The sequence below is a fragment of the Periophthalmus magnuspinnatus genome, chromosome 10 (assembly GCF_009829125.3).
Source record: "Periophthalmus magnuspinnatus isolate fPerMag1 chromosome 10, fPerMag1.2.pri, whole genome shotgun sequence".
In the NCBI taxonomy this organism is placed as follows: Eukaryota; Metazoa; Chordata; class Actinopteri; order Gobiiformes; family Gobiidae; genus Periophthalmus; species Periophthalmus magnuspinnatus.
In genome coordinates, this window is record NC_047135.1 from 10641252 (window position 1) to 10712293 (window position 71042).

Consider the following 71042-nt stretch of genomic DNA (forward strand, 5'->3'; position numbering starts at 1 on the left):
CCAATTCAAATGCCCATGTTTTATTTCTATTGAAATCTTTTATGTGGCATCATTGCAGTTCTTTTAGCTCCTGTGTTTACCACAAAAGTTAATAGTTACAAATCTAATCTCTCCAAAACAGTTCACACCACTCAGCTGATTTTAGTCACAGCTCCTCTCTGCCCTCGAGTCACATGACCACATTGGGTTTTCTGCAGTCGCCCATTAAACTGCGACTAAACCGTGTGACTTCAAGGTCTGAAAAGTGTTTGACAATTTTGCCTTTGTTTCCGTAAAGAAAATTAACCCCTGATCTTCTGGCCTAAGGTCCGAGTGGCCTGACCCTTTGGTAACAAGCATCAGACGCACTAATGATCACTAATCCCACTGTGTCTCCTTGTTTACTATCAAGAGGTCAACAGCTTCACAAGACTTTTACCACTTTAAAGGTGCACTGCGTAACTTTTCCAATGGAGGGTCTATCACCTGCTGTAGCCATGTTATTGTTTTACCTGTAATGTTTCTCAGTAAGATATTAAACTTCTACCTTACATGTATTCAATCAACAGGTGTGTTTCTTACTCAAAAAATCTCCATGGAGACGAGCTGTTGGCTGACTTGCCACTGTAAAAGTTACATAATGTGCCTTTAAGGCTGGGCAGTATGGCCAAAAAACCCATAAACATTAGCTTATAAATCTTCCCTACTGTCAACATTGCTGTAGAAGTATATAGTGATAGAATTACTGACATTTGCATACATCTGCAGTAAATGTTTCTGCTTATGGTCATTTGGGCCAATTCAGCAGGAGGTCTGAGGGCCAACAAAAATAGTTCTAATGGCCGCATTTGACTCCTGGGCCATAGTTTGGACACCCGTGCTAAAGAGTTTTTGGTTTGGCAGGGTACACAACAACTGATTTTTACATTTTGTATCCAGATATATTGATTGTGCTTTGAGGAATATTTTCAAAATTATTTACCTGCGTTACCTAAATAATTACCGTTACTGTGATTTATTAATTGTGACCATTTAATTTGTGATTTTTGTATTCAGCATCAGTCATTGTGCCACCAAGACTGGTTAGATCAGTCTAGCAAAACGTTTGTCAGATCTTATTTATTATTTTGAGTATGGAAATATGATTGCATTCACTTTCCTGCTAGTGAACAGATTTGACCACTTTTTTCAACATTCAAAAATTGCTTTGCTTTCTGCGTTTCTGTGCCCATTGCTGTAGTCTAAAGGTCATTGAGTGAAAGCCTGGCTTCTCTCCTCCTCTCCCTCCACACCGGGGGCAGTGTCTGAAGAGCGGGCCCACCAGAGGGGCTCGGATTTGGGCATTTGGTTTCCAACTGACTGGCTGGTGGTTGGAGGTTTTCTGGGGAATGCAGCGAGTTGAACTTCTTAACAATGGACTGACCTGGGAAGTGGTGTAGGGAGGAGGCTTTTGTGAAGGGATAAAGGCACACGGAAAGAGGAGAGAGAGAGAGGGGGGGCAAAAGTTACTGATGAGGGAGGGGAGAAAGAAAAGAGGGAGACAAGGCAGAAGAACAAGAGGAGAGAGGGGGATAGAGAGAAAGGGGGTAGAGGAAAGGGTGAGGGGAAGAGAGACTATATTGAACATGAGAGGGAAAGGGACAGGGAGAGGGAAAAATGTTAAATGAAAAAAGAGGATGGCTTCGAGAGGAAGGTAAGGAGAGAGGAAAAAAGGGGGAGGTGAGGGAGATGAGAAAGAGAAGGAGACAGCATAGCGATCAGAAAGAGAAGAGGGAGAGAGAGAGAGAAAGGAGAGACAGACAGAAGAGATATGGAAAGAAGGGCTAGACAGAGGATTGAGAGGGAGAGCGAAAGATGAGAGACAAGGTACAGAAAGAGAGAGGGTGAGAGAAGGAGTCAGAGAGAGGAGGAGAAAGGGGGATGAGGGAGAGAGATGGAAGGGGCAAAAGAGAGGTTGGGACAAGATGGAAACCAAGAGGGAGAGAAGAAGAGGCGACAGAAAAGGAGAGATGAGTGAGAGGATAAGAGAGAGATGGAAAATGGTAAGAGGGGGGAGAGAGATTAAGACCTAGGAAAGGGAAGCAAAGAGAGGAAGTAAAGAGACGGATAGCTGAGGAGAGAGAGCGAGAGAATGAGCACTGGAAGAGGGGATGCTAAAAGAGAGAGATAGCAGGAGGGAGGGCGAGTTTGGAGGAATGTCCCCTGGGAATTCTGTCTAAATATTCACGGGTGATAGCGTTCAGGAATGTGCATAAATGCTGAGTTTTAATTGGCTGTTTGGACACGAGACTGGACCAGAGTGTCAGAGGCAGAGACCCCAATGTAGTGCAGTATTAGAGCCCTGCTGAGATGGCGAAGACCGTGTTGATTATGTGGTGTTTTGATTAGACCTATTATGACCGTGATCATTCATACTGTATTATGAGGTCCATCTATTAATTTGCTGCCAAAACATCCACACCGAAAACCAACATTTAAATATACAATATACCTGTCTCCATCTTTTATTTTAATCCTACCCATAAACATTATTAGAATGTGGCGGTATTCCCTGTAATCGTTTGTTTTTTGTTTATTGCAAAAATAAACTTGTAAAATGTAAATGTTGAGTATGATAGGGCATCTGGCATAACCTCTCATATTAGCTTGCACACATCGGAATTGATGTAATAGAAGTTTTGCCTATATAAAATATGTAAAAGGATTCTCAGTTGGGGACAGTTTCATAGGTTGTTTACGTCCAGATTACTTATCTGTATTAGTATACTAGCATAACAAGACATTGAACCAAAAGTGTAATTTTGTTATTGCACATCCGAACTTTGATATAAAAGTATATTGTTGATTAGACTGATGTATTTGAGTGTTTTATATAAATTAATGCCCCTGTCTGCTGCTGCTGCTGCTTAAAATCACTTGGTGTAACATAGTATTGGTTTAGTCTGGGTTTCTTCACAGCTCCATATGATGACACAACTTTGGCTGCTCAGAGTTTTCACAACTGTTTGTGGCATAGATTTTAATTCAAGATTTATTTAAAGAAACCTCTCGCACACCACTTTCTGAACAACTGACTCCCAGAAGGAAAAAAAAAAACATCTACTCATGACAAAAAACAGTAGTACAAGTCAATGGCTTTGTTTTATTGGGATTATTTAATGTGGTGTTAAACCAATACAAATATTAGTGGATTTTTAGATAATTATGCTTGGTTTTAGTTTATATAGACTACAATACTACTACTGCTACTGGTAGTGATATTGCTGCTACTGCTACTGCTACTGCTACTAATACTACTACTACTACTCTAATCTATTATTACCACAAAGGGCAATTTGAGATAGCCAAATGATTTTGGAATAATTTAAAAACCACATTGTTGCTAAAATGTTTGAATAATCTAAATTTAGGGATGAGGATGTCTAAATATGACATGAAGTCATCTTGTTAATGGCTCTTTTTCTGGTCAGTGTTTAGTCACAAGCCAGAGGTCACATGACTCACTGGGTGTCAGCTGACTTCATGGATTGAGTGACAAAGTTCTGAATGAAAATAGAAAATGAACAAAACTAGCATTAGAGCAATGCAATTTAAACCTCTTTGACACTTGTAGCATGAATTTGATTTTCGACCCACAGACCTAACTGTTTTCTGCAGCACCGAAAACAAGGACTGAACCAGGACTAGACCACCTGTGGTTAATGAGGTTTTTGAGCCACTGAAATAATCCCTTTTACAGTGCTTTGAGATGTCTCGGATCATTGATTGACTAGACTGGGACAGGACTCGATCGGGACTTGACTAAGACCTACCAGAACTTGACCCAGGCCCCCAAGTTTCTGTTGACAGGCCTGTTTGCCAGTATTTGTCAAGACTGGCCATAAACCTTGAACGTACTGCATAGCTTTAATTTCCATCTTGTTCTCATATGCATACATTTTCAAGTCATCTTTGAAAACTATTTTAATTCATTTGGCTGATATTTCCACAGCCTATGCACAGTCCCCCGATGCACCCAAGCTAATATATTCACTTAGACAAACAGCCAGATGTTTAAGTTACAAGTACAACTCTGTTAAAACTATTTAGTGATTTTTTTTTCCATGTGTTGAAAGCCACTGGTCTCTTTGCCGTCACAGTCCATAGGAGCAAACAAGGGGAAAAGTTATGGGGCGACGCCAGTCTTCTCTCTCATACTCAGGTTTAATGTGTCTGTGGTTGATGTGGGATGTTGTCCAACTTGTTAGCATCCGATCCGAAAGAAAAAGGGAAAACTTATCTTTCATTTTGACAGTTTGAGTGGCCTCCTCAAAGTGAATTGTTGGAGTTGTTCAAACAGTGGTTCTGATCTGATGTGATCACTTCGGTTATGCAGGAATTTCTTGGTGGCGGGAGCCTATATGAAAATTATTTTCAGTTTTTCAAAGTTTTAGTTCTTTAGTCTGTCTCCCATGGCCCTGGTTTAGGCCTGGTTTAATCTTGGTTCATTCCTGCTTTATTTAGTCCTGGTGTAGCATTTAATCAGTTCTGGTTTGGTCTGAGGTTGGCCTGAGTTTGGTCCCAATTTAATCCTGCTTTAGTCCTATTTTAGAGTTGGCTTAGTCTTGGTTTAGTTCAGGTTCAGTGCTGATTTTATTTCTTATGGTTTGATTCAAGGTGGTCAGAGTTTAATCCTGGTTTAGTAGAAGTAAATTTCCAGTTTAGTCCTGCTTTACACATAATGGGTTTAGCCCTGGTTTAGCCCTGGTTTAGTCCCATTGTTTGTAACCCATATATAATTTCTACTCGGCTTGAAAACTTCTTAAATACATGGAACTGCTATAAGTCTCGGTTCACTTGTGTTTGCTCAAATGAAACGCATTACATTTGGGTGAAGTCTTTTGCTGGCACCTCTGTCGCCCATTTTCTTCAAAACACTTTCAGCGAGCCTCTGCCAGTGCATTCCCCAGAACTTATGCACCGAAAAGACATTATTGGTTTGGCCCGTGGAGCAATAAAGTTGTCATTGCTGTGTATTTGAAGTAGGTGGACGTATGGCCCCACCCTGCTTTAGTCGTTTTAGCTCTTGGTTGCATTTTGTGGTGACATTTTTAAGCCAAGTCCGCCCAGGAAATAAGCATTAGGATGTAAGTAACACATGGGTTTTGCCTGTGTCGCATTTGGCTGGAGTCGAGGGAGTAGTTAAAGTTTGTAGCTTTAGGCCCTGCCCAATTTCTGCATTGCTCTGAAACAAGCCAGGCTAATTAATTTAACAGCGAGGCCAATGGAGAGTGTACAGACTGTTTTGGAGGCCTGGACCAATTGGGTGAACAAACTGTATACTGAGGTTTCCTTATAAATGGTTGTCTTTCTGGATGGTCAGGAAGAAAAACCATGTTATTTAATTGTTGTTTAATTATTTGATTTATTAACATTTGAACCACGAGTGAAGAACATCTTTGAGAACGGATAGCCCCACTCACTTTATAGATTCTCACTGATGTTAAACCATGGCAAACAACCATCTGGGATAGTCAGAAGGCAGATATGTTGTTGGATGAGAACCATGTGGAAGCCAACTGATTGTCCTTGGCAGCTGCTTCCTTGTAGCTTTAAAATCTACATGTACAAATGGCAGGCTTTGGTGTGACTAATTGGTTTTGGAGGAGGCTTACTTACAATGATCCACTGTTCAATATGCCTGCAAGTTTTTAGATCGATATTTGTCCTACAGAACATATACTGCAAATAAGACTGAAGGTGACAACTCAGATATTTCTCAAAGTGTACTTCATTTGTTGATTCAGTTATGCTGCCTACAGTTCTTTCATTGATGGCTAGCACGTAATGCCCAAATTGTCTGCTAGAAAATGTAGGGCCTGTAAAGCAACTACTGCTGCTACTACTGCTGCTACTACTGCTGCTGCTGCTGCTGCTACTGCTGCTACTACTACTGCTGCTACTGCTACTACTACTGCTGCTGCTACTGCTACTACTACTGTTGCTACTGCTACCACTACTGCTAATACTGCTGCTACTACTGCTGGGTAGGGTCCTACTCACTTAAGCACTTAAGCTTTAACTCCTAAACTTACAGGTTATAGGGCTGAGCAATATAGCACAAAATTAACAACTGTTTTTAATTTCTTTTCGTGAATGGATCTAATTTTTCCTCATTAAAACAAAATAAATGTGACTTTCAATCTTAATTTCATGGGCATGAACTAGACAAATGTTTAATCAGTGGCATTATTACAAAAATGATCCATTCCTCCAAAGTCTGAACTCTGCTCCAAACCACATGCTTTTACAGTCAAAGGATTGGCTGTAGACCGCTCAATTATAAAGACCCAAGCTTATTATGGACGATTTGAAAATATTAGATTTCGATTTGATTACATAAAACTACTTAATGTTTTTTTCCACTCTTTCCGAACTAATTTGATATGCTTGTTGAGCCCACATTACTGCTACATACATATTCATACTGTCCTTATCTGCACCATAGAGTTTGCCAGACATTTTTAACACTGCACCTTAAAACTGTTGCACAATTCTCCTCAACTGACTCTTGGTTTTCTGTGGGTCTTCTTTGATTCGTATAGGAAAGCCTGTATCTGAAATGAACACGCCGTACTTTCCCTGTTTGTTCTTTAGTGGCTCCTGGCTGCATGCCTTTGAGCAAGAGTCTGCGGTCAAACCAGCAGCAGCCAAGCCAAAGTGTTTGTGATTGACTTTCACTCGCAGCTATCCCTGGAGGTTGTAAATAAGATGAGACTATTGGTTAAATGGTGGTGTTGAACTCAGAGAGCAAAGTCATTGCTTTAACAACTTTATCATCTTTGGGATCAAAATAGTTTTCTTTGGGACAGTCTATTGCAAAATATTTACTTTTTATACTAAGAAATGAATAATCCGTGTTTTCCCCCCTAAAATTGGATTTAAAAAAACCCTTAATACCCCTAGATTTTGCTTTGATGACCTCAGTAGGAAAATGGTTCTTTGGTCAACCACTTGATTATAAAAATATATATTGCAGTACGTGTTCTCCTGAATATATTTTGCATTGATTGTCTACAGGTTATTATTGCTTTGCTTGGAATGTTCCACTGTATGGCATTACTTGTATTATAAACTTGTCTCTCCATAGAGCAATACATTTGAGCAATAAGACGCCTAATTGAATAAATACTATATATATAGATTTTGTGCCATACTTTGAGACATTCCAGGCAATGCAGTGACATCTCTATAGAGACAACTTTTCAGGTGGCTGATCCCTAACAGAAAAGTTATATAGTGCAGCCAAAGTTGATCTTTTTATTTGGCTACATTGTTTTAGTCCAATACACTACTTCGATTGAATCTATAAATAAGACCGTATTAGATCTCATTTTCAGTTGTCAACCTTTCAGTAGCTTTCTCATACACATTATTAGGCTGCTGATAAAACATCTTGATACCTTGAAGTTTTCATTTTTTTGCCAAGTTCACCACTACTGAAACTAGAAATACATTTTTGAGAATCCAATCATCCTGTAACTATACGGCCCTTACAGATTACAGACATTTTAAAAACAAGTTTCAACAAGAAATAAACTTTTACTAAAAGAAATTGCTGTGATTAGGGTTATTCATTTCTAGTGTCATTTCACCTGTACCCATATGGGCTTGTTTGGGTCTACAACATCTAGCAATTTGTTTACGGGAATGAAGTTTGCGGTTGTCTTTGTTATGGTAATGCTCATTCCTTTTGGTTATACCACTTCTCAAATAAATGTATACCTTATATAATTGCATCCTGCATGTATTCAGTTAAAGGTGTTTTCATTGCTACAGAAACCTATCTTGAAAAGCCTGCATTCTTACTGTGACCAGGGTCACTTCTCCACTGATCAAACCTGTAACTTGCTTGGCCTAGTGCCGGAACCTCCTTGTCTCTGTGAAGATGTTTAATGCCATTACGGAGCATCTCAGGCAAGGCAATACCATTTTTATGGACACAAGCAGGAGGTGACATCAGAAATGTTATATTTTGCAGCTTTTAGCTATGCCTCAACAAAGCTTGGTTTCATGTGATCCGTACATGACAGTTGCCTAAATTTTTTCTTCTATGATGCCCCCCCAGCCCCCTCCCCTCTCTCTATCCCCCCTCCCCTTTCTTATCCCCCTCCTGTGGATAATTACCCCTTTGCACTGGGTGAGGGTAAGAGTGGAGCTGCAGGGCAGACTTCCTACAGTCTGGTTCACATGATAAAGCAGAGCTGCACATCAATAGAATAATGGCTGTGTGTCTTGCAGCTTTGTCTCATGTTGACTGCATTTGACATGGAGGTGTCGGACGTGGGCTAAAGGTACCTGGGGTGGTTCTGTCTGAACTGTGTGACAAATATAATCTACATTTTTTTAAGTGTTTTTGGTTCAGTAATCTCCCTACATTTCAACATGATTTGAAATCAAGATATTTTTTATATAGTTTAAGAAATGTTTGTGGAAAAAATCATTCTCAACTTCTAAAATGGACTTTCCTTTCCATTTGTTGAAAATAAGTTTATTTGCCTTGCATATTTATTCACATTACAGAAGTGTGCTGTCATTTAAAGAAACTTGCTTTGTCAGATTGTGGATTGAGTGGTGGCAGCAGAATTATTCTGTAATATTGACTTACAATAGTGTAAGTCACAATAGTGATTAAAGTACTCATCCACCAACCCAAATGGCAGAGGGTTGATTCCTGCTCAGTCCACGTTCTGTCATCATGTCCTTAGGCAAGGTCGGTGAAAGGCCTTGACTAGTATGGAAGTGGTGTGTGTGTTGATGGTCAGAGGGGCTGACCAGTAGGCTGTGTGCAAAATAGTTGTGGTAAGCAATCATCAATACATTGTAATTTGCATTATTCTTACATTACTCTGCCTTAAGGAATGAAAATGTTGTATTTTCACATGATAAAAAAGATTAACGACAAGTTATTCGAAGAATAAACAATTTCTAACATGGGTATAGAATGTCATTGCATACCATTCATTGTGTGCAGTAAAGTTGTGTTTACAGTGACGAGACAGAGTCCCAGTGTAATACTGTCAGTGGGTAATAATTATCCCAAATGAACAGCCTGTTCAGACGAATCATGTGACCTCAGGGACATGTCTGAGAGTTAAAACCAACAGAGCTCAAAGCAGACGCACTGTTACTGTACAACTATGTTAAACTATATGGGTAATTATTCACCGTGAGTGGAAGTCATTCTTCTGTCGATATGTGTTTCAAATTTGATATGTAAGCTACTCTTTAAAGGTCCTGGACCTGAATTTGTTCCTATGTATTTGAGCAAAGCTTGTCCCAGTAGAGATATCACTCAAAATATGTTGGCTGCACGCTGTTTGCATCTAATTAGAAAGTGATTTATTGTCCGATAATCAGGATGTGTCCTTTAGCATGCTAGTTGTTAACTTGTTAGCTTGTTGTTGTCACTGCAAAACTCTGCTCCACAATGAAAAGTGCTAGTTTATTTTAAATGGTTTGGAGTGATCTGAAGTTATTCCTCACTTCCCTTATGCATTCAGGGCATCCTAATTATTCATTGCAGTGAGTTTCTAAGTGCTTTTCACAAGTGCTTTTCACAATACCAGTGATGGTAAAGCCAACAACAACTAGCATGTCAACATGCACTTTCTAATTCTCAGATAATAAAATGGTTCCTTATTAGATGAAGATAGCATGCAGCAGTCTGTGTAGACCCTCAGTCGTCCAGGTCTGATCCATAGCAAACAAAGAAGTTAAATCTGTCAAATGGACAAATCTTGTAGGAGTGAAGACGTTTCACTGCTCATCCAAGCCGCTTCTTCAGTTCTGGTCAGAATGCTTTACTCCAACAAGATTTGTCCAGTTGACAGATTTAACTTCTTTGTTTGCTATAGCATGCAGCAGACTTATTTTGACCCTAAGAGCTGCTTGTACAATATATCTGTCCTGCAATTGTGTTCAAATACATGGAAATAAATGTGACACAGGGGCTTTAAACCTTACCTCTATGAAAAGAGACACATTTGGCAGGTTGTGTGAACGTTTCCTATCACCACTAATTGATGACTTTTCATTGAGGACAACTTTCTGATCAGTAGCTCTGGTCCTAATTGGGGGTTGTGCTGGTTTGTGTGGTGGGCAGTGGGGTCATGGGACAGGACCTCTCTCACAGGAGTGGCTGTTAACCTTTGACCTCCAATGGAGAGAATCCTGGGGCAGCGGAGGGCTCTGTCTGCTCCTCTCTGATTTGTTGCTTGGTCAATGCAGAAGCTGAAATCATTAATTCACTGTCCAATCCATTTGTCAGTTACTACCAACCTTAAAGAAATTGTACAATAGAAAACATGATTTTATAGATTGTATTGCATGTTTAAAAAGTGAGTTGCAATTTTTATTTTTATTTTTTCCCCAATTTGATTTTAGATTATATTTTAATTAAATGTGGTTGTTTCTACAGTTGTAAACATTTAGCATTTTATATTGTTTATAATTGCATTCAAATATTGCTGAGTTTGAGATTACGTTCTGTTTATCTGTTTGAGATGTTGAGAAATGAATTTACTTACAATATGCAGATTGAAAATGAACCTTGTCACAACTTTTTCATAAACGCTTAACTTCAACATTCCTAGATTTTCCCTATGGCTTTTTTGTATGAGAATATCATATAATCAGTACAAGATTCATGATTAATATTTTCACCACACAAGCCAGCCCTAACTGCACCTCAGACTAGAATCTGAACAACCAACCAATAAACCAATACAATCAACTGATCATGACATGCCTGTAGTCTGGTCAAATAGTTGCCCAAGTGTCCCCCTAATCTATCCTTTGTCCACACTTACCCTCGCCTCCCTTCTACCCCTTCCACCCCTTCCCCTCTGGTTTTTCAGTCTTCCTCTGGGCACAGGGTTGAGGCATGAGAATGTCAAAGGGAAGTGACTTGTTTTATGGAGCGTTTAAAGGGACCGGCGCTGGTGGAGCTGGACTGAAAGGCTCTAAACTCAGCCACACGTTTGTTTAAAGACACGGCCAATTGTTTGGAGAAAGAGGTAAAAGGATGTGTTCCTCTTTAAGGTGACAGTTACAATGTACTGCTGCTGCCACTTTTTTAAAACAAGGCATTAGGACTGGTGCGAGTGGAACCGGATCATTTGAGTTAAAATTATTGTTATTATTTTTAATAGAACAGACAGGTACTGGTACTTTGTCTTTAATATACAAATAGGTATGGTAAAATATCATCAAATGAAGTAGGAAATGTTTCACTGACACCTGTGAAACGAAGGTGCTCATTAGTCATTTTGTCATTTACAAACAAGCATCGTCTTCTCATTGATTCTGCAAAAATCTGAAATATTTTTCAGTGCCTTGTGATATTTTTTCCTTTCTTTTTTCCTCATAAGTAGTAATATTTGTTTTAATACAGACAGAGCATGTGTGTCCCTGATTAGCCAATCCACCTGGTCTGCAAATGTGGAAATTTTTGGTCTGCAAATGTGTATTGTGGGATCCAGAGTATACATTTCTGGATCCCTGGACAAATATTAGATATTGTATTGGCTCAAAATATTCACAACTGACCATCCCTAAATTTAATACTGCTAATCTAACCTCCAAGTGACCCATTTTTGTGTCATGTCCCTTCAATTGAGATTCCCACTCCTGTAAGCAACTCCCACCCCCCAAAAGAGCCTGAGAAACAGCTCCCCTCTGTCCCCCCTCTGTCTCCTGCACTGCTTTCTGTACATTGTATATCTATAGCACAATATCAGATACATTTGCCTTAGAGGGTTGTGGGACTGTATAAGCAAACTCTGCCTTATACTGTCCATTAGGAGTTCTAAACATGGGAGAGATTGCACAGCTCCTGACACTGTTGTAATTATCTGAGCGGATCTCTGATTTTTCTGTATGTGAAGATTACCTAAAGGCATTTTCCGCTGTTATTCCTATTCAAAGATGTTATGTTTTTATAGAGTTTATTTCATCACTTGTTTGGGTTACTTTGCATGTTAGGTCAAGAAGTCATATGTGGATTCTGATAGAAAATTCAAAAGGTTAATTTTATGTCAAGGGAAAAAGTTGTTTTTGCTGTGCAGATTAGATTAGATTGGTAATATTTTAATCATTTTGAACGTTTGAGGTATTTGTATTTTAATTGCAGACTATATTTTAGGTTTATAAGTGTTAATAGTAGTTTGATTGTGTTAATCTGGATAACCATTGTATTGAAGTTGCTCTATGTTTCCATAGAGATGTTATTGCTTTGCCTGCAATATTCAATAGTATAGCATCAAATGTATCAGTCTTGCTTAAAGAGGGGGTATTAAAATAGCTAAATATATATATTTTTTTTTTCTTTCTACTACGTTATCAAAAACATGAAACCTGAAGTCGTTTGATATGTCATCCCTGCATGTTTGAGTATTTTAGCATTCCCTCTCGGGCCCTATTCAAACCCTGCTTATGGTTAGCCGTAAGATTCTGTGCAATGCTCACAAATCTACATCACTGATGCTCCCACACGACAATTCTCCATAAATATACAAAAACAATAATAAATATACAAAACCATACACATCTTGACAAACTTGATGCGATGTGCAGTAGTTTCATTAGTGGAATCCACGCTGATCATATTATTATGATAGCGCTCTGACTTAGCACAGAGAGCTAAGGGAGAGGAAACCCAGAGTGACAAAAATGAAAGTGAAATATGTTAATAAGTTGTTTTCGGAAAATAAAGCATTTTCAAAACTATAAAAAGTAACATGATGATCTAATTGTTATGTGTTAGCAGTTAATACCCCTTAAAAATGCTCCCTCTTTTATAAAATAACTTGAAAAAAGATGCATTCTTATTGTGAGCTGTTTGTATGGAGAAGGAGAAGTTAAATACTTTACATCTTTACAAAAAAATGCTCATGGAGACAAGCAGGTGGCTAACCCTCTACAAGAAAAGTTTCTCAGTGCACCTAAATTCTGTTTATTTGCTTATTTTAACAGTTTGGTGAGCATTTACCCCTGAATTCTAACCCAGTTGTGAGATAGGGCCAACTTTACTTTTTATTAATTCTCTATGGGGCAGTTTAATAATTCCTCCTTCATCTTTGACTCTCTTCACTTTGAAATATTGCCTTTCTAATTGTCCCCCCGCCTCCTGCTTTTACTCACTCGTCATTTTACACAGCCCTAATCCTCTGGACCAACAATGTAACGGTTGTCCCTCTGCTCCCCCGCATTCCTACCAAATACTGAATGTCTCACTTTTATTTATGTACTTTGGTAACCGGGCCTATTTTCCACGTGAATGTAGGAACGTTTTGATTGGCTGCCATGTGTTAAAACCAGGGGGGCATTTCCACTAAAAGCTAGAAGTGTATTAGCGACTAAACTACCACAAAGAGCCATGTGTTATAGAGTGATGTGTGAATATGTTTGGGTTAGCCTGCCAACTGTGTCCCGCTATGCTAGCTGCTTGTGGGACCGCCCAGTTTTGGGAGTTCCAGGAGGATAAGGAATGACTTTATACTAGACATAAGGGACCAGTATGTTGAAAATGGGGTCATTTAACCCTCGATACCGCCCCTTTCAGATCCTGTAGAGCAACTTATGAATTTGAGTTTTTAAATCTCGCACAAATGAAAAATGTGATCGGATGGATAGAGTTTCCATAAACAAGCTAGAGGCAAATAAACCAGTGCTCCGATGACGTCAGACTGGAGGGATTAAATGTGTGAATGTTCTAATGGAGGAAAACTAGAGAGGAAAATGCCTTGTTCTCATTTTTGCAAATTTATAATATCAATGATGAATTAAAGGTATTTCAAAGTTGCTGTTCATGTCACTTCCCTCAAAAGTTTTTAAAGCATTATGTAACTTTGCTGTTGAAAGTCAGTCACCTGCTTGTCTCCATGGAGATGCTATTGCTTTGCATGGAATGTTCCACAGGATGGTATTAAACTTATCTATCTACATGGAGACAAGCAGGTGGTGTCATAAGGCCAAGTTACAGGTCAGGTCTGTGAAGAGGGGACAATGCCCACAATAAGAATGCATGTTTTTAAGGTACTGCTTTAGCAATAAAACATCTCTAATGTAATGACTGATGGGTATGTCTAATGCTATGGAACATTCCAAACACTTAAATGAGACAATCAAGGGCATTTACCCTCAGATCATGCAGGGGAAAGCTGATAATGCAGTACTGCAGTATCGGAACACTAGAGCCTCCTCAAGCTTTGAAAACATCTCCCCATTTATACTCAGTGGTCCAAGCATCTGAGATAACACATGCACTGACTTTCTCATCTAAACACAGTCTAATGAAACTCGATGGAAGTTTATTATTACAACAACAACGAAAAATGAAAACAACTTTAAGAGGTTTTAGAGAAATAAGTGAGTTATCCAAAAGTTGAGGTAACCAGAAATCCCACTGGCCCAGAACACAATTTGATAAGAAAAAGCCCAAAACGACCACAGCCACCATGCAGATTTTTAATAAATGATGTTAACCTAATTTCACAAAGTTCTCAGAATGTCACTCATCAACTTCTTTGAGTAATTTCACAAGAAGAGATAAGGGAGAGGAGTAGTTTGTTCTGGAGGAGGGCAGTTCATGGCACAATTGACTATAATGTTTGGTATGACAATGCTACACTACAAGTGCACTGAACTATAGCTGGAGTCCAGTGCATTGGACCAGGGACTAGGCCAGACACTAAACTAGGACTAAAACCAATGCCTGTCTCAAGTCTGGAGAAAGGTTTATGGATAATTTCCTATATTAAAGTCTGTAACAGTCTGTAACTGATGGAGGGTCAGACAAGTTTAATGCCATATAGTGGAACCAGGTGACTCCACCAGGTAAAATTTCAGTCAGATCTGTGGAAAGGAGAACTCGCTCTCTTAGAATGCATGTTTTTCAAGGTGTTTCGAACTATAAAAATACCTGAAATTGAATACATGCAAAAATAAGTTTGTCATATTGTGAAAGATTGCAGGAAAAGGAATTCCACCTCCAGGGAGATGAGCAAGTAGCAAACACCTCACCAGAAAAGTTACATACTGCACTTTTAAATCACTGGTTGAGAAGTTATTTACTGTATTTTGGCTGAAACCTGGCACATAAATAAATGTTTTGGTTCATTGTCTCTAAATAAATTCAAATCCAATAGCCCAAATAAAATGGCTATTGTAGAGGCTTATTTCTTATGTTTTTCTGTACTTCACACCATTTTCTAGGTAAAACTAGTCTGAAGTTTCTGGGCGAGACAGGAGGAGGAATGCATTTTTTGTAACCACTAGCGTGAGAACCCTGTCCCAATTTGTCTGTGAAATCTGTAGCATTAGCCTCTATGTACCTGCCTTCAGACAAGCCAACACCTCTTCATTGACTCATCTAGTCAAAGCTCTGTAGTGAAAACAGGGCTGTGATTGGGGCTAATGGGGAGTGTAGTGACAGGAGCAGAACCCAGGCCACAGCTGTGAAAATGTTTGGGCCGAGGAGAGGAACAGAGGAGCTTTCAGTACGATGTTTGGTTTTCCACAAGGTTCAATGACTGAGGCCTGTCTACCTGCACCACCTATAAGCCTGCAACCAGCTAAAACCAGGAGGGCTAGAATACTGAGGTACTGGCTTTAATCCTGGTTTAAGTCCCGGTTTGAGTCCCGGTTTTTCCACGTAGTTCAATGACTGACACCTGTCCACCTAGTATAGGGCACTTGAGTATAAAATTGAAACACATTTTTATTGTCAAACCTGTGTTGCTATATTTTTGGGTTGTTAGCTTTTCATTTATCATTTATTACAAACACTGTAAACATCTATAGTCCTTGTTTTCGTATTGGTTTAGTTCTGGTTTACTCTTGGGTTCTCCTCACAGTTTAATGCACCACCTATCAGGGGCATACATCGAAGGTTTAAAATGGATAGGTTCAACCCATGTTTGGTCTATTAATTGTCTATAGTACTTCCATTTTATTGACACACTATTTAAACACAACTCACCAAAACTCACCAGATTTATTGCAAATTAGATCACGACACCAAAATATGCATATTAGCATTTCATAAGATGCTGGACTGTTAGCTTAATATTGACATTGAGACATGGCTATATTTGCAGAGTTAGCTTGAACATAGACTGAATTTGACAGCTTAATCACAGCTGCTCTGGTCTGGTATGGATAAATGAAGAGGGGCGTTTTTCCAGTGGTCCACAGAAAGCCCAAACACTCAGATTTTCAGACCAGAGCCTTGCCCATAGTCTGCTGCTTCTGCTGTGGATGCGATTTCACAAAGATTTTTGGCTTTATTTCACTTTAAAACGTGGCCGGTGTGGTTCATATTTTCATGTCTGGGCCCAAGTATGGAGGAGTCAGCCATTTTGCTTGACTTCTTTTATTCCAATATTTTATCATTTGTATTATAGTTGTCATAACTGGAAAGCGGCGTCTCATTTTACCCGAAAGCTATAAGTTGTATAATGGAAAACTTATAAAAATGAATGTCTTGCTAGTTTTCACTTTCTTAATTCATTTTTATTCAACTTGTAACATGATTTGATGATGAAGAGTAGAAATGATACCAGTAAATGTTGAAAGTATGTATTATGACCTGACTACTTGTATATTTGATCAATTACAAAGTTGCTCTATGTAACTTTCTAGAAGGGGGTTGGCCACCTGCTTGTGTCTCTATGGAGATGTTTTCCCTTGCCTGAATGTTCCACAGTGTGGCATTCAAATCTCTTGCACCCACAGATCTAACCTGTAACTGGATTGGAGTTTGGATTGATGGAGGAATTTAATGCTGTGCTGTGGAACATTCCAAGCATGAGTTGCATAGTTCACCACCTTTTAAGTTAACCATGCTTTTAGGTTTCAAATATAGCAGCGTTTCCAATTGTTGTAATTGTAAATGACAAACTTAAATTAGATGTTTCACCACATCAATAAATTAGATCTAGTAAAGGAATGCTCAGGTGAGTCAGGTGAATTTGGTAAACCTTAGTGTCTTAATGTTATGTCTATACTCTTAGTCTGACCACTAACTATTATCCCTGATCCTCCACCTTAACCGTGTATTTTGCTGTGTGTTGCAGGAGCCCCTCTGAAGGTGTGTCCGCAGGGCTACTCGTGCTGCACCGTGGAGATGGAGGAGAAACTGAGCCAGCAGAGCCACAGTGAGATCAAAGCTCCAGTGTCTCAGCTCAGCACCAACCTGCAGTCCACCTTCAGACAGAGACACAGCCACTTCGACAGTGAGTAGACAACCAGACACTCAGTGCTCCCTGCTTTTAATGGAGTTCTCCTATTCTAAAATGTAACTGGAGTTATGTGATTGTTTTTTTTTGCATTATCAATATTGGCCAGCACATTGTAAGAAACAGCAGTTTTTTGTCAGAATTGTATCACAGCTTTATTTTATGCTTTTTAAAAAATTGACTTTGGAATTTCCAGCGTCGAAATGTAAAATTTCGACTTTACATGTTTGTGATCCCATGATCTGCTCTGTGGTTTTGAAGTCTTTACACTTTCATCAGACTAATTGTTTCTGTCCTCAGATTGCCTTCACAGCTGCTACACAGCTAAACTTCATGACTGCTTGTTTTTAGTGTTTATGCTGTTTAAAGTTGTAATATGTTATTTAGTGATTATGATGTGGCCAGCCAAAAACTGTCGTAACGGCAGATACAGGAGCGGACCAAGTGTGGACTGTACTGGAGCTGGAGCGAAGGGTCAGGAGCGAGCGAGGGAGCAGGAATCTGGGAAACCGGTCACTGGTCTGGACAGGCTTGACTTGGGAAACTTGGAATGTCGGGTGGATCCGGAGAGACAGGGGTAATTGGAGCTGCACCGTGGCCGGGTTTATGACCTTCTTGATTTTAAAAGGCCCAAGGAAACGGGGAGACAGCTTGCGGGAGTCGGTCTTTAACGGGATGGTCCTTGATGACAGCCACACTTCCTGGCCGGGTTGATATGCCGGGGCCGGGGTACGGTGGCGATCTGCTGCCGCTTTGGTGCGCGCCCCCGCCCGAAGGAGGGCAGCCCTGGTTTTCCTCCAGATCCTGCAGCAGCGCTGGAGGTGGTGCTGGACGGACGGAACAGCGAGGTCCTCTTCCTCTGTGGGGAAGAGCGGGGGCTGGTATCCGGGGGAGGCTGGAAAAGGAGACATGCCGGTGGCCGAGCTCACTAGGGAGTTGTGGGAATACTTGATCCAGGGCAGGTAAGAGCTCCAGGCTGCAGGATTAGGGATACCACACATCAGAGAGCCGATTCGAGGTCCTGATTGGCCCGCTCCGTCTGCCCGTTGGACTGCGGGTGGAAGCCGGATGTGAGACTGACCGTAGCGCCCAACCCCTCGCAAAAGGCGCGCCACACTTGGGAGGTGAACTGGGTCCCCCTATCAGACACGATGTCCACCGGGATGCCGTGAAGACTGAAAACCTGAGTGGTGAGCTGGTCAGCAGTCTCCTTGGCCATCGGGAGTTTAGGCAGGGCAATAAAGTGCGGAGTGGTGAGCAGGAACGGTGAAAACCAGGACCAGACGAGGACAGGATCGGGCACGGGAATAGAGCAAGCCAAGCGGAGGTAGTCCAGAGCAGACACGGAGACAGCCAGGGCCGGAGCAAGACAGGACTGGAGACGAGACCAGGGAGGGCCGGGCAGGAGTAATCCAGAGCGAGACCCAGGGCAGGAGATGGGAAGCAGGCCTGGAGCGCAGGGTCAGGAGCAGGAGCGAGTGAGGGAGGGAGCAGGAATCTGGGAAACAGCAAAATCCGGTAAGACACGAGTTGGCAGGTAACAGGATACAAACTTGAGCTGGAACATTTATTTCACGTTTACATGCGGACGGTCTGGCTCTGAGTGTCTTCTGCCGAGCCCTCATATACTCGACAGCAGGTGGTGATGATTGCGCTAATGCGCTCCAGGTGCGCATGGGAGGAGTAGGAACTCCGCCCAGCTCCGGATTCAGACAGGTAGGGGAGGGGGAGAGCACACAGGGAGATAGAAAATGCAGGCATCATGACAAAAACATAAAAAAAAAACAAAAAAAAAAACCTGAACACTGATAAATCATATTTCTACAACTCCAGTGCTAGTCACAATAATCTTTTGGCTTTTTATATCTGTTTACCTAGTGCTGGGCAATAGTTAGTAACCAATACTACTACCGTCGATCGTCTTACTTTTCTATCAGTTTTATTGTGGTTTATTTTTTGTAAAAGATAAAAACTGCATCAGGATTCAGAAGGTAGGTTCATGCTTTATTTTGACCAACTGAGCCAACAAATGTCCAAATGGCCCCTGCAGACTTCATCTGTTGCTCGGGTGCACCTGCCACTGTTTGAAAATCTGTGGTCTGGGGCAGACATTTTAACCCCCCAAACCTTTTTTTTAACAATGAGATATTATGTAATATCATTGGTCACAAGTATTTAGGTTATTTTATGATTTCTACTCTATACAACATCTTGTCCTCATGAGGTCTTATAAAACCTGCTATATGTTCTGAAATGCATTTGTTTATTAGCTCAGTGTAATTTTAAAGCCCTCTATGTAATTTTTCTGGTGGTGTATCTGACACCTGCTTGTTTGTATGGCGATGTTATTGCTTTACCTGGTGTGTTCCACAGTGTAATTAAACATGGTCTATATCTGGCATTTATTAAATTACAGCCATATAAAAATAATAAAGTAATAACATGCATTCTGAGATTCAGTGGGGAAGGGGCCATGCTCACACCAATTTGAAACTTGGCCTGGTGGCATTACCTGCTTGTCTCATGGCAATAGATGGGTTTAATGCTGTATTGTGGAACATTCCAGGCAAAGCACGTCTGTTTATAGACCAGTTAATGATTATTTGATTACTAAATTAGTTGATGGTTATTTCAATAATCGATTTGTTGCGATTATTTACTTGTTGCAGCCCTATAAAAAGTTACATTGTGCAGTTAAAAAGGCAAAAATGCTAATATAATCACAAAACATCAAACAGCCTTACTGTTGAATATAACCCATTTAACTTCACACAATTTGAGTTTTTTGATTTGACGGATGCCCCCACCTGTCCTGTTTCGGAGTCACTGTGTCTGTGTGCCCACCTGTCCCCCAGCGTCTCTGCTTCCTCTGCCCTAGCCGGGACCACACAGGCTGGGACAGGGCCCGCCTCAGTCCCCCTGTGCTCTCGGGTATTGGGTTACTGTCTTTGGGGGGCGGGCACTGCATGAGAACCAGTGCTGAGTCACTAACGGGAGAGGGGGAGAAAGGAAAGGGAGATGGAGAGTCAGGGCAGGCAGAGAGAGAGGGGAGAGAGGGAGGGGGGGGTCGTGTTTGGTGAGAGAGGGGGAGACGGAGAGGAAGCGGGAAGTAGGGGGCAGAGAGGGAAGAGAGGGGCCGAGGGTTTTAATTCCTGGGGCGGCCGACCGTAGCTTCTCTGCTTCTGCTCCTTCGACTGATAAGAGAGATAGGAGTTTGTGGTTTTCCTGTTTTAAGAAGCAGACAAGTACTATACTGCAAAATGAAAAGTAGTGGCAGAGGTGGGAGACATATTGAAAAGAATATTTTGTTTTTTGTTAGTTCTCACGTGACTTCCCCTGACCCTCTCTTGTTTTAGGCTCGTGTGTGTGAGCAAGTATCACATTGTGGGGAATCTATATAGTCACTTTAAAAAATTAAGTCCCTATTGACATAAACTTGTGAGCTTTTAGCCATGTTAGAGCGCCCGGAGTGGTATTCATTCAGACATGTTTAAGTAACCCTTTATTATACGTCTGTCTACATCTCCACAACTCCATATGCTCTGTTCCACCCTGTGATGTCATCCAGTGGTAGTTTTAAAGTTAACAGCTACCTTTTTCCCTTTGTTCAGTAGGACAGAGACCATATGACATCACAAGGTGCAACAGTGTTTTCAGTTTGAGAAAAAAACTCAGGAAACAACATTATAACATGGATCAGAAAATGGCATAATGTATCAGAAAATGAATATAAAATTCCCCGAAACGATCAGAAACTCTACAGGTGAGTGGGCAGTGCTGTCATCTCAGAGCAGTGTGTGTACTCCAGCCAGATGCAATTTCCTGCTTCCTTTTTCCTCTTTCTGCTCTTTATCCTAATCATGATGCGATTAAAACACCTGCAATTGAATGAACGTAGGATAGATAAGTTCAGTGTTGGAAAGTTATATAGTGCTTTAAATCTCTTAATATAATGTAGATTTTTTTGGTCCCACAGCTACAGAATCGGAGGAAGTGTGTAACAGCACTAGTTTCACATCTCTTGTTACTGTTTACGTTGTGTGTGAGAAGTTGTTGAACATATGAGTGGTAATAGCTGCAGTTTGGATGGCCCTGGGTTATATCCTGTCTGTGTTGGCCCCTATCGCGTTACTGCAGGCTGCTGGCGAGGTGTTTTTGAACTTGCTAGAAGTCGGGTCTATTTACAAAGCACCGCAGTACCTTTAAAGGGTTCGGAGGAGGGTAAGGTGACCAGCTTTGAGTGTCTTGTGTCTTTTTTGTATAGAGGGATAGACAGAGGGGGATAGGAGGAGGGATGTAGAGGAGCAGACGTGTCCCACAGTGAAAGGAGAGGAGGAAGTGCTCAGGTATCAGGCACAGAGAGCAATGATGTCATCACGTGAGCCCTGGAAATACAGGCACGGTCCATAAAGGGTTAATGTTAAATATTGATAACAGTTCTGTAAACTGCTTTTAAACTTAATAAAAAATCTACATTATTAATATCACCCACCTATAATTGGTAATGGATTGGTTTGGTTGATGTTTTACAAGTGTTCTTAATTGGTAAAAGATACTCGGCCACTCTGGTGTCACTTGTTTGTCTTCATGGAGATATTTACAACATTATTGCTGTACTGTGGAACATTCCAGGCAAAGCAATAACATCTATTTGGACACAATCAGAAATGTTTAAGATTAGTAAGATTTATTTCACTGTTCGATCACTCTTTTGTCACACTAATGGCTGCTATTCTTACATCCACTCTAAAAAACGTGCACAGTCACATTAACACAGGCACCCCCAACTGTGGCCCGGGGGCCAAATGCGGCCATATTACTTTAAACAGTACTTTTTACTGTACATTATAATATTTAGTGTGTCCCATTGAGCATGTAAGCATGAATAAAGGTCTAGTGGTTCAGTCTAACTTGTAATAATAATGCAGATTTGAAGTATTCACTGTATTGGTGATCAGTCTATGGCCCTCAATTGGCCCTCAGCTTTATCTGTATTTTTATATGTGGCCCTTAACAAGAAAAGTTTGGACACCCCTGCATTAATAGATGAAGAAAAGTGCCTTGCCCAAAGACACAACATATTCAAATAGCAGGAACTGAATTTTCAACAGTTTTTGATTGGAGATTTTTCTGTACATACAATCCTGACCTTTCAAATGTTGATATCTTCTGGCAAACTTTTATTTTCTTCCAACCTGCCACGTGAGAACAAGTCACGACATGTCATCAACAAGTCATCAACATGATTCATTAGTGCAGTAGTCACCGGTATTGTAGTTCAGTGGTGGTACCGGAAACCTGTCCTGACAGCTAAACAAACTTATCACTGCTCCTGCCAAGACGTGGACTCGGCAGACTGTAGTTTACGGAGCCAGAGGTTTTTACCATATTTGAACAAAAAGGTTAAAGTTCATGAGGGAGAGGCATGTTGCTAAAGGTTATAAAGCAACAGAAAAAGCAACTCACTGGTTTAGAAAATGTTTATATATATATATATATATATATATATATATATATATATATATATATATATATATATATATATATATATTAGTAGTTTAGATATATACAGTCTTCAAATTTGTTTTGTTTTGGTTTAGTTTTCAAAACCCACGAATCTGATTAGTGCTCATATAAACTTATTTCTGCAGTTTTGTTGCCAAGTTTACAATCAGTTCTCTCACATAAAATTCTCACTTCTGTTGTTTATTTCATGCAGGTTATAGAGGACATTTAAACACATTTTGATTGATTGAGAAAATAAATTGATAAAGTAAGTTAGTATATTGTAGTTGTGATGAAACAACATACTATGCTATTAGTGGTTGCTGTAGCTCAGTGGTTAACTTTTTCCTCCTATGAAATATTTGGACTTCCGAGTACCACAGATCTAAACCAGGCCTACGATAGGACTATCTACTGTACCAGGTGCCAAATCAGGGCTATACTAGGTTCAAAATAGGACTACAACATGACTATATTAGTTCTAAACCAGGAACAGGATCTAGCACAAAATCTAATTGTGAACTTTCTGACAAGTATAGCGATTGCGAGTAGATTTGCGATGAATGTTTTTAAAAAAAAGTAGATTTCTGTTCAGTGTGCACATTGTAAATGACTCCAGGAGCATTGACATTTGAGGGAAGTCTGAAATAGATTCCATGTAGAATCCCATGTATTTCAGAACATATTTCTAAAGATCTAAACTGGAGGTACATGATTTATTTTTCTATATCTAAGTATTATTGTACTTTGTTATTTAGTAGAGGATGTTCTGTTATCTAAACAATTACTGTCCTTACAAATTTATAACTGTACCAACTCAAATGCAGACAATGCACCAATGAAAGGACAGCACAGCATATAAAAAAATGCCTAGCTAGTATTGAATGCCATGGAGAAGAGGCTGCTAATGTATTTCCTCTTCCTCCTTGGGTTTGCCTTTATATGGTCATTTTTCCTGCTCCATGATCTCCATTAATTTCCATCTGGGGGCTTCCCAGGGTTGTCCACTGTATATTTGGGCAACATCACGTCATTAGCTTGTTGTCCTGTCTGTGCAGTGCATATAGTCCCAGACGCCGCTAACACTAACAAACTCAGGAAATGGTGGATGTGATTAGGTTGTGGGCCTGGAGCTACAGTCATGGCTAATTAAGAGCGCGCTAGAAATAGTCCTCCCCTGCTCCGAATGTTTGTCCTGCTTAAGTGACCCCTGTGTAGGCCTCCTATAGCACAAACTGGGACTGAGGGCTCAAAGGCAGAGGGAGGTAAGGGAATATTGGAGTATGGTTAGTTGGCTAAATTGGCCGGAATGTGAACTTGACTCAGACTAAACCAGGACTGGAAGAGTGGATCAGGGCTAAACTAGGACTGAACTGAACCAGCTACACCCAGACATATAGCACTGGAACCAGGACTGGAACCAGGTCTGGACCAGGACTGGACTGAAGTCTGCACAAAGATTGGACCAAGAAGGAACCAGGACTAAACCAGATCTAAGCTAGGACTGAAGTGAACCAGCTACACCAGGGCGTATACTTGGACTGGAACCAGGACTGAAACCAAGACTATCTCATGACTAAACTTAGCTGTTATTGTGTTGGACATAAACCCAGACTAAACATACACTTGAATGTTTAACCCAAGACTTAAAACAAGACCTAGCTAGAATCTAAGCAAGGACTGAACCAGGACTAAGCCAGTATTAAAGGGCCTATATTATGCTATTTTCCGCTATGTTTTTGATGAGGAAACAACATTATAAAAGTGTTTTGTTTCATTCGCACACGTTTAACACACATCACATATTCTGCATATTAAGGCTGAGTTCTTCTCTCAGACAAAAAACACTGGGTTCCACCGTGTGATGTCATGAGGTGATACAGGAAATGCTCCATTGTGTTTTTAAACACCCTACACCTTCACGAGAATCATTTGAATAATTTCAGCCCTTGCCAATATCTACTAAATGAAAGGCAACAGTAGTTAACCATAAAACTACCTGTACATGACAGCAAAGCTCAAAATGCTCTGATCAGCCCTGTGAAGATGTAGACAGACTGATAATAAAAGATTACTCACACATGTGTAAATGAAACAAAACACAACTCTGTATGGTTCTGAGGAGGTAACATGACTAAAACCTCACAAGTGACAACTTTGCGTTATATAGGACCTGTAAAACTAAAACTAAAATCAGCGCAAAAATTATGTAGACTAACATGGATTAAACTAGGACTATACCAGAATCTGCATTGAAGTGGGCTGACAATGTAATTTAGAATCCAGCCAGCACTAAAAATTAAATGTATATAATTTTCAACTAAATAGACATATGAATTACTTTAAAACATATTGAGTACTAGTATTTCTACCTTTACCACATCTAGAAAACTACTGGTATTTTTTTGCATTATAGGCCCCAAACTTGAGAATAATGATCCATCCAGTGACAGGAAGATGACCCAATGTTATCCCACAAGAACTAGGGGGAACCTGAATGTAATTGGCACAAATAGGATGAAATTACTGCCTGGGACGGGACAGGAGCAGGGCTTATGGGGTTACAGAGAGGGAGAGAGGAGGGGTAGAGGGGACTAGGGGGTAGGCTTTAGGAGACGATGAGAGAGGAAGTAGGAGGGGTACTGGGGATCATGATGGATTGGGACTCAGATCATCAGTCAAATCCTTGGGTAGTGGTTCTCTTTGTGGGATACTGTATTTCCTCTGTTTTAGCTGGGTATCGCTAACCCCAAAAGACTATCTGTACTGTATAACATTTTATCTTATATTCTCATAGTCCACTTGTAGTCCATTGCATTATATAAGAAAAATAAAGTTTAATAATAAAATCTTCCATTTTAATTTAATCACACCTGGGTTGCCTGGGTTGCCTGAAGGTACTATGAAGAAAGTATAGGCCTTGCATACATAAGCAGATGAGTAACCATACAGTTATACATACATTTATAATTGCATCAGGACTATCCTATGTTGATAAAAGAATAATTTTGGACATTTTGGCCTTTACTAAATATTAAGCCTTTGCCATATTGGCTGCTTTTCTTTGTACCTAATAGTTGGCCATCATAATATAACTTGTTGTTAGTAGGATCACCTCTCCAGTGATCTTACCTGTAACTTGACCTGATACATTCACCTGCATGCTCCATCGTAATAGCATTAAGTTAAATACCTTAGTATGGAACATTCTCTCCGATCCACCAGCGCACCTTTAAAATGCTACTTAGAAGTTTATTCATTGCCACACCTTTTTTTTGCCAAATATTATAATTAAGTTGACTCGTGGTTAAATGTGCTGGCTGTTTCTTTATTTAATTTAGCACACATATCCTCCAATCAGAGGTGGGTACAAGCCAAAGCTAAAGCTTTTTGTCCATTTTGTCCTCCTCTGTCTGAATGGTGCTTTGGCAGACGACTAAGAGGCGACTAGAGCAGCTTTCCTTGCAGTAACTTGACCCTCTCAATGACACTGAACTTCTCTGCAACAAGTGGAAATGTTGGCAGAAAAGTCACATATTTATAAATTCAGAGCCAGTCTTTGCAATTTATCAGATTGAATCAGGATTTACAATTATTGCAGTTACAAAAATGGTCTATCCACAGGTTTCATCTTCCTGATGTGATCCTAATTTTCATCACTCTGAAACCCACGGATAAGAAAATAAACCAGTGGAGCAGACCAAACAAGAAACTATTTAATCTATAGTTGCTTTTAAAACACAATGACAAAAGATTAGGCTACTAATACTAAGTCTAGGTTAAAGCCCCACTGTGTAACATTTAAGCCAAGAAATTGTACTAAATAAAAGCATTTCATTAATTAGTTTTAAATGCCATAACGACTGTGAATTATTTCCTAGTGGACATTGTGGCTAAAAAGTTTTGGACAAATATCAAATTGTGATGTTTCTGACAAGCACTGCGATTGTGAATTCAGTTTAAATAAATCTTGCAGCCCTAGGCATTCCACCATAAATGTTACACAGTGAGGACTTAAATTTTGACACTACAGAGCCAGCTTACGTTTTTTTACACCATACAATTCTTTACATTTCTGAATATTAGGTGCAGTAACTATGGTGTCACCTTTCACCCACTTTCCCTCAGTGCTCGGCTTTTTCATCAGCGCAGCATTTTGAATGGGAAAAACCCTCAGAGACTTTAGGTTCTCGCAGTTTGGCAGACCACTCACTGCATGTCATAAACTGTTTTTAATGACAATGCAAGATGCCGGTTCCCCTTCTGCAGACCCACACTGGATCCCCCTCTTCCCCCACTGCTCCCTCCTTTCTTCCCTCCTCCCCCCTCTCTCCCAGGACGCCTTGCTCTGCTCCTTAACATTGCACGGATTTCTCATTTACAAGGATTGAAATAACCTTTAACCATTTGCTGCCAACAACATTTAAAGGTGCTTTACCCTATTTACTTACTTAATACCCATGTATTTCAGCCAAATTTATGTTGCCAGTATCAGATAGATTGTATAAGCAGCTCTTGAGGTCAAAATAAGTCTCTTATGTGCTGTCTAAATCTAATTTGTACTATAATCATGAAGTGCATGTTAGCATGATAGTTGTTGGTAGCTTTACCATTAGAGCAGAATTTTTATAACAAACTTTTCACACCTTAATTTACATTCCTACATGCCATTCTTGGATTGAAACTACCCATGCAGGTATAATTGTTGCATTGCTGTTATGTCCTTTGGCAAGACTTTTTATCATTATCATTTTTTTTATCTGGCATAAAATGACAGAATGGGGAGCTGCTGAATAAATAACTAAAATACCAATTGGTGACTAGTGATTTTTAACTGCTTTGTTGTATCGAAGTAAAAGGATGATGGTTTTGGGGGGTCTAAATTCCGGATCCAAATGTTTCCGGTCTCCTAGGCGACACAGTGGGGTCTTTTGCATTGAGACCGCCCCTGACTCCTCCCAAAATTCATTTGCCCCTGCCCCCTACCCCCTTTGTCCCTCCCTCAGGACATTCCTTCTTTTGAACATGTCAGTCTGAAGTGGAAGTGACAGCTTTGCTCAGGGTGGGGGGCAGAAAAGGCAGCAAGGCACCCCCCCAAAACAGGAACTTAGCATTTCAAAGACAAGGGCCAAGTCCAGATTCAAACTTTTAGCAAAACTGACTACATTTTTTAATGTTTTTGTCGTTTTGTACGAAAAGGAACATCCGCAAGTGCATGTTTATTTAGTACATGTTTATACGGTTGACTGCACCTTAGTTAGCCTTGATTTTAAACAAAGACTTTCTAATGAACACATAGTTTACTAAGCCCGAATCATTCTTAATGACTACTTAACTACTTAAGGAATCCCTCCTAGCTCCTAACCCCATATTTAAGTAGTTACTACACCTGAATCATTCTTTATCATGATATAAGCCTTTAATTATTTATATTAAGAATACTTTATCTTGATTTGAGTAAAGTAATCTACCTATTGAGTTGCTTTTATGTAAACAAATGTAATAGAACTTTTTTCCAGCTTTCAAATATTTGAGTAGTAACTTGTAGTTGCCATGTTGGACCTGAAACATCATTCATAATTGCTAGTTTGTGCTCTCAACTACATAAAATCAAACTGAATACTTGTTTTTTATGATATATAGGCTATGACAGAGTAATAGTACATGTAGAGTGTTGCCATGGTAATTGTCTTGTCGTGTTAGTTCAAAAGGGATTGTTGCTTTAAGTTTAGCCTCTTTACATTGACAACAATCAACAGAATTTCTGTCACATTCCATTCATTTTCCTTTGCTCTGGGACTGTCCTTCACTGTCACTTTCAATAGGACTTACCTCCCCTCACCCCCTCTCTTCTCATCTCTCTTACCCCCCCGCCTCTCTCTTCTGTATCACTCTTATCACGCTCCTTCTCTCTATCGCTCTCTCTCCTCCCTCTCTCTCCTTTCTCTCTCTTTCTTAAATGCAGCCTTTACCTCATCAGTTTCTTCAGACTCTTCATTGGGAGCGCTAAACAATGACCTATTTCATTCCAAGGAATGTCCATCTACCCCCACCCGTCTCTTTCTTCCCCTCTTCTCTCTCTCTCTCTCTCTCTCCCCCCCTCTCCCTGTCCTCCTCTGTTCACTCCATCCCAAAACTTTCTTAATCTGTACAAAATGAGAATTCCTTAGAGCCACTGACAAATGTTTCACCTTAGAATCAGTGGCTCAGTGGTTAGAGTGTTGGTCCCCCAACCCGAAGGTCAGAGGATCGAGTCCTTAGGCAAGACACTTCACCCACATTGCCTAGTATGAAAGTGGTGTGTGTATGAATGATAGGTGGTGGTCGGAGGGGCCGATGGCGCAGATTGGCAGCCTCGCTTCCGTCAGTCTCCCCAGGGCAGCTGTGGCTACAATAGTAGCCACAGCTACTATTGTGGCTACTACCAAGTGTGGAAATGAATGAATAATGACTATAGTGTAGTGCTTTGAGAGGCTTTGACAAGCCTGTAAAGCGCATTACAAGTGTAAGTATTATTATTATTATTAGAATCAAATTAACAGGTCGATATATGTTATAGATTATATAGTGGAGTTAGTGCTGGAGGTATGCCAGCTTCTTCGGATGACTCAGTGTCCCGTGTTGTTCTAGTGTTTATTTAAGTCTATTTTATCCACATTTTGTCATCCTTTGCATAAGCTCTTGGTTTGACTTATTGTAGCAATGTTTTAGGCCTGGTTTAGCTTTAATTTATGTGCAGTCCTATGATAGACCTGGTTTAGTCAAATAATTTCTTAGATGGTATTTTGTCTGAAAAGTTTGATGCGGTTGGTGTCACTTGCTAGTATCCATGGAGACACAGTCAATCAGTTTAATGCCTTACTGTGGAACATGGCAAGCAAAGCGATAACATCTCCATAGAGATGAGCAACTTGCAGACCATCCACCACAAAAGTTATATAGTGTGCCTTTAAATATTCCTCAACATTAATCACTCAAGCTTTATTTCATGCTCAAGGAGGTCAATGTAGAACATTTGAAAACAAACAAATAATACTCCAATTAATTTATTCTTTTTTAAACTGATAATATTGAAATCTTTTTTATATTATAATTCATTTTTTCTAATCTTTCTCTTTCTTTTCTCCTTAGAATTTTTCCGTGAGCTGCTTAAAAACGCAGAGAGCTCGCTACACAACATGTTCGTGCGCACCTATGGGATGATGTACGTCCAAAACGCAGAACTCTTCAAGAAATTCTTTGAAGACCTAACGCGGTACTACGTGAGCGGAAGTGCGGCCATCAACCTGGAGTCCATGCTATCAGACTTCTGGGCCGAGCTTTTGGAGAGGATGTTTCGATTGGTTAATGTTCAATACGAGTTTAGTGACGCATACATGGAGTGCGTGAGCCGGCACACGGATCAGCTGATGCCGTTTGGAGATGTGCCGCGGAAACTAAGGATCCAACTGACCAGGGCTTTTGTTGCTGCTAGAACATTCACCAAAGGACTGGCCCTCATGCCTGAAGTGGTCAACAAAGTGTCCACAGTGAGTACAACCTAATGTTTAAATGTATTATGCAACTTTTGTGCTAGTCTCCATGGAGATGATATGCCTTTGACAAGAATGTTCCACTGTATAGTCTTAAAAGATGTTTATGTAGCCTGCTCTGCAGTTTTAAATAAGGTAATACAGTCACAGGCACTGATCTATGATTGGCTGCAGATGCTGGGGTTTATGTAGGGAGTATTCAGAAGTATGAGTATATCAGAAAGAGTCCTTTTTGTTTTAACTCAGCATTGAAACTGGCAACCCAAATGAGAGACTCATGATAGGCTCACTCTGTGTTCTAACTGGATAATAGTTTTGAGATTCAAGACATCAAATTATAACATCAACAACTTAGGCATCATGTTCAATGTTTTTGTAACTAAGAATAAATCAGCATTAGTTTTGTTTTGTTTTTCCAGTAAAAGCTATATTTTATTAACATGAACATAAATGAACCTCATAACTGAGGACACAGATCACATGGACACAGGTTTATGAAATTTAACATTAAAATCTTACACACAGCTCCTTTAAACTCAATGCTAGATAGGTCTGCGGTTGAGGGGCAAGGGGCAGGAGTTCCCATAGCCACCCCCTCTGCACGTGCCTGGTTTAATTCCAAGGACATGATCAACTTCAATTCAATTCAATTCATTTATTTTTGTAACGCCCAAAATCACAACAACAGTTGTCTCGAAGGGCGTTCATGTTTTGGTTGATGGGGAGTACCCGGAGGAAACCCATCCAGACACGGGGAGAAACATGCAAAACTCCACACAGAAAGGCCTGGGCGACCTGGGGATCGAACCAAACCCTCTCGCTGTGAGGCATGAGTGTTGCCACTCAGCCACCGTGCTGACTACACACAAAAACAAAACAACAGGAAAAATCAGACAAAACAAGAAAAATCGGCCAGGCGAGGAGGATGAGAGCCGGGCGAGGAGGAGGGCCAGGCGGGGAGGAGGAGAGGGTCCAGCTGTCATCGGGGCATCTGAAAGAGTTACACTCCACAGGGGGAGTGGGACAGGGGACAACATGTGAATAGCATTGCTGATGAGAAGATAGGACAAAGTAGAGGATAATGCTCAGGTTGCCATACTTCCCCCAGCTAGTTACCTCCTACTGCAGCCTATCTTATCCCGGGTTTTAATGTCACTCCCTAACTCCCTCACCAAGTAACCTGGTCATAAGCTATACCGAAGAGGAAGGTTTTAAGCCTGGTCTTAAATACAGAGACTGTGGGGGCCTGTTTAACATCAGCAGGGAGTTGATTCCATAGCACAGGAGCTTGGTAACTGAATGCTCTCCCTCCCACTGTACTTTTGGACACTCTAGGAACCACTTCAGAAAGGTGCTTCTAAACTAAAATGGTTTGAAATCTCCAAATGTCAAATTTCAGCTTCCAGCTGAATTTGATCAAGGCAATTAAATAATGAGCAACAACAATAGTCATTCAAATTAAAACTTTATTTGTTAATTAAAATGTTATGCTTTTTATATTTGCCCTTTGGACTTTCCATTACCCTCAGTAAAATGTCCTCTGTAGGAAAACTTGAATCTCTGTGTAATTTTGTCCTGGATGTCCCCCAAAACAATAGCTGACCAATCCCACAAAATTTCCCATGAACCTAAGCATTCAAACTTAAGCCTTTCTTAGGAATTCGGATCATTGTCCAGGCTGAGAAAACAGGTTCAGACTATTAATTTGCCCTGTTCAAACTATTACAAATCTACGATTAGTGAAGAAATGTAACTTGTGTTTAAAAAAAGCATAGCATCTCATATCTTTAAAGATGCACTGCAAAACTTTTTGCTTTTTTGGTAGGGTCAGCCATTGCCTTATGTGCATGGAGATTAATTCATTTTAAAGGTGCTTTTTTTAGTTGGCTAAAAAAATCCTACATTCTTACTGTGAGCAGAGTCACCTGTCCACAGAGCTGACCTGTAGCTTAGCCCTAGTGTTGGTACCGGCTTGCTTCTATAGAAACAGACAAGTTTAATGCCATTCCAGGCAAAGCAATAACATCTCCCATAGTCAAAAAATTAAATCCACCATTTGGGAAACATATTTTTCCACTGCATGATTCATAGATGATTAGATTTGACTGTGGCTAGACTTAAGTATTGCTTCTTCAGCCCTTTCACATATATCCACAAATATTTTCATTTCTCACTGCGTTGCAATGATAACACATTTGTTTTTGTTTTTTTGTCCTCTTCTTAGGTCAGTGCATCTCCCAGCTGTGTGCGTGCTGCCATGAAGATGTTATACTGCCCCTACTGTTCGGGGCAGGTAGCTCTGAAGCCATGTCAAAATTACTGTCTAAATGTGATGCGCGGCTGCTTGGCCAATCAGGCTGATCTTGACACAGAGTGGAACAACTTCTTAGGTGAGTGGCTTCTTCAGTCTTTGTGTTATAAGCAATTTACATGGTTGGGTTTGTTTGAGAAAAGTGAAAGTAGAGTAGTGCTGCACAATTTTGGTTAAAAATGAAAAATGCTATTTTTCTGACAATTTTTCTGACAATTTTCTGACGACTCAGTAGTGCCACCTCAAACTTTGATTTTCATGGGGCCAATGGGAGCCCGGCTCGGAAAAAAGTCAACGTAAAAATCTGAAACTCACATCAAAAAATAGAACATGTCAGGACATGACAAAAATGATATTGTGGCCCCGCCCTAAAATGACCCCCTGAATGTTAACGAAAAGTAAATTTTATTGGACCCAAAATTCAAGGTTGGTGAAAAATGTATTATTTTCATGTTCAAAAAAATGTATGTTTCAAAATGACTCAATAGCGCCACCTCAAAATTTGAAATACATTACGGCAATGAGAGACCTTTTTCATCGTAGATAAATGAAATTTGGTACAAACATAGAACATGTCAAGACAAGTAAAAAATTATATTATGACCCCACCCTAAACCCTACAGGAAGTCGGCTATTGTGGGCGGAACCCAATTTTTCCAAAATTTTACCTCTCACATTTGGATTTTTTGTGCCTTGGATTTTCATTCAAGAAACTTGCAAATTGGTCAAAATGAACTAGACCCATGTGGGATTATAGGTAACTGTCTTGGATTTTTCTAAGTTATATGATAAAATGTGGGTGTGGCCAGCAATCAAAGAAAAAAACAATATTTTGAAGTGTTAAAGTGCGCATAACTCACACATGCAGTATCCTATTTCCCGGCATTAATATACATTTTGTTTAAAATCTTGATCTGCACGAAATTATATACAATTTACATATGTCAGAATTTTTTTGTTCCACAGCGCCCCCTTGAACTTTTGAATTGGACCAAAAAAATTACTTTGACATAAACATTTGAAATTCGGCATGGACATTTAGCTTGGCAAACTGAACAAAAAAGCCAATGAGAACATACCTCTATTTGCAACCATGTTACCGTGGTAACATAATAAATGTGTCATTGAAATGAATGGGGTTCAGAGTACTGGACTTTGTTGTAGACTAAATAGATGCTCTACACTCATCAAACTATGGCCTAAAGTTCAACATTGGCAAAAAATGTTGTATTTTCATGTGCAAAAAATTTTACGTATCAAAATGACTCAATAGCGCCACCTCAAAAATCAAAATACATTACGGCAATGAGAGACCTTTTTCATCGTAGACAAATGAAATTTGGTACAAACATAGAACATGTCAAGACAAGCAAAAAAATATATTATGACCCCACCCTAAACCCTACAGGAAGTCGGCCATTGTGGGCGGAAAAATTTTAACTCTAACATTGGATTTTTTATGCCGTGGATTTTTTATGCCGTGGATTTTCATTCAAGAAACTTGCAAAATGGTCACAATTTACTAGACCCATGTGGGATTATAGGGAACTCTTGGAATTTTCTAAGTTATAAAATGTGGGTGTGGCCAGCCTGCAAAAAAACAGAAGTTTTTTGAAGTTTTAAATGGCCCGTAGCTCAAACATGCAGTTTCCTATTTTCCGGAATTAATATACATTTTGTTCAAAATCTTGATCTGAGTGCATAGATATGCAATTTACACATACCAAATATTACATTTCTCCACAGCGCCCCCTTGAAATTTTTAAATGGCACGTAAAAAAATTACTTTGTCAGAAACATTTGAAATTTGGCATGGACATCCCTATTCCGATACTGAACAAAAAAGTCAATGACACCATACCTCTATTTTTAAAGGTGTTGCCATGGCAACGTCTGACATTTCTCATTGAAATACCGTAAATTTCGGATTATAAACCGCTACTTTTTTTCCACGCTTTGAACCCTGTGGCCTATACAGCAGTGCAGCTTATTTATGGATTTTTACTGGATAACGGCTCCTGGGGGGCGCTCTCTAGCTGTAAATGTAAAAGTGAGACAGACGTGAGGAAAGATTCTGCTCTGAAGAATTCACTAGTTTTGATTTTGAACGATCATTTTGCGCATCATGAAATGGATATGATGCAGTTTTTAAGATAAAGAAGGAAATAGAGCAGGGGTCGGCCTTTAACACGCAAAGAGCCATTTGGACCCACTTTCCACGTAAAATAAAACACTGGGAGCCGCAAATACTTTTTGACATCTAAAATGAAGATAACACTGTGTATAATAATAATATAACGGAATAATGTAGGTTTTATTTTCACGGACAAGCCTTCTACACGTGGCAGATAAATATGGCAAAAACAACTTAAGTGCATAAAAAATACAACTCATCAAACCGCTGCGTCAGTGTGAGCTCTGCGCTGATTATGTGATTATGTCTACTCTGCTCCGCAGTTTCTTTAAAAAAAAAAACAAACTCTAAAAGCGTATCGTTTAATCCCAGGTGCTTATTCTCCATGTGCCAAAGCAGTTTTGAAGGTTTCATTGCCTTATTTGCTTTTCCCGTATGTTACGCAGAGCGGACTCTGTGCGTGAGAGTCACCTGCAGCGACAAACCCAGATTTTAAGTAGGCATTGTCTGTTAAATTTATCTTTCTTTTTCTTGGAGGTCGTTGTCTCCTCTTCTGGCTCCTCAGTTGTCCTTTTCCCCTTTGTTAAAAGCTCTCCAAAGACTTTTGTTTTGGCTCATTCTCACTCGGTTGTGGCTCTACTTTTGGGCGACGTGTCTGATGTGTTAAACGTGAAACGTCATTGCGGAGACAAGATAATATACTTGCTACTACATCAAATAGATTTCTGTAGCGATTTCCAGCAGGATTTTCATGATACATCTACGGACGAGCTTATTAGTGTGTTATTAGGGATGGGCGAAAGTTGCTCCTGACCCCTATGCGCACAGCGTCTGAAAATCAGGGCTCTTTACGCAGGACTGTGAGCTGTGTGTGTGTCTGTGTCTGTGAGACGTGAGACGTGAGCGGTGTTTGTTTTGAACATTGTTCCGCGAGTGTGACGCTTATTTTGAGCAACGAAAAATAAGAAAATATAATTTTATTTTAAGATCATAATAATCTTCCAATTGAAACTACAACAAAAAAGAGCTAACACAAATAAAATACACTTCAGCCACGCAGAACCGCAGTATAAGGCTGAAGGAGGCGCATACGGCTCCGGAGCCGCGGGTTGCCGACCCCTGAAATAGAGCCACTGCACGTAAGCTCGACATCAATGAATCCAACTTGGTCAATGTAAAAAGACGACAAAAGTTTTCAGAGGAAATAAAAGCAGATTTGTTGGCGCAGCTTTATTTTCTAAACCTGCAGGTGTGTTCATCCCGTGTTGATGTCGTGTTGGTGCCAATTTTCAGGCACAGTTTTAAAAAAGCGTGTCGGTGCACCGTCTTTCTGTGTAAATATCTCATGTTACAATATGAAAACCTGCGGCTTATATTCAGGTGGAGCTTATATGTGTACAAAATTGATTTTCTCTTCAAATTTAGCTGGTGCGGCTTATATTCAGGTGCGCTGTGTAGTCCGAAATTTACGGTACATGGGTTTTGGTCAACAAGGATGAAAAATAATTACTGTGTCATAGACCATTGAAATTTGGTACACATATTCCTCTCATCATACTGAACAAAAAAGCCAATGAAGACATGCCTCTATTTCCAACCCTGCAGGCGTGACAATGTCATAAATGCTCCTATTGGAATGAATGGAGTAGTATTACTCAGTCGCTGATTTTGGGGGGAGGAGCGATGTAAGCGGGAACGAAAGGCAGGATCTCCGCGGTGGCGAGGGCCTTTATCATTGCTTGCAGTTTTAATTATTATTATTATTATTATTATTATTATTATTGCAATATTTATAATAAATAAGAATGATTTTCAGAGAAAACAAGCACTGTCACCTAAATATTATTAAATAAATATAAAAACATATGTAATGTATATAATATATAAATATTATACATTTTGATTGGGCATAAGAGTTAAAAATTTCACCTTAATAATGATTTTTGTTTAACCTAAAATGTTTCATAAAACCTGTTCCTTTTTTAAGTTGCATAGAAATAACTGAACTGGACAAAATGTGTATTGAAGATTCTTTTAAACTATGACTCCACATAGTATACTAGCAATTTTATATGTATTTAATGCGTTGTTGCATTTCTCAGCTTTTTTGTACTCTTGCTTCATATTTTATAGAAAAGGAATCTGAAACTCCTGTACTCCTAGGTCTAACCCAAACCTTGGAAGTACATTCACTGCTTGACTCATAATTCATTCAGAAATCATTAGTCTTATCTATCATCTGATCACTTTATTCTCCTCTGTATTTACCAGCAGCAAGCAAACACAATGCAAACTATTATGTGCTAGTCTTTGAACCTGTATTCCCTCCAGCTCTGTCTGATAAATTGAACAAAACATTACTGCTTATTGTGTGAAAATCTTGTTCAAACATGTTCTCTTTTCTGCTGTATGTTGTGATGGTTAAATGGGCCGGGAGGAGATGGGCCTAAACTATGAAGGTCTTTGTGCGCTAAATACTAGGGACACATATTGTTTTCATTTGCAATAATGGAAGAAAAGTCCTGGTCTTTTAATGGAGATATTAACTAAATTTAATATGACAGAATCCAGGGGCGTAAATGTGTTTCTAGTTTTCCACACAGCTGAAATTGCCCATCTCTCTGTCTCTGCTACTGTCTGCCTCTCTGTTGTCTACACTTTCCCAAACTAAACTTCAAGGCCTCAATTTTAACTTTAAATAGTATGGCTATGCAATGGCTACATCTAGTGGTGTCTTGTATTATGACAGTAATTCAACTGGATTGCATCATGAAGAATTACTTTAGTTCACTCAAATATTTTTTTTACAAACAATGTGAAATAGGTTGAAAATGTTCAGATCTGTGGTGACACAACAAAAAGGCAAAATATTGAAAATATAAATATTAGGGAAGGGATAAGACCTCGAGTGATAAAAGTGCCATCAGATTGTGCACAAATGAGAAAAATTATCTTGCGAAATTTCTTTTTATAAGCATTTGCGTTAGGCCTGGACAAAAAAGAGGGTTAAGGGCTGGTGAGTTGTAATTCCAAGTCCTACAATGAAACAAAAATGTTAAAATAAATATATGTGAGGCCAAAGTTGTGAACTGAACGGTGTAATTTATTTATTATAAATTAAGTCAAAATCTTGTCTCTTGTTCTCGTGGACCCAGTCTCATGTCTTGTCCCATCTTGTAATTGTCTCGTCCAACCCCATCTAAGATGTTTTTGAAAAATTTGACTGGGGATTTGCGAGTAGGTACTTGCTTAAAACCCATAGTTGATTATGATATGTGTCACGTACACACAAATGGCATAATCTGTTTTTTCACACGGTGTTGTTATTATTGTTTTTTTCTGTGATTTTATTTCACAGACGCCATGTTGAGTCTGGCCGATCGTTTGGAAGGTCCCTTTAACTTTGAGTCTGTCATGGATCCCATTGACGTTAAGATCTCTGAGGCCATCATGAACATGCAGGAGAACAGCATGCAAGTCTCACAAAAGGTCTGTACTAAAAAAAAAAGATTTTACTTAAAACCTTCAAATGCTGGGTTAAACCTGTCAGACACAGTGGGACCCATCTCCAAATCTTGAGCTAGGTTTGGTCAGGACTGTCTTAGCTGGAGAATTTCACCTCTTGTAAAAGTATATTAGTATCTACCGTGACACAGTCTATGTAGGTACAATTTATTGTCCCCAAATTTGTCCTCTACATTTGACCCATCCATCAATACAGTGTGATCCATCTCCAGGTCTTGAGTTAGGCTTGGTCAGGACTACCTTGGCTGGAGGATTTGCCTGCATGTGCTTGGTTACTCTTACTTCAAGGAGTACTGCATGTTTGATTGAAAGTCACTAATGTAGTGTCCCTCTTGTTTCTGTCCCCTCCTTTAGGTCTTCCAGGGTTGTGGGCAGCCCAAACCTAGCATGACATTCAGAACCAAACGTTCGATCAAAGAGACTGCATTCACTGGGCGATTCAGACCCTATAGTCCAGACGCCAGACCCACCACAGCAGCCGGCACCAGCTTAGACAGACTGGTAAGAACCACCTGAATGAATATGGTTAAATATTTACTATTTGATTTAATATGTTTTAGCAATTTGCTCACTCCAAGATTTTTTTTTTCTTTTGGGGATTTTTTTTTTTTAAATAAAACATGTGCATGCCTAAAACTAACTTAAGCTGTGACTTCAATAGCAGCTTACCTGAGTGAATTGAGTGAATGAATGCACCATAATTGTATCTTTGAATGTCCAAAAAAAGTGCAAAATAAATGTAAGTGCAGTATTATTTTATTATTTTGTGGATGCAACTGAGAACATGCATTTCTTCTTGTATGACTTCTATATAAATCTTTTGTGTGCCTTTTTCTTCTTTTCTCGTTTTAGACTAGTGACGTGAAGAAGAGGCTGAAACATGCTAAAAAATTCTGGTCGACGCTGCCTGAGACTGTGTGCGCAGGAGAGAGGATTGCCCCCGGAGATGAGTGCTGGAACGGCACCGCCAAAAGCAGGTAAGGCACAAAAAAGTGAAATAAATCTACATTCCTAAGGCACAATCAGAGGTAACATGAGACTCATGAACTTCCAACTAAACCAGAAATACATTTGGTTTACATTGCAACAGACACAAAACAGTTTTGTGACTCTGCAAGAACTAAACCAGTCAGGTCTCAAGCAGTATTGTTATTGTGCTAAATTGGGTTTACTCTAGATCTTAACCAGATCTGAACTACAACAAAATCCACATCCAATCAATGACTAAACCTGATCTAAACCTGGACCAATGTAGGATAAAGCCAGAACAAAGCCAGAACAAAGCCAGAACAAAGCCAGAACAAAGCCAGAACAAAGCCAGAACAAAGCCAGAACAAAGCCAGAACAAAGCCAGAACAAAGCCAGACTACTGTTGGTCGAAAATAGAACTATTTTTCTAACTATAAAGATATGATTACCAAGAGACCTGCATTTTAATCACTGTATGTAACCCTTATTATTTTGATTGGCAGGTATGAGTCTGTCGTCATTGGTAACGGCCTGGCCAATCAGGTGTCGAACCCGGATGTGGATGTGGACATCACAAAGCCGGACATCGTGATTCGGAGTCAGATCGCAGTGCTAAAGGAGATGACCAGCTGGCTCAAAGCAGCACACAGTGGCAATGACATCTCCTTTGAAACAGGTGTGGTGTTTACTCTTCATAACTGATAGATTTAGTAGACCTAATTTAGGTCAATTTAAAACATTTATTATCTACATTACTGATAATTGTAGAAAGTAATCATCTGTAAGTATTGCCACTGTACATGTATTACAGTGGAATTCAGACATTGGGTTAGGGCTACACAAATTTGCTGAACCTGTGCCGTGATTATGCAGTTAGTTTTTTTTAAACAATAGCTGTTTTGTCTCTGGATAGAGCCTTAGTGAAAATTTACTTTATAAAGTCTTACAAATCTAATAGCAATTTGTGTCTATTGTGTGTTTAAGTCAAGATTTAGTTTACAGGGCATCTTTTAAGCGGGAACATTTTAGAGTAGATTGAACCTGCTAAACTACAAGAATCACATACTTTTCAGAAATCTAATCCATTGCCTAAATAATAAAGCCAACACTCTTCCAATCAATTGTTAAGTCATCTAATGTCTGCAGATTTTTTGTTATTAGAAGCATCGATAACCCCATATTATACTATATTAAAACTTGATTTACCACCATTTTGTCATTAAGACTGCTACTTCGCATCTAATTCAGTGGTTCTTAGCCATTTAACCTTATGGCCTAACTTAGTATAAAATAAACTGGTCCCCCTTCACATATTAAAATGTCTTACATTATTTGTGAGCTGGGTCTATGATTTCCACTGACCTATTCTAAGAGTGCTAGGTATAAGAAAAGACTAACTCAAATGTGCTAAAGTTTATGAAGCAGAAATAACAATAAACATTAACTGCATTTTCCACCCATAAAACACCTATGCTTTTACATGTAATTTCTCTAACTTTTATCCCATTGTTTTGTGCAGATGAAGAGGCGAGTGGAGGAGAGGAGAGCGGTAGCGGCTGTGACCCCCCCTCCTGCACCACAGACCAGGACATCTACTTCAGCACTCCCCCCGCCCCCCGCCTGGACCCTGTGGTCAAGTCCCCCTCTGGCTCTGCAGCCTCCAGGAGAGCCAGTCTGCTTATGGCTCTCTGCGCTCTACTCTTGGCTCTGCTCATCCCCCACTGGAGATAAAGACTACATACGCAAACCCAGGAACGAAAAAAAAAACAAAAACTGTCAGAGACTTTAAAGCCTGCTATCAAAACTTTGCATAGGGGGCGCTGGTCCTAATTCACTTTTAATTATTGTTTGCTTCAATGGACACAAGTGGAGCCAACGTTCCCCCCATTTTTGTTCACGACGTCTTTGCTGGACCTGCCTACTTCGAAAACAGACTTTTTTTATTGTCTTATTTGGGCAGTTATCTCTTGTGCCTTCTTCACTAATTATTACCAAACAAGCAAAGTTGCAATTGCTAGTGGTCCTGAAATGCCTTTTACTATTTCTAACATTTTAGCACTAGATGGCAACACAATTCAAAACCCGTCATTGTTTTGCTTCTTTGAATGTGCAGAGTTATATTTTCAACAATGTATATACACATGCAAGTTTTTATTAAGCTTACAGGGACCATCTTGTGTGAAATATAGCAATTTTGCATTACTGGTATTGTGTTTAACCTAAGGATTTAGCTTAGGTTGGCTTACATACATATTCTATAACACAATATTTTCATTATAAAATAGCAGTCAAAATCTGGCATCTGCAGTACAGTAGTAAGTTATACCTCGTGCTCAATATCAATGCAATCTAGTGATATAAGAGTCAGGTACTTAAAAATAAGGCAAGAGACGGTTTAGTCCTGATGAATGGACAAAAGATGATGTTTGGCTCCCCCTTGTGCTGACTATATGCTATGCACAGTCTTACAGGGGTGGCGTGTGTATGTTTAAATGTGGGAAAAAATGTGGAACAAAAGACAGTGTGTGGATAAAAAGAAAAAAAGATTATTTTAATACAGGGTTTTATATTATGGAGTTGTAATTTTTAGCTGGTTTGAAGATATATATTAGGTACTACAGTGGTTTTTACTGCTAGTTTTAGGTGGTGGAAAGTCAGGCATGGAGAAATGGGGGCACTTTGTCTTATTGTGCACAGTATTGTGGGCTAAATTGATTTATTTTTTGGTTTTAATTTTATTTCTCTGATTTTCTATAGCCCAGTTACCCCCATCCGCTGTTACATGTGTACCTCCAAAATGGCCGACGTCAGTATCATTCAAAAACATTTGATCATTATTCTTGTTTTGTTGTTATTTCTCATAGTTTGTAAGTTTTGTCACCACCCATGCGAATGCAATGCCTGGTTTCTTTTTTTTACCTGAAATTTTCAAATGAATGAGTGTAAGATATGAGTGATGTGTTGATTTTACAAAGGCCCTGGTGGTTTATTGTTGAGAAGCAGATGAGCACAACACGATATTTTATCTTTATTTAAAAATCTGGATTTTTTTTAAAAAACAACATTACTTTATACTTGTTATGCTGCCTATAATAGGGTTTCCAAAACACATGTAAGTCATTCACATTATCCAAGTATTCTTTTAATATGGAAAGCAACACTATTCAACTTGTTTCTAAGAATTGCAACCTTTTTAGCAAATATATAGTCTAAAATGCAGGGTTATCTCATAAAATGTATCTTATAATGTTGAAAAATCAAAATTCTTGTCTACTATCAACTATCAGTAATTTGTGCTGCTAAAGTTGCTTAGTGTTTCTCAAATGTTCTTGCCATGTATTTAATTCACAAAAAGGATCAGATCGGAATAATTCTTAATATGCATTTTGTAACAGCAGTTCACGTACTTGTCACTTGTCCCTTGTAAAATTTCAATGCAAGAAAGATATATTTTTTTGGCCTTATTTGAAGGTGACACGTTGATTATACATGGGTTTTTACCGATCATGCTGAATTGAAACAGGAATATTGTACAAAACGTCTATGCAACCTGTCAAAATACTAACGCCTTAATTTAAATGAGCTGTGCCTTAAAACAGCTAGATTTGGTAATGATTTTTTCCCGACTGAGTGTCAATAACATTTCAAAAGGGCTTGTGCATGTGTTCATTGAGTGGACAAATGGTGTAGATTGGTGTAGAAACCCTGTGTTTTGGGTGAAGATGGGATGTGTCTGAGCTAGCGGGGCACGGCTTATGTAGCATTTGTGAATGGCAGGAGATGGCCTGGTCCAAAAATGCAGAAGATTTGGTCCAACTTTGAGTCCTGGGACTTTAAAGTTGGGTTGGACAAAAAGCCAGTGCCTTGTTCAGGACCTGAGTGGACTCTTATCAATGACTGACTGAAAAAAGAAGAGAGTGTAAATACAGAGCAGGCGTTTTAGATGTCTCTAAAAGAGGCCGTAACCTTCACCAGATTTTTACTGTCAGAGTATCTCCTAAATGTTACGGAAAAACAGAGATAGATGTTAAATTGTAAGAGAAAATGTATATTAAACAACATTTCTTAGTCTTGTTGAAATAAAGACTGCCATATTTAAACAAATGTTTGTTTTTCATTGTTTTAAATCTACATACATGTTATTAACATGACAATTTTGGGTTTAAAGACAATTGAGCTGCAGCTTAATCATGAGAATTTTGAAACAAGAAAATTTATTTTTCTCTTCTTGAGACTGATCATTAAATAATAATGAAAATAATTAAAATAATAGACAAATGTTTAGATTTAACATGTGCAGTTATTCTGATTGTTTTATTTAGTTTGTGCTGCTCCTATTTTTGAGAAGTGCACATGAGCAGGGCTCTATCGGGGTCAGTTTTGTGTTCCTTCACTTGTAGGATTTAGGGTTATGGTGAGGTTAGGGGCTGGTTTTGAGACTGTGGTTAAGGTTAGGGCCAGGGTGAGGTGCCAGGCTATTGAATTTACTTTCAAAAATATAGGATAATTTAAATGTGAGAAAACAGAACTGTGGAAGCATAGGTATGGTCCTCTGTATCAGAGCTGGGGACAGGGGAACAATCACATAGGCCCCTGTTAGGAAACTATACATACACACACACACACACACACACACACACACACACACACACATACACCTACCTACCTAGGACCTGGCGTCCACATATGTGGACAACACATTTTGGGTTATCTAGGCCAGTGGTCCCCAACCTTTTTTATCACCGGTCATTCCGGGTCATTTTGGTGAAATTGCCTTTGTTCTGACCTCTCCAAATTAAAATAATCACCATTATTGAACCCTCAGTAGTAACTGCACTAGTTTGGGGTCTTTGTAAAGGTAACACCCTATAGTTTTACCCACAGGTGTCAGAATCACTGTAAGTTTGTCTGCTGAGCATTTATACACTTTGGAACACACATTAAAAAATTTTTTTCTCATCCTCGCCAAAAAAAATGTGTGAAAATGAAGGTGTAGAAAGCTGCAGTAGGTAGCTGGGGACAAAAATACACTATATCTCAACTGACAAGATTGTTGACCACTTACATTTCAAATTTGAGGTCAATACATATAAAAATGAGAGTTTTACAATCATTTTATCATGAGTAAGTCCAGGCCTCTCCAAACCTATCCGAATGAAGACATTTGGAGAACGTTTGGAAAAAGTGCAATAACTTTTGAATGTTTCAACCCACAGACATCAGTGAGGTCTCTACTGAAAACTCACACTGAGAGGAATCTGTATCTGCACACCCAGCTGCTCTATTACTGTACATTTATATATCATATCAAAACACAATATAAAATGTATATTTGTATATAAAATACAGTCAAAACAAGTGGTATGGGTCAAAATAAATATATATTTACAAACCACACACTGCAAACAGTGAACAAACACACACACACTTCAAAATGTAAACAAACACACACTGGAAACTAAGAACACACTGTACATGATTGTACAGTGAGACAGTCATTCTGTGACAGTGGCTCAGTGGTTAGAGCTTTGGTCGAGTCCCACTTGGACCAATTTCTGTCATTGTGTCCTTAGTTCTGTTATTGTGTCCTTAGGCAAGAGTGATACATGATGATGGGGGCGCAGATTGACATTAGCTAATGCTAATGATTACACATGATACACATTTGACCCACAATTAAGTTAATAGCAGAATAAACCACGCTTACCGATCAGGAACAGCATCCAGTCCATCAAAACATAAGGTCCCTCTACTCCTCAGTCCACCATGAGATCTTCACTCGGTTCCACGAACCGCTCCGGGTCCGAGATGCCTCTAGTTTAACTTGTACAAACATTCACAGTGTCCTCGGTCGTGTACTTCCTTTGTTTTGTCCGTTTCGTCATGTTTAAAACGCAAAACTGCTGCGTAAAATTACACAAAGTAAGTAAGTAAGTAATTTTACGCACGGATCTTTATATCCAGTCTCGTCTTTTTACGCGCGCAGAAAACTCCGTCTGTTTACAGTAAACCACTGCATGTTACGTGTAAGAAATGGTCGTTTCTGATGCAAGCGTCAAAGAGGACTAAGAGACTAAAGTATAAGTCAGAAGGGTTTAATGAGTTCATCACAGGTAAAGTTAACAATGGAGCACCGGACTCTCAGGAAAGGATAGGAAGAGAGTCCTGAGATGTTTGTGTTTCCAGCTTTTATAGGCCTCCCAGAGGAGGGTCTTCTTCTCGTCAACATGTGTTTACACTTTAAAAACCTTTTGGCAAAATCCAACAGTGTGTGTTTTTAAGTCAATCAATCTCATTGTTTTATGACCCTCTCAGGGTGGGGGTCACTCAGTCCTTGGTGAACAGGGCTACAGATAGGAAGTGGCCCTGATCATAGATGTTATCTTCTTGGTCCCAGTGCTCGCAAATTGCTTTATGACCCTCTCAGGGTGGGGGGTCACACAGTCTTTGGTGAATAGGGCTACAGGCATCTGGGGTAGTATTACATTGTTAAAAAATACCTTACATACGCATCAGTGTGTTCCGCAGTTCATGGGCTTTAAGAGGAAAACATCACTCAACGTGTGTAATGTAACAGCTTGATTCTACAAGGGGGAGAGTGGGGCGTACTCTTCCAGTCATCTGTAGCTCTCACTCACTGTCCGCGGCTCCAGTAACCCACAGCCCCCACCTTATTGGCCAACTTTAGTGTCAATCACAAGCTAACAAGTTTGTTTTGCGCTGAGGAACAAAGCTGGCGCTGTCAGAAGTGTATTATGCTTGAAATTGACAAAAGAAATGCAGAGAAGTGACAGAACAGATTTCACTTTCCTGCAGCAGATTGGACATGGAGGATCTAACTTCCTGGACATAATTTCTTGACTGGATTATATTATCTGGACCTTTACGGAACGAATGAGACCAACTTTGTGTGAATATGTTGATGTTTGACAGAACCAGAGCGCCCAAAGGTAAGTGACGTCCAAATCCACATTTCTGACTTCTCTGTAAAAACGGCGTTCCTGTCAGCACTGTGGTGATTAGAGGTGTAAATGGTTTACATATTCAGAAAGATGAATGCCGTAGCTTTCATTTGATGTGTAGACTGTTTGTGTGGGTGACACAGAAATACACGTACATTGCTGTAAATTTGTAGGCCGTGTCCCAATTCGCCCACCTGGCCTTAGAATCACCATTGGAAGGGCGATTCGAAGGGCAGTTACGTAATTTCCAGTGCGACAAGGGCTGTCCCATTTCAACCCACCCTACTGAATGCGGCCGAAAACCTGCCCTTCCCTTTGCACTGTTTCCATGGAGATCGGACGTAACCGAAGCGTGCATCCGTGCACACTTCGCGCACTTCTATATCCCATCATGCACCGCGGCTGCGCAAAAAAGAGAAGAAAATGGAGTCCACTGCGCAATACACGTTCAAATGTTCGTACTGGTTTACCTCATCTACAACAGTGTGATATGAAACTTTTAAATCTGAATAAAGATAAGTACAGGCCGTGTGTTTGATGATTAAAAAGGAGGGGAGTTACATGGAATAAAGGAATGTGGAGTTATTGCTAGACAATAAGAGACATTATTATCATGAGTAATTATTATTGCAATAAGAATAATTTAAGAATGCTCGTTTCTATTGTAAGCGACAAAGACTAAGAGACTGCAACGTAAAGTCAGAAGGGTTTAATGAGTTCCACACAGGTAATGTGAACAATGAAGCAACGGACTCTGAGGAAAGGACAGAAGAGAGTCCTGAGATGTGCACAAAATCTTCATGTGTTCCGGTACATTCCATACGTCTGCGCCCCTCGTGGGCACGTGTCATTTACCTTCGTGTTAGTAAATCAAGACACTAGCTTGATGTAGCGCTGCACTGCTAGAAAATACCTTATAATAATCAGATGAAAAGAACTGGCACGGCATAGAAGGGAAACAGTGCCCTCTACTGTTATTAAAGTGGTGTAGCCACTGTCCAAAATACCGAACCATTAAACTGCAATATCCCACTATATGTACCACTAATCAGTGTTCTTTGGTTTATAGACTATGAATGTAAAAATTATATTGTTACCTCTGTCTCTGTTATTACGTTTTCACAAGGTATATTTTGTTTAAGTTATGAAGTAGCTACAATTGAGTAAAAAAAATCACCTCAAACGTTATATTTGCCTATTGATATTCAATCTAAACAGAAAGAAACGGCTGTGACGACGACATCTTGACTTTTCTTCTATTAAATAATAAATCATTAAAAATAATGTACGTAATGTACATATCGTACGCTCAAAGACAGCGGTGGAAGTGCGGTCCGTGGTGTGGGCCTGTCCCACTTCAGCAAGATGGAGGCTACACTGAGGAGGGCAGATTCTCGACCGGAACCTTCAAACTACACTTTGAAGAGTACTTCGAAGGGACCCTTCAAAGGGTGCATTTGGCGAATTGGGACACGGCCAGAGTGTGCACTTTTGTCATTCCCGGGTTTGATCCAATATGGCCGACTTCCTGTGCATTTTAGGGCGGGGCTATAATATCATTTTTGTCATGTCCCAATATGTTCTATTTTTTGATGTGAGTTTCAGATTTTTACGTTGACTTTTTCCGAATCGGGCTCCCATTGGCCCAATGAAAATCAAAGTTTGAGGTGGCGCTACCGAGTCGTCTTTCGTTATTTTTTCTCGGCGTCTTTTGTGACAATTAGAGCTCGTCGAGTTCTAATTTTTGACACCACTCACTGCCATGTCGGGGCGTGTTTACCACTTGATTTTTTGCCATTTTCCATGCTCCGGACGCGGTTTTAATGAGTCCCTCGCCGGGACTTAGTCCCAGGCTCGGGCCTAATAATCGCATTGACATCTCCATGGAAACCTCTGCTCGCTTTAGTTCCGCTTTGAATGTGCGCGATGCTGAATGTGGTCCGGCGGAAGTGAGCCTCGGCTTGCTCACAAAAGAGATGGCGAGCGGCATCGGGAGTAAGTGCTATTTCTATAGATTTCTTGGATTTAATCAGTCATCACGGACGAATACGTCTTAGTTTATACATGCAAAGTAGGATTGCATACATAATAAGGAATTAACTATGTACATTTTAATAAAAACGAGTCGCTTTAAGCCTTGTGTGCCCCATCAAAGTGTCCCCCGTATCTGTATTGCTAAGCTAAGCCTCGTTGTAACTTAAGAAATGAAGTATTATTAAATTAACTGGCCACTTTTGAAGCTATTGGGTAATGTATATGATCACAACTCAAGAAATCATAACAGAAATTTGCAGCTGAGAGGTGTAAAAGTATTAAAAATGCTGTAAACCACATCAGCGGAGAAAACATGCTAACGTTAACTAGCCTTCTTGTAAACAAACGATGTAAAGTCTCTGTATGCAGGTCCTTTATGATGTTGGTGATTTCAACGATGTAAAAACACCAAAACATTGTAGTTGATCTAAAGGTGACTGTTTGAGCAGATTGCATTGTGACACAACACATCCTGAGATTGATTCTTATCACCTACTATAATCATTGTTCCAATGTATTGTAGATATGTTTGTTTGAAAATCTTGCACATAGCACTTTAAATATATAATTGAAACTATATTAAGTATGTCATATCCGCTTTTGAAAAATGCGTAATACAAAAGATGGAAAACTCTTTAACATGGCATTGAAGGGCATTTACTGCACAATTCACACAAAATGACTCGATGCATAAATCACTTAACCCAGAAGTCAGTGTAAAGTGTTACAGTGTAAGAAGACATCCGCAATTTTTGTCACAACACCCATGTATTTATATGACGACATATCTCTTTTCCCCAGAACACAAAATACTGAACGTGGGGCCGACTGAACCATGGTCCATCAGAGAGAAACTGTGCTTGGCCTCTTCTGTCATGAGGAGTGGAGACCAAAACTGGTGAGAACTGTGTTCTTACTGCTGTTTACTTGATTCCATGCTACCTTTATTTTAAATGCTGTAAAGACTAAACTAAATAGAATGGCATGTATTATCTTTTGTTTTGTAGTGTTATAGTGTTGATATTTTTTCATAGCCATATAGTCAGATGATAACAGCTACATTTGGCCCATTGGCAATACATCTGCTATAGTTGTGTGCTTGTTTTTGTCAGTTGCAATAAAGGATTTATTATCCATTTCACCTGTTTAGCAGGCCACATGTATGTTTTGTGGTTTGATGGTTTTCTAAATAAAGCTGTTTGTTTTTCAGGGTGTCTGTAAGTCGAGCCATCAAGCCTTTCTCAGAGCCGGGCCGACCTCCAGACTGGTTCTCCCAAAAAGTAAGACATTTACAAACCTACCACACTCTACAATACCTCTATGTGCTCATCGCGACCGCAGTAACATGCTATAATAACATGTTTGTCTCCATCCAGCACTGTGCCTCTCAGTACTCTGAGCTGCTGGAAGCCACAGAAGCACCAAAGTCAGTACAAAAATACACTTAATTTTCATAATCTTAGAGATGTATATTGATGTTTGTGGTTTTATTTTTGTTCAGGCGAAAACGTGGTGAGAAGGGAGAAGTGGTGGAAACCATTGAAGACGTGATTGTTCGGAGGCTGACCACAGAAAGGATCGAGGAGCTGAAGAAACTACTCAGAGACACACAAGAGCAGTACAGGTGAAAGACAAGGCTAGAGTGTGATCACCTCTCAGAGTGGGCAGAGGCCAATGTTCCTATATTGAATATATTAAAAGCAGTCCTCACAATAATTTAGTTAATGTATCTGGGACATAAAACATTGACCTACACAAAAGAGGCTTATAGCAAAATAGTAAATTCAATCTGCAGTCTCTGGACAGGGTAATTAAAAATAATAATGATAAATTATATTATGAAAATATAATTTGGTATGCCAATATTTAAATGAAATAATAAATACATAAATACCTATACTGTAAGTGTATCATTATATCCCTATGTGGGTCTGTTGATTATATGAAAACAATGTTTTATTATTTCTTTTTTTTCCCAACAGAAAATTGAAGAAAGAGGTGGACCTAATACAGGCTGGCCACATGGACTCACAACTAAAGGAGCTGCTCACAGAAATTACACTGTAAGAATAAGTCACTGAAGTTTGGAGAAAACTCTTATACTTTGACTCCTTTAACCTTTTGTTTTCGATTTGTCTCATAGAAAGAAGAAGCAAGATGAGGAGGAAGCAGAGCAGAAAAGAAAAGCTACGGAAATGGCCTACCAAGGTAAGGTGTAGAGACAATGAAAAGTCTCTACACTTTGATGAAAAGAATTGTTGCATGTACCAAAAATGTTAATATATATGTGTATATCAATCTCCTTTGTGTGTTTGTAGCTCGTCAGGCCATTAAAAACACGCCAAAGCGCCTTCCCAGTGTCACAGTGCGATCGCCTTTGGGTGCCAGTCCCACCTCTCTGGACTCTCAGGCTGACTCCTCTGTCCCTACTCCCCCCATGGACACAGGAGGGGCCCCATCTGAGGACACTGGACACCACAGTGTTGTAAGGCTTTATCACTGCTGGCTTTTCCTCAAGATTTTGGTCATTTCAATTCAAGAGTTATCCATTAAAACTGAATTTGTTTAAGTAGTTTAGTTCTGTTTTTGTACTTTATTTTATAGCATTACTATTTTTCTGATCCGTTACAGGTGCAGGGAGTGGGGGTGTTCCTGCCCTCAGACCCATCTGGACCTAAAGAGGCCGTTCTGTCTGCACTCATGGACGACTCTCCCCAGAAGAGGCTTCTGGCTCAGAAGGCCACGCCCCCTCCCTCTCCTCTGCTGTCCGAGCTGCTCAAAAAGGGCAACCTCATCTCCGCAAGCCCTAGACTGGTGAGACAACCAAATGTTTAGCTGCAATATACAATACATATGCTGGGTCTTCTGGTGAAGAATTTGACTTTTTTTATATATATATATATATATATATATATATATATAAAAAAGTCAAATTCTTCACCAGAAGACCAGCATATGTATTGTATATTGCAGCTAAACATTTGGTTGTCTCACCAGTCTAGGGCTTGCGGAGATGAGGTTGCCCTTTTTGAGCAGCTCGGACAGCAGAGGAGAGGGAGGGGGCGTGGCCTTCTGAGCCAGAAGCCTCTTCTGGGGAGAGTCCGTCCATGAGTGCAGACAGAACGGCCTCTTTAGGTCCAGATGGGTCTGAGGGCAGGAACACCCCCACTCCCTGCACCTGTAACGGATCAGAAAAATAGTAATGCTATAAAATAAGTACAAAACAGAACTAAACTACTTAAACAAATTCAGTTTTTAATGGATAACTCTTGAATTGAAATGACCAAAATCTTGAGGAAAAGCCAGCAGTGATAAAGCCTTACAACACTGTGGTGTCCAGTGTCCTCAGACGGGGCCCCTCCTGTGTCCATGGGGGGAGTAGGGACAGAGGAGTCAGCCTGAGAGTCCAGAGAGGTGGGACTGGCACCCAAAGGCGATCGCACTGTGACACTGGGAAGGCGCTTTGGCGTGTTTTTAATGGCCTGACGAGCTACAAACACACAAAGGAGATTGATATACACATATATATTAACATTTTTGGTACATGCAACAATTCTTTTCATCAAAGTGTAGAGACTTTTCATTGTCTCTACACCTTACCTTGGTAGGCCATTTCCGTAGCTTTTCTTTTCTGCTCTGCTTCCTCCTCATCTTGCTTCTTCTTTCTATGAGACAAATCGAAAACAAAAGGTTAAAGGAGTCAAAGTATAAGAGTTTTCTCCAAACTTCAGTGACTTATTCTTACAGTGTAATTTCTGTGAGCAGCTCCTTTAGTTGTGAGTCCATGTGGCCAGCCTGTATTAGGTCCACCTCTTTCTTCAATTTTCTGTTGGGAAAAAAAGAAATAATAAAACATCGTTTTCATATAATCAACAGACCCACATAGGGATATAATGATACACTTACAGTATAGGTATTTATGTATTTATTATTTCATTTAATATTGGCATACCAAATTATATTTTCATAATATAATTTATCATTATTATTTTTAATTACCCTGTCCAGAGACTGCAGATTGAATTTACTATTTTGCTATAAGCCTCTTTTGTGTAGGTCAATGTTTTATGTCCCAGATACATTAACTAAATTATTGTGAGGACTGCTTTTAATATATTCAATATAGGAACATTGGCCTCTGCCCACTCTGAGAGGTGATCACACTCTAGCCTTGTCTTTCACCTGTACTGCTCTTGTGTGTCTCTGAGTAGTTTCTTCAGCTCCTCGATCCTTTCTGTGGTCAGCCTCCGAACAATCACGTCTTCAATGGTTTCCACCACTTCTCCCTTCTCACCACGTTTTCGCCTGAACAAAAATAAAACCACAAACATCAATATACATCTCTAAGATTATGAAAAATTAAGTGTATTTTTGTACTGACTTTGGTGCTTCTGTGGCTTCCAGCAGCTCAGAGTACTGAGAGGCACAGTGCTGGATGGAGACAAACATGTTATTATAGCATGTTACTGCGGTCGCGATGAGCACATAGAGGTATTGTAGAGTGTGGTAGGTTTGTAAATGTCTTACTTTTTGGGAGAACCAGTCTGGAGGTCGGCCCGGCTCTGAGAAAGGCTTGATGGCTCGACTTACAGACACCCTGAAAAACAAACAGCTTTATTTAGAAACCATCAAACCACAAACATACATGTGGCCTGCTAAACAGGTGAAATGGATAATAAATCCTTTATTGCAACTGACAAAAACAAGCACACAACTATAGCAGATGTATTGCCAATGGGCCAAATGTAGCTGTTATCATCTGACTATATGGCTATGAAAAAATATCAACACTATAACACTACAAAACAAAAGATAATACATGCCATTCTATTTAGTTTAGTCTTTACAGCATTTAAAATAAAGGTAGCATGGAATCAAGTAAACAGCAGTAAGAACACAGTTCTCACCAGTTTTGGTCTCCACTCCTCATGACAGAAGAGGCCAAGCACAGTTTCTCTCTGATGGACCATGGTTCAGTCGGCCCCACGTTCAGTATTTTGTGTTCTGGGGAAAAGAGATATGTCGTCATATAAATACATGGGTGTTGTGACAAAAATTGCGGATGTCTTCTTACACTGTAACACTTTACACTGACTTCTGGGTTAAGTGATTTATGCATCGAGTCATTTTGTGTGAATTGTGCAGTAAATGCCCTTCAATGCCATGTTAAAGAGTTTTCCATCTTTTGTATTACGCATTTTTCAAAAGCGGATTATGACATACTTAATATAGTTTCAATTATCTATTTAAAGTGCTATGTGCAAGATTTTCAAACAAACATATCTACAATACATTGGAACAATGATTATAGTAGGTGATAAGAATCAATCTCAGGATGTGTTGTGTCACAATGCAATCTGCTCAAACAGTCACCTTTAGATCAACTACAATGTTTTGGTGTTTTTACATCGTTGAAATCACCAACATCATAAAGGACCTGCATACAGAGACTTTACATCGTTTGTTTACAAGAAGGCTAGTTAACGTTAGCATGTTTTCTCCGCTGATGTGGTTTACAGCATTTTTAATACTTTTAACACCTCTCAGCTGCAAATTTCTGTTATGATTTCTTGAGTTGTGATCATATACATTACCCAATAGCTTCAAAAGTGGCCAGTTAATTTAATAATACTTCATTTCTTAAGTTACAACGAGGCTTAGCTTAGCAATACAGATACGGGGGACACTTTGATGGGGCACACAAGGCTTAAAGCGACTCGTTTTTATTAAAATGTACATAGTTAATTCCTTATTATGTATGCAATCCTACTTTGCATGTATAAACTAAGACGTATTCGTCCGTGATGACTGATTAAATCCAAGAAATCTATAGAAATAGCACTTACTCCCGATGCCGCTCGCCATCTCTTTTGTGAGCAAGCCGAGGCTCACTTCCGCCGGACCACATTCAGCATCGCGCACATTCAAAGCGGAACTAAAGCGAGCAGAGGTTTCCATGGAGATGTCAATGCGATTATTAGGCCCGAGCCTGGGACTAAGTCCCGGCGAGGGACTCATTAAAACCGCGTCCGGAGCATGGAAAATGGCAAAAAATCAAGTGGTAAACACGCCCCGACATGGCAGTGAGTGGTGTCAAAAATTAGAACTCGACGAGCTCTAATTGTCACAAAAGACGCCGAGAAAAAATAACGAAAGACGACTCGGTAGCGCCACCTCAAACTTTGATTTTCATTGGGCCAATGGGAGCCCGATTCGGAAAAAGTCAACGTAAAAATCTGAAACTCACATCAAAAAATAGAACATATTGGGACATGACAAAAATGATATTATAGCCCCGCCCTAAAATGCACAGGAAGTCGGCCATATTGGATCAAACCCGGGAATGACAAAAGTGCACACTCTGGCCGTGTCCCAATTCGCCAAATGCACCCTTTGAAGGGTCCCTTCGAAGTACTCTTCAAAGTGTAGTTTGAAGGTTCCGGTCGAGAATCTGCCCTCCTCAGTGTAGCCTCCATCTTGCTGAAGTGGGACAGGCCCACACCACGGACCGCACTTCCACCGCTGTCTTTGAGCGTACGATATGTACATTACGTACATTATTTTTAATGATTTATTATTTAATAGAAGAAAAGTCAAGATGTCGTCGTCACAGCCGTTTCTTTCTGTTTAGATTGAATATCAATAGGCAAATATAACGTTTGAGGTGATTTTTTTTACTCAATTGTAGCTACTTCATAACTTAAACAAAATATACCTTGTGAAAACGTAATAACAGAGACAGAGGTAACAATATAATTTTTACATTCATAGTCTATAAACCAAAGAACACTGATTAGTGGTACATATAGTGGGATATTGCAGTTTAATGGTTCGGTATTTTGGACAGTGGCTACACCACTTTAATAACAGTAGAGGGCACTGTTTCCCTTCTATGCCGTGCCAGTTCTTTTCATCTGATTATTATAAGGTATTTTCTAGCAGTGCAGCGCTACATCAAGCTAGTGTCTTGATTTACTAACACGAAGGTAAATGACACGTGCCCACGAGGGGCGCAGACGTATGGAATGTACCGGAACACATGAAGATTTTGTGCACATCTCAGGACTCTTCTGTCCTTTCCTCAGAGTCCGTTGCTTCATTGTTCACATTACCTGTGTGGAACTCATTAAACCCTTCTGACTTTACGTTGCAGTCTCTTAGTCTTTGTCGCTTACAATAGAAACGAGCATTCTTAAATTATTCTTATTGCAATAATAATTACTCATGATAATAATGTCTCTTATTGTCTAGCAATAACTCCACATTCCTTTATTCCATGTAACTCCCCTCCTTTTTAATCATCAAACACACGGCCTGTACTTATCTTTATTCAGATTTAAAAGTTTCATATCACACTGTTGTAGATGAGGTAAACCAGTACGAACATTTGAACGTGTATTGCGCAGTGGACTCCATTTTCTTCTCTTTTTTGCGCAGCCGCGGTGCATGATGGGATATAGAAGTGCGCGAAGTGTGCACGGATGCACGCTTCGGTTACGTCCGATCTCCATGGAAACAGTGCAAAGGGAAGGGCAGGTTTTCGGCCGCATTCAGTAGGGTGGGTTGAAATGGGACAGCCCTTGTCGCACTGGAAATTACGTAACTGCCCTTCGAATCGCCCTTCCAATGGTGATTCTAAGGCCAGGTGGGCGAATTGGGACACGGCCTACAAATTTACAGCAATGTACGTGTATTTCTGTGTCACCCACACAAACAGTCTACACATCAAATGAAAGCTACGGCATTCATCTTTCTGAATATGTAAACCATTTACACCTCTAATCACCACAGTGCTGACAGGAACGCCGTTTTTACAGAGAAGTCAGAAATGTGGATTTGGACGTCACTTACCTTTGGGCGCTCTGGTTCTGTCAAACATCAACATATTCACACAAAGTTGGTCTCATTCCTTCCGTAAAGGTCCAGATAATATAATCCAGTCAAGAAATTATGTCCAGGAAGTTAGATCCTCCATGTCCAATCTGCTGCAGGAAAGTGAAATCTGTTCTGTCACTTCTCTGCATTTCTTTTGTCAATTTCAAGCATAATACACTTCTGACAGCGCCAACTTTGTTCCTCAGCGCAAAACAAACTTGTTAGCTTGTGATTGACACTAAAGTTGGCCAATAAGGTGGGGGCTGTGGGTTACTGGAGCCGCGGACAGTGAGTGAGAGCTACAGATGACTGGAAGAGTACGCCCCACTCTCCCCCTTGTAGAATCAAGCTGTTACATTACACACGTTGAGTGATGTTTTCCTCTTAAAGCCCATGAACTGCGGAACACGCTGATTCGTATGTAAGGTATTTTTTAACAATGTAATACTACCCCAGATGCCTGTAGCCCTATTCACCAAAGACTGTGTGACCCCCCACCCTGAGAGGGTCATAAAGCAATCTGCGAGCACTGGGACCAAGAAGATAACATCTATGATCAGGGCCACTTCCTATCTGTAGCCCTGTTCACCAAGGACTGAGTGACCCCCACCCTGAGAGGGTCATAAAACAATGAGATTGATTGACTTAAAAACACACACTGTTGGATTTTGCCAAAAGGTTTTTAAAGTGTAACCACATGTTGACGAGAAGAAGACCCTCCTCTGGGAGGCCTATAAAAGCTGGAAACACAAACATCTCAGGACTCTCTTCCTATCCTTTCCTGAGAGTCCGGTGCTCCATTGTTAACTTTACCTGTGATGAACTCATTAAACCCTTCTGACTTATACTTTAGTCTCTTAGTCCTCTTTGACGCTTGCATCAGAAACGACCATTTCTTACACGTAACATGCAGTGGTTTACTGTAAACAGACGGAGTTTTCTGCGCGCGTAAAAAGACGAGACTGGATATAAAGATCCGTGCGTAAAATTACTTACTTACTTACTTTGTGTAATTTTACGCAGCAGTTTTGCGTTTTAAACATGACGAAACGGACAAAACAAAGGAAGTACACGACCGAGGACACTGTGAATGTTTGTACAAGTTAAACTAGAGGCATCTCGGACCCGGAGCGGTTCGTGGAACCGAGTGAAGATCTCATGGTGGACTGAGGAGTAGAGGGACCTTATGTTTTGATGGACTGGATGCTGTTCCTGATCGGTAAGCGTGGTTTATTCTGCTATTAACTTAATTGTGGGTCAAATGTGTATCATGTGTAATCATTAGCATTAGCTAATGTCAATCTGCGCCCCCATCATCATGTATCACTCTTGCCTAAGGACACAATAACAGAACTAAGGACACAATGACAGAAATTGGTCCAAGTGGGACTCGACCAAAGCTCTAACCACTGAGCCACTGTCACAGAATGACTGTCTCACTGTACAATCATGTACAGTGTGTTCTTAGTTTCCAGTGTGTGTTTGTTTACATTTTGAAGTGTGTGTGTGTTTGTTCACTGTTTGCAGTGTGTGGTTTGTAAATATATATTTATTTTGACCCATACCACTTGTTTTGACTGTATTTTATATACAAATATACATTTTATATTGTGTTTTGATATGATATATAAATGTACAGTAATAGAGCAGCTGGGTGTGCAGATACAGATTCCTCTCAGTGTGAGTTTTCAGTAGAGACCTCACTGATGTCTGTGGGTTGAAACATTCAAAAGTTATTGCACTTTTTCCAAACGTTCTCCAAATGTCTTCATTCGGATAGGTTTGGAGAGGCCTGGACTTACTCATGATAAAATGATTGTAAAACTCTCATTTTTATATGTATTGACCTCAAATTTGAAATGTAAGTGGTCAACAATCTTGTCAGTTGAGATATAGTGTATTTTTGTCCCCAGCTACCTACTGCAGCTTTCTACACCTTCATTTTCACACATTTTTTTTGGCGAGGATGAGAAAAAAAATTTTTAATGTGTGTTCCAAAGTGTATAAATGCTCAGCAGACAAACTTACAGTGATTCTGACACCTGTGGGTAAAACTATAGGGTGTTACCTTTACAAAGACCCCAAACTAGTGCAGTTACTACTGAGGGTTCAATAATGGTGATTATTTTAATTTGGAGAGGTCAGAACAAAGGCAATTTCACCAAAATGACCCGGAATGACCGGTGATAAAAAAGGTTGGGGACCACTGGCCTAGATAACCCAAAATGTGTTGTCCACATATGTGGACGCCAGGTCCTAGGTAGGTAGGTGTATGTGTGTGTGTGTGTGTGTGTGTATGTATAGTTTCCTAACAGGGGCCTATGTGATTGTTCCCCTGTCCCCAGCTCTGATACAGAGGACCATACCTATGCTTCCACAGTTCTGTTTTCTCACATTTAAATTATCCTATATTTTTGAAAGTAAATTCAATAGCCTGGCACCTCACCCTGGCCCTAACCTTAACCACAGTCTCAAAACCAGCCCCTAACCTCACCATAACCCTAAATCCTACAAGTGAAGGAACACAAAACTGACCCCGATAGAGCCCTGCTCATGTGCACTTCTCAAAAATAGGAGCAGCACAAACTTTAAGCCTTTATCAGAATAACTGCACATGTTAAATCTAAACATTTGTCTTTTATTTTAATTATTTTCATTATTATTTAATGATCAGTCTCAAGAAGAGAAAAATAAATTTTCTTGTTTCAAAATTCTCATGATTAAGCTGCAGCTCAATTGTCTTTAAACCCAAAATTGTCATGTTAATAACATGTATGTAGATTTAAAACAATGAAAAACAAACATTTGTTTAAATATGGCAGTCTTTATTTCAACAAGACTAAGAAATGTTGTTTAATATACATTTTCTCTTACAATTTAACATCTATCTCTGTTTTTCCGTAACATTTAGGAGATACTCTGACAGTAAAAATCTGGTGAAGGTTACGGCCTCTTTTAGAGACATCTAAAACGCCTGCTCTGTATTTACACTCTCTTCTTTTTTCAGTCAGTCATTGATAAGAGTCCACTCAGGTCCTGAACAAGGCACTGGCTTTTTGTCCAACCCAACTTTAAAGTCCCAGGACTCAAAGTTGGACCAAATCTTCTGCATTTTTGGACCAGGCCATCTCCTGCCATTCACAAATGCTACATAAGCCGTGCCCCGCTAGCTCAGACACATCCCATCTTCACCCAAAACACAGGGTTTCTACACCAATCTACACCATTTGTCCACTCAATGAACACATGCACAAGCCCTTTTGAAATGTTATTGACACTCAGTCGGGAAAAAATCATTACCAAATCTAGCTGTTTTAAGGCACAGCTCATTTAAATTAAGGCGTTAGTATTTTGACAGGTTGCATAGACGTTTTGTACAATATTCCTGTTTCAATTCAGCATGATCGGTAAAAACCCATGTATAATCAACGTGTCACCTTCAAATAAGGCCAAAAAAATATATCTTTCTTGCATTGAAATTTTACAAGGGACAAGTGACAAGTACGTGAACTGCTGTTACAAAATGCATATTAAGAATTATTCCGATCTGATCCTTTTTGTGAATTAAATACATGGCAAGAACATTTGAGAAACACTAAGCAACTTTAGCAGCACAAATTACTGATAGTTGATAGTAGACAAGAATTTTGATTTTTCAACATTATAAGATACATTTTATGAGATAACCCTGCATTTTAGACTATATATTTGCTAAAAAGGTTGCAATTCTTAGAAACAAGTTGAATAGTGTTGCTTTCCATATTAAAGAATACTTGGATAATGTGAATGACTTACATGTGTTTTGGAAACCCTATTATAGGCAGCATAACAAGTATAAAGTAATGTTGTTTTTTTAAAAAAATCCAGATTTTTAAATAAAGATAAAATATCGTGTTGTGCTCATCTGCTTCTCAACAATAAACCACCAGGGCCTTTGTAAAATCAACACATCACTCATATCTTACACTCATTCATTTGAAAATTTCAGGTAAAAAAAAGAAACCAGGCATTGCATTCGCATGGGTGGTGACAAAACTTACAAACTATGAGAAATAACAACAAAACAAGAATAATGATCAAATGTTTTTGAATGATACTGACGTCGGCCATTTTGGAGGTACACATGTAACAGCGGATGGGGGTAACTGGGCTATAGAAAATCAGAGAAATAAAATTAAAACCAAAAAATAAATCAATTTAGCCCACAATACTGTGCACAATAAGACAAAGTGCCCCCATTTCTCCATGCCTGACTTTCCACCACCTAAAACTAGCAGTAAAAACCACTGTAGTACCTAATATATATCTTCAAACCAGCTAAAAATTACAACTCCATAATATAAAACCCTGTATTAAAATAATCTTTTTTTCTTTTTATCCACACACTGTCTTTTGTTCCACATTTTTTTCCCACATTTAAACATACACACGCCACCCCTGTAAGACTGTGCATAGCATATAGTCAGCACAAGGGGGAGCCAAACATCATCTTTTGTCCATTCATCAGGACTAAACCGTCTCTTGCCTTATTTTTAAGTACCTGACTCTTATATCACTAGATTGCATTGATATTGAGCACGAGGTATAACTTACTACTGTACTGCAGATGCCAGATTTTGACTGCTATTTTATAATGAAAATATTGTGTTATAGAATATGTATGTAAGCCAACCTAAGCTAAATCCTTAGGTTAAACACAATACCAGTAATGCAAAATTGCTATATTTCACACAAGATGGTCCCTGTAAGCTTAATAAAAACTTGCATGTGTATATACATTGTTGAAAATATAACTCTGCACATTCAAAGAAGCAAAACAATGACGGGTTTTGAATTGTGTTGCCATCTGTGCTAAAATGTTAGAAATAGTAAAAGGCATTTCAGACCACTAGCAATTGCAACTTTGCTTGTTTGGTAATAATTAGTGAAGAAGGCACAAGAGATAACTGCCCAAATAAGACAATAAAAAAAGTCTGTTTTCGAAGTAGGCAGGTCCAGCAAAGACGTCGTGAACAAAAATGGGGGGAACGTTGGCTCCACTTGTGTCCATTGAAGCAAACAATAATTAAAAGTGAATTAGGACCAGCGCCCCTATGCAAAGTTTTGATAGCAGGCTTTAAAGTCTCTGACAGTTTTTGTTTTTTTTTTCGTTCCTGGGTTTGCGTATGTAGTCTTTATCTCCAGTGGGGGATGAGCAGAGCCAAGAGTAGAGCGCAGAGAGCCATAAGCAGACTGGCTCTCCTGGAGGCTGCAGAGCCAGAGGGGGACTTGACCACAGGGTCCAGGCGGGGGGCGGGGGGAGTGCTGAAGTAGATGTCCTGGTCTGTGGTGCAGGAGGGGGGGTCACAGCCGCTACCGCTCTCCTCTCCTCCACTCGCCTCTTCATCTGCACAAAACAATGGGATAAAAGTTAGAGAAATTACATGTAAAAGCATAGGTGTTTTATGGGTGGAAAATGCAGTTAATGTTTATTGTTATTTCTGCTTCATAAACTTTAGCACATTTGAGTTAGTCTTTTCTTATACCTAGCACTCTTAGAATAGGTCAGTGGAAATCATAGACCCAGCTCACAAATAATGTAAGACATTTTAATATGTGAAGGGGGACCAGTTTATTTTATACTAAGTTAGGCCATAAGGTTAAATGGCTAAGAACCACTGAATTAGATGCGAAGTAGCAGTCTTAATGACAAAATGGTGGTAAATCAAGTTTTAATATAGTATAATATGGGGTTATCGATGCTTCTAATAACAAAAAATCTGCAGACATTAGATGACTTAACAATTGATTGGAAGAGTGTTGGCTTTATTATTTAGGCAATGGATTAGATTTCTGAAAAGTATGTGATTCTTGTAGTTTAGCAGGTTCAATCTACTCTAAAATGTTCCCGCTTAAAAGATGCCCTGTAAACTAAATCTTGACTTAAACACACAATAGACACAAATTGCTATTAGATTTGTAAGACTTTATAAAGTAAATTTTCACTAAGGCTCTATCCAGAGACAAAACAGCTATTGTTTAAAAAAAACTAACTGCATAATCACGGCACAGGTTCAGCAAATTTGTGTAGCCCTAACCCAATGTCTGAATTCCACTGTAATACATGTACAGTGGCAATACTTACAGATGATTACTTTCTACAATTATCAGTAATGTAGATAATAAATGTTTTAAATTGACCTAAATTAGGTCTACTAAATCTATCAGTTATGAAGAGTAAACACCACACCTGTTTCAAAGGAGATGTCATTGCCACTGTGTGCTGCTTTGAGCCAGCTGGTCATCTCCTTTAGCACTGCGATCTGACTCCGAATCACGATGTCCGGCTTTGTGATGTCCACATCCACATCCGGGTTCGACACCTGATTGGCCAGGCCGTTACCAATGACGACAGACTCATACCTGCCAATCAAAATAATAAGGGTTACATACAGTGATTAAAATGCAGGTCTCTTGGTAATCATATCTTTATAGTTAGAAAAATAGTTCTATTTTCGACCAACAGTAGTCTGGCTTTGTTCTGGCTTTGTTCTGGCTTTGTTCTGGCTTTGTTCTGGCTTTGTTCTGGCTTTGTTCTGGCTTTGTTCTGGCTTTGTTCTGGCTTTATCCTACATTGGTCCAGGTTTAGATCAGGTTTAGTCATTGATTGGATGTGGATTTTGTTGTAGTTCAGATCTGGTTAAGATCTAGAGTAAACCCAATTTAGCACAATAACAATACTGCTTGAGACCTGACTGGTTTAGTTCTTGCAGAGTCACAAAACTGTTTTGTGTCTGTTGCAATGTAAACCAAATGTATTTCTGGTTTAGTTGGAAGTTCATGAGTCTCATGTTACCTCTGATTGTGCCTTAGGAATGTAGATTTATTTCACTTTTTTGTGCCTTACCTGCTTTTGGCGGTGCCGTTCCAGCACTCATCTCCGGGGGCAATCCTCTCTCCTGCGCACACAGTCTCAGGCAGCGTCGACCAGAATTTTTTAGCATGTTTCAGCCTCTTCTTCACGTCACTAGTCTAAACGAGAAAAGAAGAAAAAGGCACACAAAAGATTTATATAGAAGTCATACAAGAAGAAATGCATGTTCTCAGTTGCATCCACAAAATAATAAAATAATACTGCACTTACATTTATTTTGCACTTTTTTTGGACATTCAAAGATACAATTATGGTGCATTCATTCACTCAATTCACTCAGGTAAGCTGCTATTGAAGTCACAGCTTAAGTTAGTTTTAGGCATGCACATGTTTTATTTTAAAAAAAAAATCCCCAAAAGAAAAAAAAAATCTTGGAGTGAGCAAATTGCTAAAACATATTAAATCAAATAGTAAATATTTAACCATATTCATTCAGGTGGTTCTTACCAGTCTGTCTAAGCTGGTGCCGGCTGCTGTGGTGGGTCTGGCGTCTGGACTATAGGGTCTGAATCGCCCAGTGAATGCAGTCTCTTTGATCGAACGTTTGGTTCTGAATGTCATGCTAGGTTTGGGCTGCCCACAACCCTGGAAGACCTAAAGGAGGGGACAGAAACAAGAGGGACACTACATTAGTGACTTTCAATCAAACATGCAGTACTCCTTGAAGTAAGAGTAACCAAGCACATGCAGGCAAATCCTCCAGCCAAGGTAGTCCTGACCAAGCCTAACTCAAGACCTGGAGATGGATCACACTGTATTGATGGATGGGTCAAATGTAGAGGACAAATTTGGGGACAATAAATTGTACCTACATAGACTGTGTCACGGTAGATACTAATATACTTTTACAAGAGGTGAAATTCTCCAGCTAAGACAGTCCTGACCAAACCTAGCTCAAGATTTGGAGATGGGTCCCACTGTGTCTGACAGGTTTAACCCAGCATTTGAAGGTTTTAAGTAAATCTTTTTTTTTTAGTACAGACCTTTTGTGAGACTTGCATGCTGTTCTCCTGCATGTTCATGATGGCCTCAGAGATCTTAACGTCAATGGGATCCATGACAGACTCAAAGTTAAAGGGACCTTCCAAACGATCGGCCAGACTCAACATGGCGTCTGTGAAATAAAATCACAGAAAAAAAACAATAATAACAACACCGTGTGAAAAAAACAGATTATGCCATTTGTGTGTACGTGACACATATCATAATCAACTATGGGTTTTAAGCAAGTACCTACTCGCAAATCCCCAGTCAAATTTTTCAAAAACATCTTAGATGGGGTTGGACGAGACAATTACAAGATGGGACAAGACATGAGACTGGGTCCACGAGAACAAGAGACAAGATTTGACTTAATTTATAATAAATAAATTACACCGTTCAGTTCACAACTTTGGCCTCACATATATTTATTTTAACATTTTTGTTTCATTGTAGGACTTGGAATTACAACTCACCAGCCCTTAACCCTCTTTTTTGTCCAGGCCTAACGCAAATGCTTATAAAAAGAAATTTCGCAAGATAATTTTTCTCATTTGTGCACAATCTGATGGCACTTTTATCACTCGAGGTCTTATCCCTTCCCTAATATTTATATTTTCAATATTTTGCCTTTTGTTGTGTCACCACAGATCTGAACATTTTCAACCTATTTCACATTGTTTGTAAAAAAAATATTTGAGTGAACTAAAGTAATTCTTCATGATGCAATCCAGTTGAATTACTGTCATAATACAAGACACCACTAGATGTAGCCATTGCATAGCCATACTATTTAAAGTTAAAATTGAGGCCTTGAAGTTTAGTTTGGGAAAGTGTAGACAACAGAGAGGCAGACAGTAGCAGAGACAGAGAGATGGGCAATTTCAGCTGTGTGGAAAACTAGAAACACATTTACGCCCCTGGATTCTGTCATATTAAATTTAGTTAATATCTCCATTAAAAGACCAGGACTTTTCTTCCATTATTGCAAATGAAAACAATATGTGTCCCTAGTATTTAGCGCACAAAGACCTTCATAGTTTAGGCCCATCTCCTCCGGCCCATTTAACCATCACAACATACAGCAGAAAGAGAACATGTTTGAACAAGATTTTCACACAATAAGCAGTAATGTTTTGTTCAATTTATCAGACAGAGCTGGAGGGAATACAGGTTCAAAGACTAGCACATAATAGTTTGCATTGTGTTTGCTTGCTGCTGGTAAATACAGAGGAGAATAAAGTGATCAGATGATAGATAAGACTAATGATTTCTGAATGAATTATGAGTCAAGCAGTGAATGTACTTCCAAGGTTTGGGTTAGACCTAGGAGTACAGGAGTTTCAGATTCCTTTTCTATAAAATATGAAGCAAGAGTACAAAAAGCTGAGAAATGCAACAACGCATTAAATACATATAAAATTGCTAGTATACTATGTGGAGTCATAGTTTAAAAGAATCTTCAATACACATTTTGTCCAGTTCAGTTATTTCTATGCAACTTAAAAAGGAACAGGTTTTATGAAACATTTTAGGTTAAACAAAATCATTATTAAGGTGAAATTTTTAACTCTTATGCCCAATCAAAATGTATAATATTTATATATTATATACATTACATATGTTTTTATATTTATTAATAATATTTAGGTGACAGTGCTTGTTTTCTCTGAAAATCATTCTTATTTATTATAAATATTGCAATAATAATAATAATAATAATAATAATAATAATTAAAACTGCAAGCAATGATAAAGGCCCTCGCCACCCCTTGCGACCGCGGGGTACACGCCACCGCGGAGATCCTGCCTTTCGTTCCCGCTTACATCGCTCCTCCCCCCAAAATCAGCGACTGAGTAATACTACTCCATTCATTCCAATAGGAGCATTTATGACATTGTCACGCCTGCAGGGTTGGAAATAGAGGCATGTCTTCATTGGCTTTTTTGTTCAGTATGATGAGAGGAATATGTGTACCAAATTTCAATGGTCTATGACACAGTAATTATTTTTCATCCTTGTTGACCAAAACCCATGTACCGTAAATTTCGGACTACACAGCGCACCTGAATATAAGCCGCACCAGCTAAATTTGAAGAGAAAATCAATTTTGTACACATATAAGCTCCACCTGAATATAAGCCGCAGGTTTTCATATTGTAACATGAGATATTTACACAGAAAGACGGTGCACCGACACGCTTTTTTAAAACTGTGCCTGAAAATTGGCACCAACACGACATCAACACGGGATGAACACACCTGCAGGTTTAGAAAATAAAGCTGCGCCAACAAATCTGCTTTTATTTCCTCTGAAAACTTTTGTCGTCTTTTTACATTGACCAAGTTGGATTCATTGATGTCGAGCTTACGTGCAGTGGCTCTATTTCAGGGGTCGGCAACCCGCGGCTCCGGAGCCGTATGTGCCTCCTTCAGCCTTATACTGCGGTTCTGCGTGGCTGAAGTGTATTTTATTTGTGTTAGCTCTTTTTTGTTGTAGTTTCAATTGGAAGATTATTATGATCTTAAAATAAAATTATATTTTCTTATTTTTCGTTGCTCAAAATAAGCGTCACACTCGCGGAACAATGTTCAAAACAAACACCGCTCACGTCTCACAGACACAGACACACACACAGCTCACAGTCCTGCGTAAAGAGCCCTGATTTTCAGACGCTGTGCGCATAGGGGTCAGGAGCAACTTTCGCCCATCCCTAATAACACACTAATAAGCTCGTCCGTAGATGTATCATGAAAATCCTGCTGGAAAATCGCTACAGAAATCTATTTGATGTAGTAGCAAGTATATTATCTTGTCTCCGCAATGACGTTTCACGTTTAACACATCAGACACGTCGCCCAAAAGTAGAGCCACAACCGAGTGAGAATGAGCCAAAACAAAAGTCTTTGGAGAGCTTTTAACAAAGGGGAAAAGGACAACTGAGGAGCCAGAAGAGGAGACAACGACCTCCAAGAAAAGAAAGATAAATTTAACAGACAATGCCTACTTAAATCTGGGTTTGTCGCTGCAGGTGACTCTCACGCACAGAGTCCGCTCTGCGTAACATACGGGAAAAGCAAATAAGGCAATGAAACCTTCAAAACTGCTTTGGCACATGGAGAATAAGCACCTGGGATTAAACGATACGCTTTTAGAGTTTGTTTTTTTTTTTAAAGAAACTGCGGAGCAGAGTAGACATAATCACATAATCAGCGCAGAGCTCACACTGACGCAGCGGTTTGATGAGTTGTATTTTTTATGCACTTAAGTTGTTTTTGCCATATTTATCTGCCACGTGTAGAAGGCTTGTCCGTGAAAATAAAACCTACATTATTCCGTTATTATTATTATACACAGTGTTATCTTCATTTTAGATGTCAAAAAGTATTTGCGGCTCCCAGTGTTTTATTTTACGTGGAAAGTGGGTCCAAATGGCTCTTTGCGTGTTAAAGGCCGACCCCTGCTCTATTTCCTTCTTTATCTTAAAAACTGCATCATATCCATTTCATGATGCGCAAAATGATCGTTCAAAATCAAAACTAGTGAATTCTTCAGAGCAGAATCTTTCCTCACGTCTGTCTCACTTTTACATTTACAGCTAGAGAGCGCCCCCCAGGAGCCGTTATCCAGTAAAAATCCATAAATAAGCTGCACTGCTGTATAGGCCACAGGGTTCAAAGCGTGGAAAAAAAGTAGCGGCTTATAATCCGAAATTTACGGTATTTCAATGAGAAATGTCAGACGTTGCCATGGCAACACCTTTAAAAATAGAGGTATGGTGTCATTGACTTTTTTGTTCAGTATCGGAATAGGGATGTCCATGCCAAATTTCAAATGTTTCTGACAAAGTAATTTTTTTACGTGCCATTTAAAAATTTCAAGGGGGCGCTGTGGAGAAATGTAATATTTGGTATGTGTAAATTGCATATCTATGCACTCAGATCAAGATTTTGAACAAAATGTATATTAATTCCGGAAAATAGGAAACTGCATGTTTGAGCTACGGGCCATTTAAAACTTCAAAAAACTTCTGTTTTTTTGCAGGCTGGCCACACCCACATTTTATAACTTAGAAAATTCCAAGAGTTCCCTATAATCCCACATGGGTCTAGTAAATTGTGACCATTTTGCAAGTTTCTTGAATGAAAATCCACGGCATAAAAAATCCACGGCATAAAAAATCCAATGTTAGAGTTAAAATTTTTCCGCCCACAATGGCCGACTTCCTGTAGGGTTTAGGGTGGGGTCATAATATAATTTTTTGCTTGTCTTGACATGTTCTATGTTTGTACCAAATTTCATTTGTCTACGATGAAAAAGGTCTCTCATTGCCGTAATGTATTTTGATTTTTGAGGTGGCGCTATTGAGTCATTTTGATACGTAAAATTTTTTGCACATGAAAATACAACATTTTTTGCCAATGTTGAACTTTAGGCCATAGTTTGATGAGTGTAGAGCATCTATTTAGTCTACAACAAAGTCCAGTACTCTGAACCCCATTCATTTCAATGACACATTTATTATGTTACCACGGTAACATGGTTGCAAATAGAGGTATGTTCTCATTGGCTTTTTTGTTCAGTTTGCCAAGCTAAATGTCCATGCCGAATTTCAAATGTTTATGTCAAAGTAATTTTTTTGGTCCAATTCAAAAGTTCAAGGGGGCGCTGTGGAACAAAAAAATTCTGACATATGTAAATTGTATATAATTTCGTGCAGATCAAGATTTTAAACAAAATGTATATTAATGCCGGGAAATAGGATACTGCATGTGTGAGTTATGCGCACTTTAACACTTCAAAATATTGTTTTTTTCTTTGATTGCTGGCCACACCCACATTTTATCATATAACTTAGAAAAATCCAAGACAGTTACCTATAATCCCACATGGGTCTAGTTCATTTTGACCAATTTGCAAGTTTCTTGAATGAAAATCCAAGGCACAAAAAATCCAAATGTGAGAGGTAAAATTTTTGAAAAATTGGGTTCCGCCCACAATAGCCGACTTCCTGTAGGGTTTAGGGTGGGGTCATAATATAATTTTTTACTTGTCTTGACATGTTCTATGTTTGTACCAAATTTCATTTATCTACGATGAAAAAGGTCTCTCATTGCCGTAATGTATTTCAAATTTTGAGGTGGCGCTATTGAGTCATTTTGAAACATACATTTTTTTGAACATGAAAATAATACATTTTTCACCAACCTTGAATTTTGGGTCCAATAAAATTTACTTTTCGTTAACATTCAGGGGGTCATTTTAGGGCGGGGCCACAATATCATTTTTGTCATGTCCTGACATGTTCTATTTTTTGATGTGAGTTTCAGATTTTTACGTTGACTTTTTTCCGAGCCGGGCTCCCATTGGCCCCATGAAAATCAAAGTTTGAGGTGGCACTACTGGTCGTCAGAAAATTGTCAGAAAAATTGTCAGAAAAATAGCATTTTTCATTTTTAACCAAAATTGTGCAGCACTACTCTACTTTCACTTTTCTCAAACAAACCCAACCATGTAAATTGCTTATAACACAAAGACTGAAGAAGCCACTCACCTAAGAAGTTGTTCCACTCTGTGTCAAGATCAGCCTGATTGGCCAAGCAGCCGCGCATCACATTTAGACAGTAATTTTGACATGGCTTCAGAGCTACCTGCCCCGAACAGTAGGGGCAGTATAACATCTTCATGGCAGCACGCACACAGCTGGGAGATGCACTGACCTAAGAAGAGGACAAAAAAACAAAAACAAATGTGTTATCATTGCAACGCAGTGAGAAATGAAAATATTTGTGGATATATGTGAAAGGGCTGAAGAAGCAATACTTAAGTCTAGCCACAGTCAAATCTAATCATCTATGAATCATGCAGTGGAAAAATATGTTTCCCAAATGGTGGATTTAATTTTTTGACTATGGGAGATGTTATTGCTTTGCCTGGAATGGCATTAAACTTGTCTGTTTCTATAGAAGCAAGCCGGTACCAACACTAGGGCTAAGCTACAGGTCAGCTCTGTGGACAGGTGACTCTGCTCACAGTAAGAATGTAGGATTTTTTTAGCCAACTAAAAAAAGCACCTTTAAAATGAATTAATCTCCATGCACATAAGGCAATGGCTGACCCTACCAAAAAAGCAAAAAGTTTTGCAGTGCATCTTTAAAGATATGAGATGCTATGCTTTTTTTAAACACAAGTTACATTTCTTCACTAATCGTAGATTTGTAATAGTTTGAACAGGGCAAATTAATAGTCTGAACCTGTTTTCTCAGCCTGGACAATGATCCGAATTCCTAAGAAAGGCTTAAGTTTGAATGCTTAGGTTCATGGGAAATTTTGTGGGATTGGTCAGCTATTGTTTTGGGGGACATCCAGGACAAAATTACACAGAGATTCAAGTTTTCCTACAGAGGACATTTTACTGAGGGTAATGGAAAGTCCAAAGGGCAAATATAAAAAGCATAACATTTTAATTAACAAATAAAGTTTTAATTTGAATGACTATTGTTGTTGCTCATTATTTAATTGCCTTGATCAAATTCAGCTGGAAGCTGAAATTTGACATTTGGAGATTTCAAACCATTTTAGTTTAGAAGCACCTTTCTGAAGTGGTTCCTAGAGTGTCCAAAAGTACAGTGGGAGGGAGAGCATTCAGTTACCAAGCTCCTGTGCTATGGAATCAACTCCCTGCTGATGTTAAACAGGCCCCCACAGTCTCTGTATTTAAGACCAGGCTTAAAACCTTCCTCTTCGGTATAGCTTATGACCAGGTTACTTGGTGAGGGAGTTAGGGAGTGACATTAAAACCCGGGATAAGATAGGCTGCAGTAGGAGGTAACTAGCTGGGGGAAGTATGGCAACCTGAGCATTATCCTCTACTTTGTCCTATCTTCTCATCAGCAATGCTATTCACATGTTGTCCCCTGTCCCACTCCCCCTGTGGAGTGTAACTCTTTCAGATGCCCCGATGACAGCTGGACCCTCTCCTCCTCCCCGCCTGGCCCTCCTCCTCGCCCGGCTCTCATCCTCCTCGCCTGGCCGATTTTT

At 39.5% G+C, this 71042-nt stretch overlaps 5 protein-coding genes across 5 annotated transcripts in view; 2 read left to right on the forward strand and 3 right to left on the reverse strand.

Moving 5' to 3' along the window:
* Positions 1-3917, reverse strand: part of LOC117378083 (glypican-6-like) — a 16165-nt gene extending 12248 nt beyond the window's left edge. Inside the window, exon 1 of the mRNA XM_033974621.2 lies at positions 3792-3917. Coding sequence (XP_033830512.1) covers positions 3792-3917 — 126 coding nt within the window. The remainder of the gene's footprint in view (positions 1-3791) is intronic.
* A 13172-nt stretch (positions 3918-17089) lies between these two features.
* Positions 17090-43338, forward strand: LOC117378086 (glypican-6-like; the record flags this gene model as incomplete). Its single annotated transcript, XM_033974624.2, has 8 exons — positions 17090-17255; positions 29895-30292; positions 32520-32685; positions 38099-38229; positions 38620-38766; positions 39118-39242; positions 39738-39910; positions 40754-43338. Coding segments are annotated over 8 exons (1518 nt in total), but the record flags the coding sequence as incomplete, so codon positions are not given.
* Positions 43339-48140: 4802 nt separating this feature from the next.
* LOC117378087 (bromodomain-containing protein 8-like) lies at positions 48141-51065 on the forward strand. Its single transcript, XM_033974625.2, has 9 exons — positions 48141-48191; positions 49032-49128; positions 49441-49510; positions 49607-49656; positions 49732-49854; positions 50213-50293; positions 50374-50438; positions 50549-50715; positions 50862-51065. The coding sequence occupies exons 1-9, from the start codon at positions 48173-48175 to the stop codon at positions 51063-51065; spliced, it is 876 nt and encodes a 291-aa protein (XP_033830516.1). The 5' UTR covers positions 48141-48172.
* Positions 51066-51228: 163 nt separating this feature from the next.
* On the reverse strand, positions 51229-54127 carry LOC117378088 (bromodomain-containing protein 8-like). The gene is made up of 9 exons (XM_033974626.2): positions 54077-54127; positions 53138-53234; positions 52758-52827; positions 52612-52661; positions 52413-52535; positions 51976-52056; positions 51831-51895; positions 51554-51720; positions 51229-51408 (listed from the first exon to the last, which is right to left on the reverse strand). Exons 1-9 carry the CDS (start codon positions 54093-54095, stop codon positions 51229-51231), a joined length of 852 nt encoding a protein of 283 aa, XP_033830517.1. The 5' UTR covers positions 54096-54127.
* Positions 54128-61198: 7071 nt separating this feature from the next.
* LOC117377579 (glypican-4) lies at positions 61199-69715 on the reverse strand. Its single transcript, XM_033974028.2, has 6 exons — positions 69556-69715; positions 64002-64132; positions 63466-63612; positions 62992-63116; positions 62335-62507; positions 61199-61491 (listed from the first exon to the last, which is right to left on the reverse strand). The coding sequence occupies exons 1-6, from the start codon at positions 69686-69688 to the stop codon at positions 61280-61282; spliced, it is 921 nt and encodes a 306-aa protein (XP_033829919.1). The 5' UTR covers positions 69689-69715; the 3' UTR covers positions 61199-61279.
* Between the last annotated feature and the right edge of the window lie 1327 nt (positions 69716-71042).

Coding starts and splice junctions, on each gene's coding strand:
- LOC117378088 (XM_033974626.2), bottom strand. Junction 52,536..52,611: donor GAAGCCACAGAAGCACCAAA/GTCAGTACAAAA, acceptor ATTTTTGTTCAG/GCGAAAACGTGGTGAGAAGG. Junction 51,721..51,830: donor TACGGAAATGGCCTACCAAG/GTAAGGTGTAGA, acceptor GTGTGTTTGTAG/CTCGTCAGGCCATTAAAAAC.
- LOC117377579 (XM_033974028.2), bottom strand. CDS start 69,688: ATGAAGATGTTATACTGCCCCTACTGTTCGGGGCAGGTAGCTCTGAAG. Junction 63,117..63,465: donor GCACCAGCTTAGACAGACTG/GTAAGAACCACC, acceptor TTTCTCGTTTAG/ACTAGTGACGTGAAGAAGAG. Junction 61,492..62,334: donor TGACATCTCCTTTGAAACAG/GTGTGGTGTTTA, acceptor TGTTTTGTGCAG/ATGAAGAGGCGAGTGGAGGA.
- LOC117378087 (XM_033974625.2), top strand. Junction 49,511..49,606: donor CAGACTGGTTCTCCCAAAAA/GTAAGACATTTA, acceptor GTCTCCATCCAG/CACTGTGCCTCTCAGTACTC. Junction 50,716..50,861: donor ACACTGGACACCACAGTGTT/GTAAGGCTTTAT, acceptor GATCCGTTACAG/GTGCAGGGAGTGGGGGTGTT.